Source organism: Cupressus sempervirens, chromosome 4 (genome assembly GCF_028749045.1).
Source record: "Cupressus sempervirens isolate cs-2001-9-10 chromosome 4, ASM2874904v1, whole genome shotgun sequence".
NCBI lineage: Eukaryota > Viridiplantae > Streptophyta > Pinopsida > Cupressales > Cupressaceae > Cupressus > Cupressus sempervirens.
This window is the reverse complement of record NC_143121.1, coordinates 83,937,458-84,009,546: the sequence shown is the minus strand read 5'-3', so window position 1 is coordinate 84,009,546 and position 72,089 is coordinate 83,937,458. Positions and strand designations below refer to the sequence as shown.

Sequence of the window (72,089 nt, the reverse complement as noted above, 5' to 3'; positions counted from 1 at the left end):
CATGATGTTGTCCATATTGCAGACTTGTTTTATAGAGAGGTGGTAAGACTACATGGCCTCCCAAAGAGTATAGTTTATGGTAGAGACACTAAATTTGTGGGATATTTCTAGAGAACATTGTGGAAGAAGTTGAGAATAGACTTGAAGTTTAGTTCTACCCATCACTTGCAGACTGATAGATAGACTGAGGTGTTAAATAGAAGTCTATGAAATTTGTTGAGATGTTTAGTTGGGGATAAGCCTAAGGGATGGGATTTGATTCTACCACAAGAAAAATTCACTTTCAATAATTCTATAAATAGGAGTACTAGTAAATCACCATTCCAAATTGTATATGGAAGTAGCCCAAGGACTGCACCAGAATTGAGGAAGATGGAGCAAGGAGAGAGGACAAGTGCTGAAGTAGAAGAGTTTTTTGAACATATCAAGTGGCAACATGAGGAGGTCCAAGCACACATTATCAAGATGAATCAACAATATAAAGATAGAGCTGATCAAAGGAGAAGACGTAAGGAATTCCAAGTAGGGGATCTAGTCATTGTACACTTAAGAAAGGAGAGATTTCTAGTAGATACTTATAACAAGCTAAAGATGACGAAATTTGGTCCTTGCAAAATTTTAAAGAAACATGACTCAAGAAATGCATATGAGCTAGAGTTCCTAGATGGAATTCACATTTATCCAATCTTCAATATTGTAGACTTAATAGAGTATCATGATGATGCTACAGATGAGGAGCTGATGTTAGAGCCATGTACAATTCTTGCTTCTAAGAAGGAAGAGATAGAAGACATTCTAGATCATCGTGTGGGTACGAGTACCATAAATAGGTAGTATGAAGAGTATCTGGTTAACTGGAAAGGCTGACCGATCGAAGACTCAACTTGGATATCAATAGCTGAGGTTTCCCATTTGGGATTTCCTCTACCATCCATAAAGTGATAGGGTCACTTTTCAATCTACCCTAGGTGTCTGATGCAGGAGCATCCAGAGGTATAAGGGCAACCCTGTATCACCCAAAAAAAAAGTACTTAGACTTAGTTTTTGTTTCAAGTGTTTTCATTTTTGGATAGCCATTTGGGTCAAATAAAGGTTCCAACTCTCACAGTTCCACTATCAGTGTTCTAGGTTAGAGTATTTGAACATCTTGGGATATTTATAAATGCCAAAAAATAGGAGTATCTAATTGAGCCATGATTTTGGTGAATTAGAGGGTGTGAATTGGTCAGATGAATGTAATTGTAATTTAGATCATTCTAGAAAAAGAATCAGGTCAAAATGTCCCATGGTTTGAAAGTTATTGTAGTTTTTCAATTTCTGGAGACCTCCTAAGAACACTTCAAAGTTAGGATAGGGGTATTAAATGACCTCATATAGGGCCAAAAAATGGGGGACAAGAAAATTTGTTCCATAGGGCTATAGAGTGCTTCAAGAGCTTTGTAGAAATGTAAATGGTTCATCAATCAAACTACAGTTCAAAAGTTATGCCTTCCAGAAGTTTGGTTACCATTTTTGGATTCTTCTAGTTTTGCACTGACTTCTAACACGGCTTCTAGAGCCTTCTATTTGGTTTTTGGATGTCAACTAGCACTTTCTAGAATGTATTCCTAATCCTTAACCCTTTAGGGTCTATTTAAGGACATTTTTGACATTGTAAAAGGTAGTTCGGAGTGGAGTTTGAGAGAAGGTACTGGGAGAAGAAATTATCTCTAGATTTATGCTATTGTAAGCCCATAGGGTATGTTTTAGAGTCTTTTTCTCTGCACTAAGTGTACTAGCATATCTTCATAGTTAATAAATTTTTCCATTTCTTGTTGTGTCCATTCTGTGCTTGGGTTGTGTCCCCATCAATAGAAGTGCACTATGTATACTCAGAGTGACCTGTATGTTCACTTAAAATGACATGTATCAGTATTTACTTTAGCATAGAGAATCCACTCAAATAGACAAGGAAAAGAACCAACCTTAGTGAAGAGTCCACATAAAATTAGTTGTGGTACACACTACCATCTAATACGAGATGGAGGCTCTTATAGTGGACACCCCTTTTATATGGATGCTTCAAATTATTAGAACTAAACCATCAAACATAAAGAAAAGAAAAAATCATACCCCTATTCCTTGTTTCTCTAGTCAAAAGAGACATCCTTGAGTCACTCAAGGGAGAATGATAAAACAAAATCAAAATAAAGAAAGAAAATATTATCATATCTCAAACATGCTAAACATTTTCAATTTAGTTTCTATTGCAATAGATTGATGTTCAGAACATATGTGAAATAAATCACTTTAGTAAGGTGACAATAGAAGAAAAATGTAGTTAGAACAACTAGTGACTGACATCAAAGAGAAATCTTTAGTGAGAAGAACCTTAGTAGTTAACTAAGTGATTGTAGATAGATGTAGTTAGAAAAAATAGTGATTGATGTGAGAGATTTTCTTCACAAGGAATCTCTAGAGTGACATAAGTGATAGTAGGCAGATGAAATTAGAGTAGCTAGTGATTGATGGAAAAGATATCTTCTGTGAGAGGAATATCTAGAGTGACACAAGCAACAATAGGTAGATGCAATTATAACAACTAGTGACTGATGCAAAAGAGATTCTTATGACACTTTTGGGTGTAGTCTCCAAGACTATGACAAGATTCAATCCATCGATGCAAGAGATAAAGAAACAAACTAAAGTAGGAAAGCAATTGTACAAGAGCTAGAAGATGCACTATGAGATTTAGTATTTGAAACAAGAGATACTTGTTTACCAAGTTTTCACCTCTTGGTAGAGATTTTGTCTTTTTTCTACCATGATGCCTATTTGCCAGGTTTTCATGAATGACACTTTTTTTGTTTTTCAATTTTTTTGTTCTTTTTTGTTCTTTTCTTCAATTTTTTTGTATTGTTTGATTTTTTCATTTTTTTTGGTATTACCAAGGCACCTATGCTAGGTTTTCACCAAGATAATGATTATTTTAGGAATTTTAAGTATGCACAAAGATATTTTTAGAGCATGTTAGCTATAGAACCACTTCAGATGGAGAGTGTTGATGGGCTCCTTGACTGCCTCTTTTTCAATTGTCGAAAGTTGGTAAGCATTGAATCCAAACACTGTACTAACTATGTATGGACCAAGCTAGTTAGGTTTGAGTTTCTCTTTCTTTACCCATTTTTGTTGATTGTCAGGGTTTTCTCTCAGAATGAGATCACTTGGTTGGAAGTCATGTGGCTTAACTTTCTTGTTGTAGCTCCTAGACATATGGTGTTGATAAGCTTGAAGATGACCGCACACTACTTATCAGCATTCATCTAACAATTCTAGCTCTTGAAGCCAATTTTTAGTCATCATTAGTAATGAAGCCTTTCATAGAGAATCTCATAGTAGGAATCTCAACCTCAATTGGAAGAACATCATATGCTCCATATACCAAAGAAAAGGGTGTTGTACCCATTGGAGGTCTAATACTTGTTTTGTAAGCTTATAAAGCTAGGTTAATCTTAAGGTGCCACTCCCTTTTGGATTTATTAACTATATGATGCAATATCTCAAGGATAGCCTTAATGGATGCTTCCACTTGACCATTACCTTGGGGACTATAAATAGAAGACCAATGTTTTGTGATTCTAAACTTTTTGCACAACTCTTTAAGATCCTTGTTTATAAACTATCCTCCATTGTCAATAATGATGTAGGATGGACCATACCTAATATGACATTATTCATAATTAATAGAGCTATAGGTTTTCCATTTTCTACATAGAGAGGGACTCCCTCTACTCATTTAGTGAAATTATCTATAGCTTTAATGATGAACTTGTGTCGATTTGAAGAAGACAGGTGAATCTAACCCACAAGATCAAAGGCCCATTGTTGGAATGGAAATAGTGTGATAGATGAGATTAGCTCCTTGGTTGGAGTGTGAATTATATTCCCATAGAGCTAGCATTATTTTTAGGAGTTGGCATATTTTATTTCATCTTGCTCCATATTTGGCCAATAGTAACTAGCTCTGATAAGTTTACGAGCTAATGTCAAGTTGTTAGAGTGAGATCTAAAAATTCCCTCATGTACATTGATTAATGTGTGTTTGGACTTATTCATGTTCTAGAAACCTAAGGAGTGTTCCATCAAGACTTCTCCTAAATAAATCATTAGCAATAATAATGTACCATGAAGCACTATCGATAAGGTGATGTTTTCCATTATGGGTTAGATTGTTTGGAATTGTTTAGTCATGCAGGTAAGAATACATATGGTGGTAGTGGGATGAGTCATGTCCTACAATAGAATAGATCATCTAGAATTTAGGTGAATTATAGAATGGGTAGAGTAACATCTTTACTAGGAGCTCATGTCAAAAATAATTCTCTCACATCTGTAGGATGAAAGTGAGAGTAGCCATTGCATTAGCCACTTTATTATCTGCTCAGGGAATTTGCTAAAAAGTGAGATGAGCAAAGTATTTCTTCAGATCATACACCATTAACTTATAGGATAACAAATTATCATCCTTTGTTTGATATACAACATTGACCTGGTTGATTATAAGCTATGAATCACCAAAGATATTCAATTCATCAACTTTGCACTCAATTGCAATCTTCATGTTGTTAATTATGGCCTCATATTTTTCAATATCATTTGTAAAATGAGATAGAATTGTGTATGCCTTAGGAAGTGAGTACATCTATGGTGTTATGAAGAAGAGCTCAACACTAGATCCTTGTTGTGTCAAGAAGCCATTAAAGAACATCACCCAAGTTTGGTATGTTAGCATTAGAATTGATTCATTAGTAAAGTCAATGTTCAGTGGAAGAAGACTTTGTATTGGTTCTTGTGCTAATTGATTAGCAATTGCCTATCATTTGATAACCTTTCTCTCAACATATTGAATATCAAACTTTCTTAGTATCATGACCCACTTAGTTGATCTTCTTGTTAGAACTACCTTGTTGATTAAGTATTTCAATGGATTTATTTTGGCAACCAATCACATAGTGTGAGCAAGCATGTAGTGTTTCAACTTTTTTGGAAGGAAAGAAGAATACCAAGCCAACATTTTCAATGATTCCATAGTTCGTGTCATAGAAAATAAATGTGTTACTGAGATAGTAGATAGCTAATTCCTTATTATTGTTGTCTTCCTGAGCTAGCAAGATACCAAGAGATGACTTTGTTTCTTAGATGCACAAAATGAGAGGCTTCTCATATATAGGAGATAGTAGGATCAATGGATTAGAAAGATATTTCTTTATCTATGTTAAGCTCTTATCACAATCTTTGTTCTAGTCTATTTCACACCTTTATGTAGAGTCTTTGTAAAAGGCTATGACTTGTCTACCTACTATGAGATGAATATATGAATGGATTGTATTCTTCCTTTAAAGCCCCTCATTTGACTAATATTATGGGGTGGAGGCATGTCCATGATTTCTTGAAAATTTTCTAAATCCACCTCAATTCCTTTTGCAAAGATAATGTAACCAGGAAGTTTCTCATAAGTTACACAAAATGCACATTTCTTGGGGTTGAGTCTTTGACTAAACTTTTCAATATGATCCAAGATGGGTCCCAAATCATGAATATGATTGTTGCATTGAGTAATCTTAAACAAGGTGTCATCAACATAATCCTCCATCATCTTATGCATCATATCATGGAAGAATGTAGTGACTTCCATTTGATAGGTGGCACCAATTTTTCTTAGACCAAATAGCATCACATTCCAATAGAAGGTTCCCCATGCACAAGTGAAAGAAATCTTTTCATGGTCTTCTAGTGTAATTTTAATCTGATTATAACTAGAAAATTCATTCATGAGTGAGTACATTTCATATCTCACTTTCATGTCCACTATCATATTAATGTTGGGAAGTGGAAAATCATCCTTTGGACATGCTAAGTTCATATCTCAAAAATCTATACAAACTCTATTAGATTTTTCATGCTTGGAGACTGGAAAAATGTTATAAATCCATTCATTATAGTTGATAGCATAGATGAAACTAGATCTAGGAAGCTTTTCAGGTCAACTTTAATAAGTTTCTATTTGATTAGTTTAACTCTTGGTGCAATAGATAAATGATCCATTATGAGATCAAGATCTAAACCTTGCATATCTAAGTAGGTCCATGCAAAATTAATATTTTTCTCTTTGAATAAGGCAATAAATTCCTTTCTCTCTTCTATAGATAGAGATTGTGCAAGATGTATCATATGAGGCTCCTCCTTTGTTCCCAAGTTGATTGGCTATGTTGGCTCTATCAAAAATGTTGATCTCTCCAAAAAATGACTAGGAAGTGCATCAAATATCTCATCCTTAGGTGCCTCAGAGAGATTTTCACCTTTGGATACATCTTTTATTTTTACTATTTTGGGTTTTGATACTGCTACAATGTGATTTTCACCATTGGACCTTCTATTTATTTTTCTTTTTATTGTGTGACTGAGATATTTGATATCAACTTTAGCCATGTTGACACTCTATTTTTTGGTGGAAGACATTATAGGTTTGATAATGTTTAAGTAGCAAGCAAGAGCATAGTCACTCTAGAATGTAGGGACTTCACTAGATGCATTGGGATTCCATTCCATGAGCTCAAGATAGGTGAATGAAAGACATGTGGTGGGTTTGATGGAGTTCATGCTATAATCATGAAATGCTTGGATGAGTAAGTCAAGATTTAGAGTGGCTTCATCCACAAGTGTGTTTGAATACCTTTAAGTTATAATGACATTAATCAAAGACTCAATGACACTAGATGGATGAAACTAATCCAACCTAAGCTTGGATGATTCACCTAGTTTGAGAGTATTTTGATAAACATGACATTGATCTATATCTTTGTCTGAGGTTTCTTGTGAGAGAGAGTTGAATTCATACTCTTGAGAGTCTATGCTACATGAAGACAAATTGTAGAATTCCCCAATAATAAGAGGTACAAATTCTCCTTCATGAAATGGATTTTTACAAAGTTGTTCAAAGACTATAGTATGACTTGACTATCCTTGTTCCCTACTAGTGTTGTCAGATGAATCACTATCAACATCCACAATGCTAACATGTGGTACAAAGTCATCTACTTCTATAAATAATTTAGCAATATCAATAGGAATTGGATAAGGGTAATTATCCGCATCATCAACATTGTCCTCATGATCATCTAACATAGTTTGTGGCTTGTGGTCAAATAAACTCTCAGATTTTGTTATAAATTTATTAATCCCTAGATGGAAGGGAATCTTCTTAAAACCTAGACCTGATGTATCTCAAGACCTTCTAGCTATTTCTTTGAATAGATCAATCAAGTCATTATTGTTACATCTAATTGGACCATTCCCTTTGTAATTAAAGAATTTCATTATTTTAAGATCTAGAACATACTTTACAGGAGCAATCTCACGAGACTATTCTATGAGATCAACTAGAGTTTCCTCTCTATATATCCATTCAATAATGGATCTATTTTCATCTTCCTCCTCTAGAGGTATAGTAGCTTTAACAAAGGTACCATTTAACTTAGTTTAAGGTGATAGCAAAAAATGTCGCTTCACTTCAGATGATCTCCCATAATGATGGCAAGACTCAACAATAGATGTCAAAGATTGATAAGGTCCTATGTGATATTCACCCATCCCAATTTATTTTAACTTGAGTGACCTCTCAAGTTTTTTAAGTTTATCATCATGATGATCTATATATTCCCTATAATTAGGTACAAATATATCAATCAATTTGAGAATGTTATAGGTGTAACTAGTATTATTAGGTATGGTGACTTTAGAGCTTTGAAATGGAAACTTGATGCATTGATGGTAAGTTGTAGGCACAACTTGGATTTCATGTTTCTATGTTATCCCTAGCAAGATCTTGTATGCTAATGGAATGTCAAGGACTTGATAAGTGACATCCCTTTCTACTAGACCAACTCAAACAGGCAAGACCTAAGGATTTACGGTTGACTTGATCATATTCCTTGATGGTTATTCGACGAAGAGGATCAATGGGTAAAAGTACTTGAAATCGTGTCACCTTTAAGGCTGACTTATCAAAATGATTGAATTTTAGTATTTCTATCTAAAAATTAAATTTGAACAAATATATGATTTTGATAAATTTATTCTACGTTATATATGGCCTCACACTTTTCCAATTGGAAATGTCTATTAAATGCATATTTTATACGAGTTTGTACCCAATTACTAAAGAAATAAAATTATTTTAGAAAACTAATGTTTCAAGAAATCTTACTATTTTTTATGATATTTTTTCAGTAACATATAAATACCATTTTATAGAGCTCAAAGTCAAGAATATTCTCATATAGAGTTTAAAGTGTTTTAATTAGATATAGTATATTGTAATTTAAAAAAATTACAAGTACATATTTTAACATTCAAGAAGATGTCAATTTTAAGAAATAAAAAATATTAAATCATATAAAAATAACATATGGCATTCTCAAGGAGAGATTCCTCTTCCATAATGTATAATTTTCTTTTGGTTAGAATAGATTTATTTTTAAAAATGTGGTGGGAGATGAAAACTATTGATTTTAGGTGACTTAAAATTTGAATCGCTATAAAAGTAAAAATATAGGTCTAAATCCTTTTTTTATTTTTTTATTGTTGTACTTATATATGTTATCCATAATATAAGTTGAAGTCAAAGAGAAATGAGTTTATTTCCATATAGTTTTGTGGTGGGAACTAGACCCCTAATTTTCAACATTTTCTCAGCAAGTAAATAGTTGTCTATAAAAACTATAAAAATATATCAACTCTTACTCCAAATAATTATTTAAAATTATAATCCTAAACTTTTTCCATTTCTACACATTTTAGTAGTTTAGTTCATTTTCAAATTATAAATAATAATACCACTTTTTTGTCATTGAGGGTGAACAATTATACTTTTGTTAGCCTTTTCCCTTATAAAAGGGTGACATAGGTTTGTGCTTTTACCCTTACCCCAATAGATTCTTTAAAATAGCCTAATTTCTAGAGAAAGGTAGCAGAGAAGATGTTTAAACAAGCTCCATTGTCAATGAGCATGCAACAAAGATGATTCTAGTGTATCATGACTTCAATGTACAATAGCTGGTTATGTGGATAACTCAATGAATTATTTGTTGATCTAAGATTAGTTTTGACTAGTGAGTGTCTATGCACTTACGTCATTTACTTAGTTCATGCTGAACAAGTAGTATATGTTAAGCACAACATGTATAAGATAGAGCATGTCAAGTCACTCATGTGTTGAGTCACTCAAGTGTCGAGCAAACAATACATGTTGAGTTATTCAGGAGCCAAGTAAGTAGTGCATGCGATGTCATTTAGATGTTGAGTTATAGTATAAAAATTACTATATGGCAAGCATCAAAGACTTCAAATTTTGAGTAACATATTTTCGTCATAGTTGTTTATATTGGTACAAATTCTCTATAAACCCTTTTTTAGTTGACTTATATATTGAATTATGGTCTTTTTGTGATAAGGACAAATTTTAAGTTGGAATCCGTATGAAGTACATGCATCCAATTAGGTAAAGGGAAGGTTTAAGTTCCAAAATGGATGAATCACAACCATTGATTCATACCTAACTCTAAGTCACCTAGGTCTCCTTAATGAGGAAAAACTGTAAACTTTCTAAAGTATGTGAAAGGAGTGAAGAGAGAAGTTTGCATTCACACAGAGAGTATTCATGGTGGATAATAAGTTATGAATTGAAATTGCATTATAGAATTAGTTAAAGGAGAAAAAAGCAAGGAAATAGTGAACAACAGAGAGACATATGATCAAGAAGGATTAAGTACATAGTATGATAGAGGTGATTTGACATCAAGCAGTAGAGTGTTAATCACAGGACCAATGTTGAGACATTCTAATAGGTGAATCAATTAAATCTCTTAATAGAGTAGTCCTAACAGGCTGTATTGAAATCCTCTAGCAAGGTGCTTACTTTATTGTGAGTTAAAGTCCTTTAACAAGGAACACTTCTAATAGGGTTTTGAAATCTCTTATTTGGGTAAGACCTAATAGTCTTTGTAAGCCTATAATAGGGAAAACCTTTCACATAGTAGATCATGTCTCATGATCAAACATTGCAACCTTCATTAGATACACTTTATTACTATAGTAGTGAAGAATTTTGGGTGTCATCCCCACCCCAATTTTACCTTCTCATTGGAAGGTTTTTGGGTAATCATATTTGGTGTCATATATGTGTCAATTATTACTTGTTTACATGATTTAGATGTATATGATTTACATAGTTTTTCAGTTTACTTATTGAATGTATGAGATGGATGTGTGGTGAATATTTTATGGGTCAAAGTTTAAAGCACTAATTCACCACCCCCCAAATAATTTTATCTTTCCTATTGTAATTCCAATAATTGTTATTAGAGCTTATTTCTCTAAGAGAGAAGTTTTGCAATGTTGAGGAAAGATCTTGAAAGTGGAAGTCTTCAAGTTGGTAGAGATCATTGAGAATCAAGGAATTGAAATACAACTCATTCTACACCAACTAAATGAAGCAAGAGAACATTTAAAGAAATATTTAAAGAGAGGGAATGAAATTTCTATTGAGGAGAATGACATACAATACAGAGAAATGGATACTACTAAGCTATTTGCTAATAGAGACTCTAATGAATTTGATGCAAGAATTGTAGATTTAATGGAAAATAACAAAGCCCAAGTTGAAGAAATTATAAATTTCTATTTAGAGAAATAATCATAGGAAATACTACTATGTGAGATGATTGAATAGAAAAAGAAAGCTATGGAAGAAAAAGACATGGTTGAAGATGATAAAAGAGTTTTGACCAGTAGACTAGAAGAGAAATCATCAGAGCTAACTAGGATTGCTAACATGCAATTGGATACTCTAGATTAAATGATGAATGCCAACTATGAATTAAATGTGAATGATATTGAAATAACAACATTGAAGTTGAAGAATGAGCAATTGAATAATGAACTAAGAAGGAAAAGGAACTTGCTGAAAGTTTTAATAAACCTAATGAAGACATAAAATACTTTAAGAAATTATTGAGATCCCCTAGATCTAATAATGATACATCTAGACTAGGATACAAAAGTACTAGAGAAGGAGAGTCATTCAAAAGTGTTGAATGAGTAACAAAGGTAAGAATTCCAAACCTATTTGTCATAATTGTTATAAGAAAGGACACACTGTAAATGTATATAGGAGCAAAATTGTAAATTCAAATGTTAAGCAAAAGAGCATGGGTCACTGTAATAATTTTAACAAACAAGGTCATCAAGCACATGAATGTAGAACTAAGACCATGTAAACTCAAATATTTGAAGGATATTGTTATAAATTTTAGAAGTATGGACATAGAGGTTTTGAATGCAAATCCAAACTGATTTGGTCATCAAATAGGCAAACAAAGGTAAAGAAGAATGACAACTCTTATAAATTTGATTAAAATATAAGGTATAATTGTCACTATTGTCAAGAGCATGGACATGTTCCTAAGAATTGTATTAGAACACACTTTTGAAGTGAATAAAAAATGTGGTTGAGTCAAACCAAAATTTTTAGATGTTTGAAGATTGGTCACACTAGTCGATATTTTCCAACAAGGTTAAAGGCACCAAGTTGTATGTTCAATAAAGGCAAAGGCAAGGTAGATATTGAAAATGTAAGAAATAAAATGAAGAAAACATGAAAGAAAAAGGAGGGTTGCAATGAATCAAGTGGAGAATGGATCACTTCACCCAATGGGTCAAGTGATCACACCTCATCAAACTAAGAAATCAAGAGTTATGTGGAACTAATATTCAAAAGTTATATCATACATTAGTTCCAAAGGATTTAGTTCTAAAAAGTTTACATAGGCATGAATAAAGATGCAAGGTTTTATTAGGAATCTAAGTAAAGTATTTAAGCTTTTCATGTTACTGTCAAGCATGAAAAGCTTCCTATGATTGCTGAGTGAAATGTTAGAGGATGTTGAGCTAATAGACTAGCTAGTTGTTTCTGATCTCATAATGGTTACCGAATGAATGAAAAGACTAGTGAATGCCAAGTGAGCTAGAAATTAATTGATATTGAGCTTATAGCTATGCAAGCACTCAACATTAATTGAAATATTTCAAAGGGGTATTTGATTGATTTTTTCTCATTTAAAATCATTCAAAATCAAGAGAGAGCAAGAAGAGCTAGAGGTGATCTGGAAATTCATCTAAAACAATTGCAAGAGATTTGAATAGTTATTTGACATTATTTCAAAAAAATTTACAAGGTATTTATCATGTACCGAGCTATGTTATTCCTAATTTTATAAAACCTAGTTTTATAAAATGGCATCTAGTTCTACAATGGCAAAAGGTGTAGAAGGAAAAGAGGTTTTGAATGTTTAGTTGGTTAGCAATAAAGTGAAACAACCTATTTTCAAATCTATACTATATATAGCATACAAAATGGATCCATTTGGTGTGTTATGTTTAATACCACCACAAGTTTAATGATTTAGGATGTCAAAAAATGTTATAATTGTAAAATTGGGACTATTGGTGACATGGAAATCAGAGAAGCATATGATAAGCTATGTGAAAAAAGTGTGTTAAGCAAAGAATTCAAGATTGTAGAAGAGAAAGGGTTAATTCATGCCCTATATTTCCTTAATGTTTTCAAAACTGAATGGATCTAGATTACTTTGAGTAGGATTCATGATAGTTCACTGTGGTTAGATAATTGACCAATCAAAATATCAAAGAGAATAATCTAAAGGGTAGTAGGGTATCCAACCCTAGATCGACCAAAGACTATGAGAAGTGAGTCTAAAGAAGTTATTGAAATGAACATAGGGGCTATGTGGAATAAGACGGGAATGACCATAGACACCATCATAGATCCTCTGGTAGATTTTGTAGTAAGTGTAGTTGCACATAAGATTTTACCAATCAAGTAGATTGAACAATGTACTCTATATTGAAGTAGATGCAGGTTACAATATTGTGAAGGAGGATCATACATATGATCTTGGTGAGTTACAACTACAACAATTGATTGAAAATATAGGAGCAATAAGGAAAACAAAGAGTGCTTAGTGTAAATTTGGATTTATTTTGATATGTATCTTCTCTTATGTTCAGAACACATTTCGTACATTTGGCACTATGGCATGGAAGAAAAAAAAGTCTATGGAAGTTCAAATAGGAGAGTTCATTGAATATTTGGGTGAAAATTTTGAGTTAGCAATGACTGTTTACTTTGAATACTTCAAGAAATCTATGAAGAACAGATTGAGGATTCTAGTATCATTAGTGGAAAAAAATTATGATGATGTTTGTTTCCTAGTTGATGTTGATTATACATTTGTTCAAGAAACAACTCCAAGAGTAAGATGGCTAAGGCCATTAGGTTATGAAATTAATGTAGATGAGGCCTCTACAACAATTACAACATCACTTGTAGAAGAAATAGACAAAGATGCCAAAGCATTTGGGAACTATGAGATGGCCAAATTTAAGATTACTATTGAATTATAGACTACCTTTGTCATCAAAAAGAAGGAAATTTGATAAAGGTGAAAAGAAGGAAGAGGATGAAGAGGAAGAAGACACTTAGATTCAAGAAGCACTTGCATTGACACAAGGAAAGGGTGAAGATCAACAAGAGGAAAAAACAAAAACTATAGAAGATACCAAGGAAGAAGAAGTCGAGGAAGCACCTATTCCTACTGATCAAGAGAAGAGAAAGGCTAAGGCACAAATAGTGACAAGACCCAAGAAGTTTGCTAACCCAAGCTAGCCCAAACCTACAACACCTACCACAAGGGCTAGTGCATGTGTCACTACATAAAAGGCTAAAAACAAACCTATAGAATAGGAAAGAGGAGCACATAAAATACCAAGGAGAAAATACATTGCTCAGGTAGAATCTGATGAGGAAAGAACAAAATCTGATGACAACAACCAATTCCAAGTGGTGAGTCATAATCCATTTTTAGATCTAGATAGCCTATGTGAGAATGTTAGAAATAATGCAGATTTATCAAGTTTTTCTAACATTGATTTTGAAAATCTTGGAAAACTTGGAAAGAATCAAGTGGAGGAGGCAATATATTCCATGATGGCCAATTTTAAGAAAGTCCCTCTAGAGATTGCTAACTCTATGCCTAAAAGTTTATATGAAAGAGTTGAGAGAAAGAGCATTATTGTTTGAACTTAGAAAGGAAAATTAGGGAGACATCCCTTGCTCAAGTTATGCATGAACTCAGTAAGGCACAGATAGCTAAAGCCATAAAGAAATGTGCTATTTGATTTTTTCCTAAATGTAGGGCATTTAGCATATTGTAGAACAATATTAAAGATGTTGTAAAGAAGATGACACAAATGTGGAAAATTACATATGGGCTAGCTACATTCAAAGAAGGTGAACAAAAAACCCATTGAGGCTAAAGATAATGGAGATGATGAAAACAAAAAAGACACAATTGAGGGAGACACTGCTACGCACATAGATGATCAAGCAATAGCTAAGGTAGAGTAGCAACAAGAACAAAGTGTACATGATACACAAATGTAAAATGTCAATTTTCCACAAATAATAAGTGTAAGTACTGAAACAGTCATAGTAAAGGATGCTTTTGATCTCACTATTCAAAACATCAAACACTTAATAGAGAAAGACTTTAAAAATAGTTGATAAATCTACACTATAGGCTAAATTGTGTGACAACCCTATATTGGTGAGTACAGATGATATTTAGAAATTAGTGACTAGCACTACAATGGAAGAGATGAAAATACAAGAACCACCTACAATTACCCCTCAAGTCACTAATGTACAATATTTAGATAAAGTACCAAAAGTTATGTAATGGACCTAAGCTAAAAGAACAAAATATAATGTTTTAATGAAATATCACATAATAATAATAAATTTTTTTTTTTATGAATGTTTTTTTTCTTATCACATAGTAATAAAATTAATTATAGATTGAGTTATTGAATTATAAAATCAAATAAATAAAGAGTTATTGCTTATAATTTTTAGTAACAACATTTTTAATAATAATATTCATTTATCAAAAATGGTGAAATGGTGATTTAATCATTAGTTGAATCCTTTGTTAAAAATGGGCAGAGGGAGTAATTAAGGTGAATCCACAAAATAACCGACATAACCAACAACCCCTCTAACCCATAGCTATTCACACCTTACAAATAGGTGTACACCAATGACAAGGAGGGGTAGAGTTGATAGATGGAAGGAAGGATAGTTGACCAAACATACTATAGGGGTGACATCACTACAATAGGTCTGCAAAATTTACCATAAAGTGAATTAAGATCAGGTTAAGGAGGCTTATACTACATTTTGACCTCGAGCATAAGTAAGGTATGAATTATAATGTTTATAATTCATAAATTATGTTTAGTCAATTAAGGTATTTTTGTTTCTTAAGGTTTAAAGATATAAATACTTATTCAAAGCATTAAATACATAAACTATGATTTATGTTGCTAACAAATATGAAAATCAATTAAGTTATTAATTGAAAATATATGAGAAATAAAAGGTTTGGGAGTTAATCTATGAACACCATATGATACTCATAGCATGGAGCATGCGAGATATTTAAGATCTCCATAGTTTACCATGGCTAATAATTGACATAGAAAAATATTTTGAAGTTATTAATATATGCATTTGTGAGTAGCCTTGGATAGAGGATGTTCGTCCAAGAAGAATCTTAAGTGGTACGCTCCCAAGAAGATAGCATAGTAGCTATGTGCTAGGAAGCTTGACTTGGAGATGTCCTTATGATTGGGGTTAAGTTAGAGGGTAGAATTATAAAGATTATGTTATTTTTAAAAATAAATTTCTATGTATAGGTCAAGCAACAAAATCAACATAATTAAATATGAACATTATAGTTGTATCAAAGCATAGTCCTGCTACTTGTGAGAAGTGACTATGCAAGCAATGGCCAGGAAAATAGCTCAATAACTAATAAATTTCATAGAACAAACTAAAAAAAGATTTGAAAGGACTAAAAATTCTAATAGGATTATTCTTGAAACAATATAAAAATTTAGTAATAGTAATAATCAAAATGAAAGGTCCAACCTACGTAAAGATCTCCATTCTTCCCATGAGGCATACAAACCTTCATCACAGAGTTTGGTTCCATGAGAGACTTTCCCATCATTTATTCCTAAAGAAGAAACTATCAAGGAAGATGAAGCCACCACACATAGTGTGGAAGAAATTAGACAAATGTATACTAACTTAGATCCCAACCTATAACATCTAATCTCTTTTAAGGAGTACTATGAATCTAAACTCTTGGAAATGAGTGAGAAACATCATGTAGATAAAAACCTTCAAGGGAAGATAAACAAGATTAAACTACCATGCTTTGATAGTTCAAGGGAAGAAACTGCTCAAGCCTGGGTCCAAAAATTAGACACATAGCTATCCTATAGTCCAATGATAGAAAAAGATGCCATCAAATTTGCTATGCTAAATTTAAAGGGATTAGCCCACAAATGGTGGGACTATGGCCAAAACTCTTTAGGACTCAAGAAGATCACTTCCTATAGAAAATTTACACAAAAATTAATGAATAGGTTTGATTTGAGAAACCCTAAAGGGTATTACCAAGAACTTACCCATCTCAAAAAAATTGGAACAATAGAAGAATTGGCCAATAAATTTCAAGATCTAAACATAATGATCCCTATCTTATCTCAAGGAAAACTCAAATAGATATTCACAGAAGGACTAAAGGACTCTGTTAAAGCTCTAGTCAAACCTTTTGAACCTCACATCCTTGAAGAGGCTATTCAAAATGCTAAGAAAATTGAATCAAATACACCCAAGGAGAGACCCAAAAATTTCCCTCCAAAATCACCCTATCAAAGTTATGGAACTAGGAGAGATAATAGAGAAAAAAATGTTTTACTTGCAAAAACCCATGGAACAAAGAACATCATTGTCCAAAAAAAGAAGAATTGTGTTAGAAAGGTATCTACTTTAAGTGTAAAGAACCTTGGGATCAAGATCATCATTGAAAAAAAGGGAGACTGAACCAAATAGATGAAGTATGTGAAGATGAGATGATATACAAGAGAATGAAGGATGATTAATATGAACAAGGGATATTTGAAGTTATTTCCGAAGGTAATGAGAATACAACATTTTGGATCAATGGTGGAATTAAAGGAAAAAGAATAATTGCCTTAGTAGATACAGGGGCCTCACATGATTTCATTAGTAAACACCTTATATCTAGAAGAAAATTGTGGATAGAAGAATTCAATAGATTTAAAGTAGCTTTCAGGAATGCAGCTATCGAATGATGAACTAAGATTCTACCTAATCTACAGGTCATTATTAGAGGACATACCATTAAAAGGAACTTTTATGTGGCCAATATTCATAATAATATTATCCTAGGGATGCCATGGATAAACTCATTACGAAGATTCATCATGGATGGTCCTAACTAAGAAATTTGTTTTACTTATGAAGGGCATGAATCACACTTAAAGGATTACTTGATGGCTCCCCAAAAGTAGTCAGTTGTGAAAAAATGGAAAAAATACTCAACCACAACTAGGGTGAATGGATAGCACAATGCATAATTTTGGATAAGTCAGTAACAAAAGAAAAGATTATTCACATATATATCCAGCCTATATTGAATAAACATCAAAAGTTTTTGAAGAAATCCCATTGGGACTACCACCTAAAAGGGGTTTTGAACATTCCATAGAATTAGTAGAAGGGGATGAACTAGTGATAACCACTCCTTAAAGAAACCCTAAAAAATGCAAGGATGAAATAGAAAGGATGATTAAGGAACTCCTAAACATGGGATATATCTAACCAAGCAAAGAGAAGGAGAGGACTATGAGAATGTACATTGTTTATTGTACTTTAAATAAGAAAATAATTTAAAATATGTATCACATTCAAAAAATTGATGAATTAATGGATGAATTACATGTTACATGTTTTTTTTCAAAAATTGATCTATACTCTAGCTACCATCAAATAAGGATGAGAAAAGAAGACATACTGAAGACAACTATTAGATGCCATTATGGACACTTTGAATTCCACATCCTCCCTTTTGGAGTCACTAATGCTCTAGAAACCTTCCAATCATGTATGAATCACATTTTTAGACAACAATTGAGGAAATTCTTGCTCATATTCTTTGAAGATATACTGATATACAATAGAACTTGAGAGGAACGTCTTCACCATATTGAGGAAGTTTTAAAGATTTTGGAAGAAGAATCTCTATATGCTAAATTTTCAAAATGTGAATTTAAATTAGAAGAAGTCCTATATTTGGGACATAAAATTGGTATCAAAGGTGTTAGTGTAGATGAAGAAAAAATTAGTTCTATTAGATATTAGCCAAAGCCAAAATCCATAACGCATCTCTGAGGGTTTGTAGGGTTATGTATCTACTACAAAAGATTCATAAAAGGTTTTTCCAAACTAGCATCCCCCCTTATAGATTTAACTAAAAAAGGAGCCTTCGCATGGAATGAGGAAGCACAACAAGCCTTCGATAGACATAAAGAGATCATGAGTTCATGTCCAATATTAGCCATCCCAAATTTTACCAAACCATTTGAATAAAAATGTGAGGAGAAGGGATAGGAGCAATCCTCATGCATAAGAAAAGACCAATAGCTTTTGAGAGTCAAAAACTCAATAACTCAGTGAAGTTCTATCCTATATATGATAAAAAAATGTTAGCAATAATGCATGCTCTGGATAAATTTTGACAATACTTAGTCTATGGAAGATTGGTTGTTAAGATAGATCACAATAGCTTGCACTTCTTTTTAAGCCAAAAAGATCTTAATGACAAGCAACATAAATGGGTGAGCAAGATTCAAGCCTATAACTTTGATATTGAATATGTAAAAGGTATTAATAATGGATTTGTCAATGTATTCTCCTAATGACTTCATATCAATAGAATTAATTTCATATCACAAGATTGTAAATGGGAAATTTTATCAGAATATGCCAAAAATTCTCAATCAAAAGAAATATTAGATGAAAACCTACCCAACAAAGACTTCAAAGTTTGTAATGACTTTATTTTCTACAAGGGATGGGTTTACATAATTCCTCAGTAAAAAATGAAGGTAAAAATTCTTAAGGAATATCATGATAGTCCACTAGTAGGTCATCAAGGATACTATAAAACATACAAAGATATTAGATAAAAATACTATTGGAAAGGGTTAAAAAAATATGTAAGAAAATATGTACAAGAATGCACGATGTGCTAGTGGAACAAGTTGAATTAACACATCCTATAGGATTACTACAACCTTTGCCAATTCTAGCTCAAAAATGGGAGAGTATATCCATGGATTTCATAGCAAGATTTCCCAAGATAAATGAGAAAGATATCATTTTTGTGGTGGTGGATAAACTTACCAAATATGCTCATTGCTTTGCTATTTCTATAGAATACAAAGCACTTCAAGTAGCTGAACTATTTTTCAAAAAACATTATGGACTCCATGGACTTCCTCAAAATATAATTAGTGATAGAGATAGAAAATTCCTTAGTAAATTTTGGCAAGAACTATTTCATCTTGTAGGGACAACACTAACCCCGAGCACCAGTTATCATCCCCAAACTGATGGACAAATCGAGGTTGCAAACAAATGGTTAGAAGGATACTTAAGAAATTATGTTACAAAAAATTAGAGCACATGGATCAATTGGTTACACCCAGGTGAATATTTCTATAACACAACTTACCATATGTGTATTGGTATGAGCCCCTTTAAAGCAGTATATGGCTATGACACTACATCACTTGGAGAATTGATATCTGAAGAGAGTCAAGTTCTTGGTTCATAATATTTCATTAAGAAAAGTGCCAACATTATAAAAAATCTTAAAGAAAATTTACAAAAATCTCAAAATCAACAAAAAATGTATGTAAATAAAAGGCATACTGAAAGATCTTTCACAGTTGGAGAGATAGTGTTCCTACAACTACAACCATATAAACAATCATCAATGAAGAGAAACAAGGTGGAAAAACTCAAACGCCAATTTTAGGGAGCTTAAAAAGTTATGAGAAGTGTAGGAGAAGTGGCTTACAAACTTGAACTTCCTAAAGATAGTAAAATTCATTACATATTCCATGTTTCATGACTGTAGAATGTTTTGGGTCAGCACATAACTCCTTGCACAGAGCTACCTCCCCTAGATGATGAAGAAGAACATACATTAATAAAAAAATGCATCCTTGAAACTCAAGAACATAAATTAAGGGACAAGACTATCACCAAGTTCCTCATTAAATGGAGAAATCTACCAGATATAGATGCCACATGGGAAAAAGAGGAAATTTTAAAATTTCTTGAGGACAAGAAAATTTGAGAGAGAGGTGTTAGAATTCTTTAGAATAACTGAGAGGGGGGGTGAATCAGTTATTCAAGGTCCAAATGCCCTATTAATACCTTTTTACTACTTTTAATGAATCCATACTTAAATCAATCATATAAGCAAGTTACAGTAAATCAGCATGCAAAGATAAAACACTCAAGATCAACACATGACACAATGATTTACATGGAAACCCAATTTGGGAAAAACCACCAGTAACATGCTACTTGATTCTCACTCTTCTAAAGTGATGCCTTGTTAAAAGCCTACCCTGTTAAAGGCTTACAACACACTGTTAAATGTGACCTTGGTAGAGGATTTCACCAAACTATTAGGAATGGGCCTGGTTAAAGGTTTTTAGAACATTCACTTAGAATGTCACCTTGTTAAAGGATTCTTCTAATGGCTGTTAAACCAACCTAAGTCCATAGGATTTAGACTTACAGTTACAATTGCTAGAAAGTAACAATAATGATTTTTCAATCTGATATAACTTACAACATACTTTACAAATTTCAAATCACACTTTCAGTTCAATCCTTATGCTTGGCCTTAATCTCTTTAGCTCTGACTACTTGTCTTCCTCTCAAGCTTTATCTCCTTGAGTCTTCTCACTCATTCTGCCAATGCAATCATCTTTGTGGTCGTCTATACAAATAGAATTTCTGCACTATCTTCTCCTAGTCGCATTCTTCAACATTTCATGCTTTTATGCTTGACCACTGTGTCCTTTTCTTCTTTCCCCTCTCGCTCTCTCTCTTTTATTTTATTAACTTATGTCTTCTTATATAGAAGTTTGATTTTCCTTTACCACTCACTTTTCCCTCTTCAATTTTAGGGTTTCAAAATTGATTAGGTAGGATACAATGTATTTACCCCATATCTTGTTTTCTTCTTGAAACTTTGCCAGTTGTATCTTAAAAACATTCTACATGGTGTTTTGTGCCACCAACTCATTGTTCTTATCTTTCTTTTAATTCACAGATTTCTAGATAACAACCTTGTCAGCTTAGATCTTGTGAATCTTCAATTTCCTAAATAATGCAACAACTTGGCATTATTGAGTTACTAGTGCTCGGTACCTCTATGTTACTCGGCACCTATACCAGCTTGACACTTGAACTTGCTCGGCACTTGAACTTACTCGGCACTTGAACTTACTTGACACTTGAACTTGCTCGGCACTTGAACTTACCTGACACTTAAACTTTCTCAGCACTTGAACTTACTCGGCATTAACTAGAACTTGCTCGGCTCTTACTAGCTTGTATGGCTCCTTCTCTCTAATGAACTTAGTTTGAGCTTTACAAAAGACTTAGTTAAAACCTTAAATCTTTGATATGTTTTAGTGTGCCCATTCTTTGTAGTATGTCATCAAATACATTCTTTCATCAATGGCTTAGCTGATCCTTGTACTTCATTTCAACATCATAACTTCAACCTTTCTCTAGGTATTTTAGTTACATCTTATTAATTGCCTCCACCTTGACAATCAACTAATTGATCGCATTTGGATCACTAAAGCAATTGTCATCTCTCCAAGTAGCAAGTTTGACATCAATGACAAAACAATGATTGAGGACATTCTTTACTAGTTCCATATTTTATTCCAACAATCTCCCTCAACTTTTCTTATGATTATTTCAATCATTTCCAACAAGAGGGACTATAATGGACCTAAGCTAAAATAACAAAATATTATGTTTTAATGAAATATGACATAATAATAAAAATAATTTTTTTTATGAAAGATTTTTTCTTATCATATAGTAATAAAATTAATTATGTATTGAATTATTCAAATATAAATTCAAATAAATAAAGAATTATTACTTATAATTTTTACTATCAACGTTTTTAGTAACAATATTCATTTATCAAAAATGGTGAAATGGTGATTCAATCATTACTTGAATCCTTTGTTAAAAATGGGTAGAGGGAGTAATTAAGGCTGATCCACAAAATAATCAATGTAACCCATGACCCCTCTTATCCACAACTCTTCACACCTTACAAATAGGTGTACACTGATGAGAAGGGGTAGAGTAGAAGGATGAAAAGAAGGATAGTTGACTAGATGTACCACTGAGATGACATTGCTGTGATGATTTCACAACATTTTCCATAAAGTAAATTAAGATCAAGTTAAGGGGGCTTATACTAAATTTTCACCCCAAGCATAAGTAAGGTATGAATTATAATGTTTATAGTTCATAAATTATGTTTAGTCAATTAAGGTATGTTTTTTTCTTAAGGTGTAAAGATATAAACACTTATTCAAAGTATTAAATACATAAGCTATCATTTATGTTGTTGAAAAATATGAAAATCAATTAAGTTTTTAATTGAAAATATATGAAAAAAAAAGAGGTTTGGATGTTAATATATGAATACCATATGATACTCATAGCATGGAGCATGCAAGATATTTAAGATCTCCATTGTCTGCCATGGTCGAGTGTCGATATCATAGCATGGAGCATGTCAGATATTTAAGATATCCATGGCTAATAATTGACATACTAGAATGTTCTAATGTTGTCAACATATGCATATGTGAGTAGCCTTGGATAGACTATGCTCATCCAAGAAGAATCTTAATGGTGTGCTCCTAGGAAGATGACATAGTAACTATGAGCTAGGAAGCCCAACTTGGAGATGTCCTTATGATTGGGGTTATGTTAGAGGGTAGAATTATAAAGATTATATAATTTTTATTTTTTAAGTAAATTTCTATGAACAGGTCAAGAAAAAAAATAAGCACAATTAAATATGAATATTACAAGTTAAACCATGAAAGTTTGATACAATTGAAGAGGATAAAGTGGAAACTCAAGCCACTACTAAAATATAGAGTCAAATAGGTAAGATAGATTCATCTGCACCTTTAGCACAAGTTTGAGGTGTAATTCAAGGTAATGTGGTAGAAAAGAACATGGCTGAAGAGACTAAGTTCACACCAAAGTTGAAGGAGCTAGTAGAAATTCAAGCATTGGTAACTTTACCAAAATATAGCACTCCTTCCAATCACACTCTTTAGAGGCCAAACATAGATGCAAAATCTTTGAAATTCTCAGTGTCAAGTCCAAGTTTGTCAAAGGCAGAAGAGATAACAACATTTGGAGATGTAAGCCTAGATGAAGAAATTGTTTTGCCAAAATATGATTATGCCACAAAGACAATTGAGTAGTATACATCAAGAAGACATGCCTATATAGAAATATCGGGAACTACTTAGAAGGGAGCTTAGGTAGAAGCAATCTTTTCTTGATATTAAAGACATGTTCCAAGATGCATTTAGTCTACCTACTCTAGATGCAACAAAGCCACTTATTGAAAAAATGAAAAATATAGTGGAAAGGGTAAGTGATGTAGACCTTGATATTAATGCAAAATTATTAGAATGGTCTAGAAATAAATTTCAAAGTAAAGTGAATGATAAAATATCCAATGATATACCACTTACAAAAGTTGTATTGGAAACTAAGGTTTAAAGTGTGAAGAAAGTACTTAAGAAAATGTTCTCTCTATACACCAAACTATGAAATCCCACACTCTTCACACAAGAAACAAGGAATCACATTCTAATCTTGGAGAGTAATGTACAATAATCAAGAGCTAAATTTCCCATGACTCCAACTCAAAGTGAGAAACACTTCAGGACCTTATTGTAAAACTAGAGTTAGTTAGTAGCATTATTTTTAGACAAAGCCAACATAAGGGCCAAATTGATAAGCATGCAAACTACATTGACTCCTCAAATGAAAATTTTTCACAAGGAGTTAGGCTATGTAGACACTCTTATAAAGAAAGACCCCAATCTTTCTACATTAGATGGCCTAGTTCACCTTATTGTTAAGATGGCCATCCAAATTAAGTCTTTGGAGGTAGCTTGTTAAAATTGGGATGTTGATCTTAAGATTATCCTTGAGGTCCATAAATCTTTCTTAGACAAACACACTATTAGTGTATATCCCTTTAACATCAGTGTTAAAAAGGGGGAGAAAGTTAGCTTAAGAAAAGGGGGAGAAAGAGAGCTAAGCTAAGAAAGATGAAGAGCATGGGGGAGCACATCAAGCACATTAAACAAGTAAAAGAGTATTAGTTTAGGCACATCTACTCAATAGGAGTAACATTTTTTTGTAAAAAAGTATAGATCTAGAACTAAAAACTCAAGGGTAGTTATAAGATTTTGAGGTTTAAGTTATTGCAAAATTCTATGTTGCTGATATTTTGAAATTTTGTATAGAAGCTAAATAAGAGATATGTTATGTTCATAAGAATAAAATTATTAATGCATGACCAAGTGTTCTTGACACTCATGTCAAAGGAGAGAGTGTTGATCTTAGATGGGTTTTGACTAGTGAGTGTCTATACACTTAAGTCATTTACTTAGTTCATGTTGAACAAGTAGTACATGCTAAGCACAACACATATAACATAGAGCATATTGAGTCACTCATGTGCCAAGTCACTCAAGTGCCAAGTAGATAGTGTATGTTGAGTAGGAAGTGCATGCTGAGTCATTTAGATGTCAAGTCATAGTATAGAAACTAATATATGTTGAGCATCAAAGAATTCAAATGTTGAATAACATAGTTTTTTCATAGTTATTTGTATTGGCACAAACTACTATGTAAATCATTTTTGAGCTGACTTATAGATTGAGTTATGAAATTTTGGTGATAAGGATGAATCTTAAGCTGGAATCCCTATGAAGTACATGCATCCAATCAGGTAAAGGGAAGGTTTAAGTGGAAAAATGGATGTGTCACAACCATTGATTCATACCTAACTCTAAGTCACCTAGGTCTTCTTTACGAAGAAAAAACCTAAACTTTCTAGAGCATGTAGGAGTGAAGAGAGAAGTTTTCATGTGCAAATAGAGTATTCATGGTGGGTAAGGAGTTGTGAATTTAAATTTCATTGCATAATCAGTTAAAGTAGAATAGAAGAAGGAAATAGTGAACAAGAAAGAGACATCTGATCAAGAAGGATTAAGTACACAATAGGATAGAGGTGATCTAACATCAAGTAGTAGAGTGTTAATCATATATCAATGTTGAGACATTATAATAGGTGAATCAATTAAATCTCTTAATAGTGTAGTCCTAATAGGATGTATTGAAATCCTCTTACAATGTGCTTACTTTATTGTGAGTTAAGGTACTTTAACAAGGAACACTTCTAATAGGGTGTTGAAATCCTTTAACAAGTGTAAGACCTAATAGTCTTTGTAAGCCTTTAATAGGGTAAATCATGTCTCATTATCAAACATTATATACACTTTATTACTATAGTAGTGAATAATTCTAGGTGTCATTCCCATAGAAGTTTTACCTTCTCATTGGAAGGTTTCTAGGTAATCATATCTAGTGTCATATATGTGTCAATGCTTACTTGTTTACATGATTTGGATGTACATGCTTTACATGGTATTTCAGTTTAGTTGTTGAATGTATGAGATGGATGTGTGGTGAATGTTTTATGGGTCAAATTTTAAACCTTTGATTCACCCCCTTCCTCCCCCCCCTCAAAATTTTATCTTTCCTATTGTAACTCCAACATTGTTATCCTCATTAGAGAAGGACGGATAGTAAGGTGACATTAGATGAACTACCATAGATTGGAACCTATCAAGATCAAGATCATGAAGTACATTTTTCTTAGTGAGGGCTTTGGCAAGAATTTTCCTATGAGTAGGTGAGATTTTGAGCAATTCAAAGATCATTATTTGAGAACTTGTTCATTGTAATTGGTTGAGGATACTATACTTGGTAACTACAGAGGACGTTGTAAGTTTTTTACATTTTCTAGATGGACCAGTGAGAAGTTTATCTTTCTGTTGTTCTAACTCAGGAGTAGAAGTCATACGACCTTTAATTACTATCTTGACATGAAAAATAGGTTACAAAAATGGCCAAAGATTATGATTGTTATTTTTCAAATTTAGTAGATGTAGCACCTCTTAAGACAAATGGTGTCTTAGGTTTCATGTTGTATTATTTTCCATTTACTATGATGACATCAAAATATTCAAAATCCATAGGTTCCACCATGTTGATCACATCATCGTCATTAGTGTATGTATAGTTGACCTTGTTATGATCTTTTTGTTTAGTCTTTTATCCCTTCTCATAATGTGGGAATGGCTCTTTAAAAGCCTTTTGGTTTGAATTCTTGTTATGTTCATCCACAAAAATTTCACCATTATTGATTAAGTCTTGGACTTTATGATGTAGGTTAATGTAATTGTTGGTTTTTTGAGTTTTGTTCTAATGGTATTCACAAAATGTAGTCTTTTTCCACCATGAGGGTCATGGTTTTGGATCATAAGGATGAGATTTTTCCAGTGGAGTAATGATCTTTCTTTGAAGCAAGGTCTTGTAAACCACATCCAAAGGTTCACCAAGAGGTGTGTACTCTCATTCTTGTCATGTAACCCAAGAAGAGTTTTTCATTTTTTTTTCCAAATTTTTTGGTATTAGGAGAAGGTTTCTCAACATTCTTAGATTCATTGAGATTGTCTATGAGATTGAAAGTTGTTTTGATAGGTTTAGGAAAAATGTTATCAATGACTCCATCATGTACTACATCTTGATTCTTGTTCACATACTTGGATTTATCCTTACTAGAGGTTGATCCTTGTTTGGTGTCCTTTTGAAGGGTTATGTTGCCCTTTTTTACCATGAATTCCTCTATTTGAATAGCTTGTGTGATCATGTCTTCAAAGTTCTGTGGACCTCGAAGTTGTATTTTATACCCAAAGTCAATCAAAAGATTATCTAAGAAGATGTAAAGTTCTTATATTTTATGAATATTTGGTATATAGTTGCCGCAACCTTTGAAGGAATGTGAAGAAAGATTCACCAAATTTCTATTTGAGGCTACACAAGTCATGAATGTTAATTGGATTTTGTATTTGTGTTGGTGTTTTGAAATGTCATGGTTTCAAATTATCCCGATGAGAAACGAATAAATCTAGGGGTAGGTACTTCCAATCTATAACATATGCTTTTAGAACTAGGCCAACTACAATGTTAGACCATTCTTCTACTTTAGGATCTATAAAACCAAGGTAGTTATACCTATAGATTCTTCATATGGTACCAGTATTCAAAGCATACAAAAAATCTAAAATAATGAAGATAGAATTCTTATATGTTCTATACATATGCAAAGATCATAGACATGAAACAACTAATAACATGACCTAAGAAATTGATAAGCTAAGTGAGGGAATCATTTTGGATTTTAAATGGAATGGAAATGGATTGTTATAAGTTTGGTTTCAACAAATCTCCAAATACGCAATAGTAAGAACAAGTTGATCCTATAGCCGATCAGTGCCTTATCTATTGAGAAATTCCATAAATCACACACATAAATCTATGATACTAGTGACATATTCCATACATCAAGATATCAAATCTATCTTATCACTTTGTGAATCAGACATCGATGTTCATAGAAACCTCATTCTCATGAAATGGCCTTCTCAAATAACCAACAATCCTATCAAATACATCAAGCATTTACTTGGATCTTTTTTTCAAAAATAAAAAATATGAGACATATAACCTTAAGAGGATGCAAACGGGTCTTAGTTCCTTGTCCCTAAACAACACAACATTGTAGATTATAGAGATAGGAGATAAGAATCGAAATAAAACTAAGAATATTCTTGCTCATTGTATTTATTTCTTTGAAACTATAAATTGAAGAAGCATACGATTAATTCCTAAAACCACTAAATAGATCAAAAATATCTATATTAGCTTTACTCATTTCTATTGATACAAGAGATAAAACTAAAGAAATGGTAGAAATTTAGTCTTGGATCCAACGTTGTGGCATTACAGACTAACTACAACCAACATGGCATATTAGTAATGAGAAATTTTCTCCAAAAGTTGGAAACCTTAAAATGAGAGAGGAAGAGAAAGATATAGGAAAGGAAGAAGAAGCTGGATCTGATCTAGAAGTGTCATGTGTCCACTTGAATATTTATTTCCTAATTTTGCAAAGAATCTTGATCTTTCTACATCCAAAATTAGAACAAAATCTCATCATTATTTTGTAACAAACTAAAAATATCTCCTCTAACTGATGAGAAACCCTATCTTTAGCAAAAATATCACGTATGTAATTGAAATACTAATAAAAACCTCACTAAACTAATTTAAAGGTGAGAAAATCCATCCCTAATTGAATCCCCACTACCTCTAGCATTGACCCAGTTCACCATCTTGCTAAAAATTAGATCTGAACTACTACAGTTGAATGAGACTAAAAAATGGGGACCTAGGACAAAACATTGGATAACTTGAACCAATGGATTCCTGTGTGGAAATAAACTTATTAAACTTAAATTTCATTCTCTCCTAGTTCCAACGATAGATAATAGTTCTATTTTGGTGCATTAGGAGTGACCAAAAGATCTAATGAAGGGCCAACACCACCCTTACAAACTCACAACTAAAATCACAACAAGATGGAGACAAAGAGATGACAAAAATGCTTCAAAGCATTCATTAATACTTGAAATTCATTACAATTCACCAAGAACTAACATGAAAATGATTATAAGTAGCATGCAACCATAAATTTTGACATCCAGCTGATTAGAAGCAACATGCAACCACAAATTATGACATGCAAGATTTGGGTAGTTGTCAAAACTGACATGCAAACTCACTAAACTAACATGCAGCACTGAAATCTCAATAGGCTGGCAAGATCATAGCAATGTAACATTAATCTTCATCCAATGATTGTGGCTTCAAGAATCTTCAAACAAGGAAGAAGTAGGGAGGCTCTGATACCATGTTGGAGTTGATGAAAGCCAACTCCGAAGATGCCCAAGATCACATGCAATGTACTAGGGTATAAGGCTTTCCCGGTTACAGCCAAATACAAAGAAAGTAATAGTTTTGCACGATCCCTCAAGATCCAAACCAAAACTCTAGCTATTCTAGATCTACACTCTGGTAGAAACCTTCAAGGAAGATCTCAACTTGTGCTCGCAAGCCCACCAAGCAATCTCCCTATTTTCCAAGCCGCAACTACTAGCCTTTCTCAAAATTTTCTCTTCCAAGATCCTCTACCTCTCCTTCATGGATCCATCATTCCTAAAGACTTCCCCATAACCCCTAATTATACCAATCTAAGCCACAGGTCAGCCCAAAACAAAAATTAAATATAAATACAACAATTAAATGCCAAAGTCAGCCTCCTGCAATAATTAAATTCCCAAAATTGATGTCTTAGTAAAATTGTGATATCTCCTAGATCCAAATGAATTAGAACTCAAGCGTCAAACCGTAGTTATAAATCTAGGCCCTCTTCTATCTCTGAAATTTTCGTCCTCTAACTCATTATATAAAATTAGTTACATGACTTTCAACAAGCACCAAATTTCTAGACCACGCTGAGCAGCAAAAGACCATGCCGAGCAACCAAATTCCTTTTTCAACTAAGTACCAGTCCAAGCACTGACCAAAGAAACTACAGAGCCTCCTCCCATGAACTCCAAAGTAGCCACTGAGAAAAACCAAGATGCTCTTGCATCAAAATCAGTTTGAAAAATATGCTCTTGGTCTAGATTTAAGGTTTGCATATTCTTGCAAAAATTAAAAATTTCTCTAAAGTTCAAACTTTACGTTATAATATCAAAATATATAAAATGCTATATGTTGAAAACTAGAAAAGAAATAATAATAAAATATTATTTCCTCTACCTAGAAATTTCCCTCCATTTATGTATTTTAGGACAAACTACTTTGGCTAGGTTTGACATGTATCACTTTGTGATTAGTTAGTCAACTGCCACATCACCTACTATCAAGTTCCATGTGGTACCCTATAATCTATGTAATCAACCACCATATAGTAGTATTTCATTAGGCCCCTTTACACACTCATTGTGCTATGTCACTCCTTGCTAGGTATCCAATCACATCATTGCCATGTGGCACTTCCTAATTCACCAAAAGCCCACCCCTACCATGTCATTAGTGACCTAGGCCCATTGCCACATATTGGCAAGGTCGTCCCTCACTTTCCTTAACCTTTGTGCATCTTCATAATGTGAGGAAGCATTACCCATTAGATTGGACACATGGCATAATCGATGAATAGTGGTTTGAAAGTGCCATGTCACTACTGACAACCACTTGTTGGCTAGGTGTATTCCCATATGCATAGTCAACAAATGCCACATTACATGTGGGAATGTTAAAATCCACCATGTGTACTACTTTCCCATTTCACCACCTTAATTTTTGTGCTATGTGTTTAAGCCTCTACCATGTGTCCTACTGCGGTTCATTCTTGGATTGCCACTTATCAATTTTTGGTTTATCTCAGTGGTCCATGTCATTATCTTAATTTCCTTGGTTGTTCAAAATTTTGTTGATGTCACCAAGGTGGGACCCCCACACACATGAACCTTCCTTTAAAAGGCATTATCTTGAAAGATAACTAACAATGTGAGTGATGGGTACTAAAAAATAGAAACTCACCTTATACAAGCAATGTGGGACAAAGTATTATTTTCATATCTGCACATTTTTCTTCTTTTTATTATCTAAGATTGCATCATCCTACAAATATAGCTTGGGAATCAATCCTTGAAGGCTATACACCATAGATCAATGATTAGAAAGGAAAAACAATGTGACTTGGTGACATTGTTTGTGGAATAGAAATTTCTTGTTCTCAAGATGTAGCAATATACATTTCCTATATTTTCCACACGAGATCCTTGTAGCTATACACAAACCTATTCTTGTTGTCTTTGATATTGGTCTATACTCTATAGGACATTTCATTCCATAATAGTGAACCTTTAGCGATAGGTATATGGAAATAGATTTTAGCAATGACACTCCCCAAGTTTATGGGCTCCTCCATGGCATGCATAAGTAGGTACTATTATCATGATTAAAGTTCCTCCATAGACATCTCCTTCATCCAATTTATTTACTAGTAGACTTGATCAAAAGAGATGGGTATTGAGTGGGAGGTGGTCTTTCTTTTGTTCATGGGTGATTCTTTCTTCCTATGCATTCCACCTCTTTCATGGTGGCTACTCCCCTTTGCCATTTCTAGAATTGTAGGATACTTTGACTCAAAAATGTAAGGCCTTTACCTTTTGATTGATACCACTTCACATGCATTTTCAACATCAGTAGACTCCAAGTACGAGGCATCCTTTTGTGATATGCCTCAAAATTTGAAAATAATTATTACTTCAAATGAGTGATACTTATGGAAAAGTGCAAAGGTAGAATCAAAGGCAAGTCGTGGTCCCTTCATTCAAGTTGTGCATACATCCCCTTCAATCCTTCAAATTTGCAAGCACAAAATCTTCCTATGGCTTTAACTAAAGGTAAATTATCTATCACTATTGAAATGATACATATGGAAATAAAAATCAGTTCAATACTTGGGACATGGGTTTCAAGATAGTTAGCCAACTCTTTTAGAATACCAGCTAATTGCGAGCTTCCTACAAAAAAGAAAATTACCAAGGAAGAAGAGGACCCCTTCGGCATCAATTCATGAAAGTACTTGTGGAACTTCATAAGGCCTTTTGTGGTTTAAAATTTCCTCAAAAATATACCATATTGTAGACCTTTCCTTTTTTCCAACCTCATGATTTGGGCGTATACATACTTCGATGACATAAATTTCCCATGAGAGATGTTTTAGAAAGAAAAATCCTCCCATGAGGGAATTGAGAAATTCTAGTACTTTGAAAACCTTTCATTATTTTCATCACATTTACATAACCACATATTTAACCTAATATTTAACAATAGTACGTGAAAATGAAAATAAAAGAAAAATTAATACTATCCTAATTCTAGCAAACATGTCATTCATGTTGCAAACTTGTCTAGCAGATAGAATTAGCTTTCCCCCAAACTGGGTCTGACTAAAAATATTTTGTTTTCAAATAACTAATATCTCAAATCCACTAAAAAGACTTTATGAAATGTTTGTATTCAAATCAAACTGAAATCTACAATCAATCGATCAATTAAAACTCACTTTACCACTTGTCTACAAACTACCACTTTCGTGTCAAGAGGTCATCTAACTTGCCTAAAAAATTGGCCAAATCACTTGGTTGAGCTCTGAAATCTAACACATCTATTTGTTTCCCCATTTTCTCTTACCCCATAAAAAATCATCTCATGATGATCACTCAATCTAAGATATTTAATGTCAAAGTTGTCTTCTTAGAACTACCTAGAAGCAACCATGTTAGAAAACAATAAATCACATTTGATTTTGGTTTTTCAAATGAGTCGAACTGCTGCTTTGGGGAAAGAAAATTGAGGTATTATTTCACTATCACAAGGAGAGTATAAATTTATGATTTTTTCTAATGATGAATAATTGAGCTTATTTAGGAAGCAGTCAAAGTGAGGTATTCAGATTTGCAAAATTGGGAACACTAGAAAAAATAGTAATTTTCTCAAATGGAATGGATCAGTCAAAGTGTTCAAATGGATTTGTCAAGACTTGTAAACTATCATACTTAAATAATTTTTAGAGTAGAAAAAAATTATAAAATCCATTTTATGTCACCTTTCATGGATTCAAAGTAATGACATCCCAATAGGGGTACCAATCAATCTGCACTTTATGACACTAAAAAAACTTTACAAATTGCATTAGAAAACAAACCAAACAGATTTTTCATAAGCCCAAATATGAAACATGACAATTTTATGACCCCTAGATTGTAATGCAAAAGGATTTCTCTCATTTTTGTCAACTGGTTCAAAGTTATTACTAGTCAAATAGGGCCTCTTAGAATTCTAAACAATTTACATCAGCATGACAACAATAAGCAACTAACTTTGAGGGATTCAAAACCTAGTCAAGAGATGTCAAAATGAATTAAAATCTGAAATATAGGTTCTTTGATACTCATATTTAACACTATAAAAGTGGTTAATCATGAAACATTTCTAGGCACAAGTTATTCTATTGCAAACTAGGCCTCCTGTCACTACTTGACACTTAAGAAAAAATGTAAATTTGAACATTGCTCAAAATGAAACTTGACAGAATGACTCACAATGGTAGTTTATCTTCATGGAAAGCATGGATATACTAAATGAAAGGTGTTAGAAATATTAAACATGTCTTAGGCCTCAAACAGAAAATTGGGTACACATGCATAAAAATGCACTCATGGGGCTCAAAATCTTGGAATGATACTCAAATCGGGAAGGTGATTTTGAGTCCCAATTGTGGGTCTTTCTAGGGATCCATGTCACTTGTGGGAATGAAAAGGATATAGAATCACTGGAATAAGTAGAAAAAACACTTGACAACAAAAAATCCTCTCAAGCAACTTATTAGAAGCAAAAAAATCACTACTCCTAAACTGTACAAATGATGCCCTCGGGCCACTGAAACATATCAAAATTTCTTACCTCTATTATATATTTGATTTTCATCTAGATTTTCATGAGGTAAGGTAGAAACATTAGTTTCACCAATCATATTAGAATCTCAAATCAAATCACTTGGAAAAACAAAATCTACATGTTCACTTTCATAATGCATATAAAAACTAGAATCATGGTCCACGAGTTGGTCATTATGAAAGTATAGATGAGGATGCTCTTGGATTTCATAATATGAGTGAAATATACTTGTACTAAATGACTCATTTCTATCCAAAAAAAACATAGAAAACTAATACTCTTCTTGATTCAATGAGTCAAATATGTCATGGATTTGAAACTCACCTTGTGTAACTGGATATGAAGGGGACATAAAATCTTATTTATCCTTGTTTTCAATCTTATTTAATATCTAATCAAATTCAACATGCTCTAAAAATCTTTCCCATGATTCAAAAAATGGATTATTTACCAAGCTATGAAACTTGTGGTGAAAGTGAACACAAAAAACTTGTTGATTACTGTCATTGTTTCTTTACAAAAACTCATTGGAATGAACTTCAAATCTCTCATACTCATTGTCACTAGACTCATTAGAAAAAAAATGAAACTCAAAATTAGATTGACAACTTCTATCCATTTCCTTTTCATCACATGAAACATCAAAACTTATTATAGCATTATCAACATGAAGAGAATTCAAATCAGCATTAAATCTTCCCTTAGAAATACTCTCTAAATTAGACAAGTGGTCATGTGTATTGACATCTAAACTATAGTCATATACAGCTCCAAGATTTGACACATATTGTTTTGAATTTTTATCACTTTCAGCATCAAACTTTGGGAAAAGGACTTCATCTTGACAAATAACATAAAAATGGAAAACCAAAATATTCATAGAAACATTTGCACACCTTTCACAATCATGAGTAAGTAGTTCTAGAATTTCATCCATAATAAACAAGACTTCATAACAAGTCTATTCTCCTAGGCTCTAATGATAAGTCGACTAATCCAAAATACTTACAATAGTAGCAATATGAGTAAAAGAATTTGGAAAAACAGAATCCTTATCACAACTTTTTTCCTCTTCATTGCAAGATACCTCATCACTAGGTGTGTTGGGACTCAAAATTGATGCCTTGATTTTGAGTACCATTAAGAATTTTAAGCCCTTAAATGTTTTTTGATGTCTATGTACCTAACTGTACTTTTGAGCCCCTTGAGGTGTTTAATGTTTCTAACACCTTGAATTAAGTATTTCTATGTGTTTGATAAAGATAAATTATCATTTTGACCCATTTTGTGAAGTTCTATTTTCAGCAATTGTCAAATTTGCATTTTCACCTAAGTGTCAAAAAGCGATAGGAGGTCTTGTTTGCAATTGAATATCTTGCACCCAGTAATGTTTCATACTCAATACTTTTGGAGTGTTTAGTGTCCATATTTGAGAGCTTATATGTCATATTTTGAGTCATTTTGACTCTGTTTGACTAGGTTTTAAATCTCTAAAAGTTGGTCATTTATTGATGTCATGTTGACGCAATTTCTTCTGAATTCTGGGAAGCCCTGTTTGACTTGTTATAACTTTGACCCAGTTCATCAAAATGACAAAATTCCTTTTGCATTGCATTTTAGAAGTTAGAGACCTTTTATGTTTCAAATTTGAACTTATGATGAATCCATTTGATTAGATTTCAAAAGCGATTCCAAATGTAATTTGCGATTTTTTACTAGTGTCAAGAAGTGCAGATTGGTCAGAACCCTTATTTGTGATGTCATATCTTGAAATCTATAATAGGTCAGATCGAATGAATTGTACCACTATGTTGTACTCTAAATTTTATTAAGTGTGCCAATTTTCAAATCTTACTGAATCCATCTACACACTTTCCTAGGTCAATTGCATTTGCAAAAATCACCTTTTTGTCATTGTTTCCAATTTGCAAATTTTGAATAACCCACTTTGACTACTCACCAAATTTTCCCAGTTATTTTTCATGAGCCAAAATCACAAATTTATAATCTCCCTATAACAATGAACCAATGCCCTAGTTTTTTGTTTCCCTAACTACTTTTTTGCCCAGTCGTCAAAGCCAAATCGAAACACAATTTTTTGTTTTCTAATATGTTTTCTTACAGGAAATTCTGAGAGGGAAATTCAATAGTCAATATCTTTTGACTGAGGATTCATCATGAAATGAGGTTTGATAGGGTGAAAGAATGTGGGACAAAGAATTAGTGTGTCTGATTTTAAAGCTCAGTTAGTTGTTTGGGTTAGTTTTTAAAGCCAATCAAAGGACCCTTCTGGCACTTAGATGAAAATTTGTAGACTAAAGGTAAAATATGTTTTGATTGACCATTCAGTGGTCAAATTTGATGTTAGTCGGTATGACAGGGACTACTAGATTATTTTGATAGTTCAAGTGTTTGAAGTTGAATTTGATGTTAGTCGGTATGACGAGGACTACTAGATTTAGATAATTTTATCAGATTGATAGAACTCTTGAGAAGTGAAAATATTTTAAGGAGGGGAATTGCACAAGTTATGATCATTTCATATAAGGGTTTAATAGTATTGATGCTGGAACCCCTTTTCAAGAGGCAAATTTGGTGATGATATTAAAAGCCCTCTTTCAAGTAGTGTGATCTATTGATGAGCATCACCATGGTATTCTTCTTAGTTGTATCCTTGGCATGAGCTTTTGGATTTACATTTTGAATGAAGCACCACATAATAAAGTTGTAATTACTGAGATGGACGAGTATTGTGTGAAGTTTGCAATTCAATGAGGAATTACATCTTCTAATGAAAATTCTACAACGTTTATCTCATGCCAAAGGTTTTAGAGGGTGTTTTCAAAGGCACAACCATTTTAGGGATGGATTTTGAGATTTCATTTAAACAAATTAACCCCCTTCAAAAATAAATGGTGATTATAAGCTATACAAAAGCAACATAATCATAAGCCATTTATCTGAAACATGATTTATATTTTATACCTCAATGACTCAAGTAAATATGTGATGCATAATACGACATGGTAATCTCTCCACAAAAATGAGTTCAATCCATTTTTTATTATCATCATAATAATAAATTGTGTCTCGATGCCAACTTGAGTTCTGATGAGTAATTGCACTACCATAGAACTGTAGCTTCTCATAAATTCTTTTACATCTCATAGGACATTTGGGGGAATATTTAGCATTAGTAGGAGCACGGTTTGATGGTTCAAAGATGGTTGCAACTTGTCTTGCTACTCATTATGTTTTGATTAAGAAATTGCTAGAACTTGAGAAGTATATAATCAACTTGTCCTCTGGAGAACATGAAGTTGTGAAGGCCAGTATTGAAGAATTTTCTATTCAAGTCACACCTGGGGAGAAGAGCATTTTGAATAATCTTCCATTGATTGATAAGTGCTTCTCCAGGGATACAGTAGAGGATAGCATAGAATCTTTAGTCACTAAAAGTGATGCAAAAGAAATTGAATGGATCAAAGAAACCATCAAGACTCTAAAAATATCCTCTCCAACACGATTAAAGATAACTTTGCAATTGAATCAACAAGGTTGTAAAAAAATGCTATTTGAATTCCTAAAGAAGGAGTTTTGGGTCACAATAAATACTCTGACAAGACTAATATCCAATGATATTTATGAGGGGATCTAAAAAATATAACTATCCTAAGTGGAATTCTCTCTCTTAGAAGAATATGTTTAAAGAAAATCCATGACAAGAAGGAGAGACTCGTGTGAAGGTAGAGGATTTCTGCATCAAGTAGGGGAGCAGCAATAAAGAAGCCATGACAAAGCTCCTGTCTTGTTTAATCCAACAAAATTAAACAAAATATAACAAACCAAAAAAGATACTAGATTTGTCAAACTAAACATGAAATGGGATATGAAGAGAGAGTAAATAGAAAATTAAGCATGCCCAATTAGTAACACCCACCTCAAAAAGAAATAGCTAATAGGCCAAATCAGGATTCCAAATCCAAGAAACTTTAAATGAGTATTGATCCAAAAATAGAATCTAAAAATGACAATGGAGAATCAAATTCAATTGTGACTCTCAAAGAGGTTGGGTAAAAGGTTTGATAGCAATCTAAATGAATTACATGAAATTGTTAAGTAACAAATGCTAGACAACCCACATTCATTGAAGGAAGATATAAAGGAAGCCATAGGGAGGCTAGAAGGAAGAACACACAAAAAAGGAGCCTTTAGATCAAGCAAGTCACATACACAGAGTCCCTACATAAGCTTAGTGCATTGCGAATCTAAAATTTGCCAAGAATCATATTGTGTTGTACACGTAATCCAAATCCCAATTCCAAGAAAGGGAAAACTATCCTCCTTGGCCCATAATGTTTATTGTAGAGAATCTTATGTAGTATGGTCATAGGATACATTGGCCACCCACCTCAAAGGCTACTTGCATTCCCTTCTCTGAGAGTAGAAGCAACAGTAGGAAAATTTTCCTTTATGAAGATCAAGTGAAGGACAAAAATGAGACGATGTAGTTAGAGAGGAGGGAAGAATTTCTTTGGAAAGATTGATCCCATATTTTTTGGGAGTGAGCTTTTTTAGAGGATTAAATACTTAAAAATTCACTTTGCATAGTGTCTTAAAGACACGAACCTTTGGAAGCCACATAGACATGGTGGGGCCCATGGTCGATTAGCTAGAGGACCTCAAATTTTAAGCCCTAAAAGATATTTTAGATGAAGTTACACATTAGATGACATGGCACCAAAAGATCTAGAGTCTTAAGATGATGACACATAGCTAGGATCAATGGCCAATGCTTCCCTACTTTGCAGAGATGTGTAGAAGTTAAATAATGCGAGGAAGCACCTCACTGACATGTGTTAGTGGGCCTCACTTAGAGGTGATCTAGCATACCTGTGACATAGAAATAAGGTGGAACAAGTAATGAATCTTGAGATGACACATGGTGATTGGTAGAAGTTCAAATGATGGAGGCATCAGATCGTGCCACGTGGTGAAATGGACAATGAGTGCTTCCCTACAATAGGAAGTTGCTCGATGGATAAGCAAAGCGAGGAAGAAAGGAAGTGCTACGTGGTAGCGGGCCTAGTACTTGATGATGTGGTAGATGTAACTCCTAGACCATTTAGAGAGCACAACATGGTGATGAGGTGGAAGGTGTGCAGAGGTCAGCCAATCAGATACCACCATGTGTTATAGAGGTCAAACAAAGTTTGACCTAAATTTAAAGGGTAGGGGAATTTTTCAAAGTAATAAAAAATAATTCTTAATTATTTTTTCAACAAGGGCGTGTGCATGGTTTTAAAGTTTAATAAGACACATTTCTAAAGTTTAAACTTTAGAAAATTTTTAATTTTTGGAAAAATTTAAAAGGTTGTAGACCAGATACCTATGGGAGAGGAATATTTTTCAAATCGAGTTTCAAGGGGTTTCTTAGAGGAAAATATAGTGCTATTATATATCACTAGAATCAGGAGAAGACTAACTTTTTGATTAAGAGATTACCTTTTGTGTAGGTCCTCACTAGCTTGAGTTATAGGCAAAAATGTAAAATTTTGGGGCTTCTCAGTGGAATTGTAAAAATTGAAAATCCAATTAGTGGATTTGTAAAACATGGTAAGAATGCAGTTGGGGTCAATTTTGGTTACTTTTAAAATAGTTAAACCTCAATTCCTTCAGAAATCATGATACTATCAGATATTTTGATTGCATAAAGATTTTCATCATTTAGCAGGAGATATTTCATATCAGTTATAGAATAATGATGAAAACCATATGAGATTAGATGAGTAGAAAGATGAAAGAGGTTTCCCAATTGCAAGGGATGGAATTTCAAGTGGACACATGTCATCTTTAGATCAGATCTGGGAATTCATCTTCTTCTATATCTTTCTTTCTTTCATACATTGTAGCAGTTGGTTTTAGTTTTTGGAGAAAAAAGACTCATTTTTGTGATACCATCTGTGTTCCAATCTATAGTTTACTTAGATCTATGAAACCAAGGTTCCAGTCTTGATGTGTTTCCATTACTGTGACACCACATTCTTCAACATAATTCTCTTGTATGAATAGTAGTAAGAAAGATAATACAACAAGATCAAATCTATTAGGTGTTTCTATGTTTTGATTTCATGCATATGAATGTATTATTTCAAGGAAATAAATACAAAGGATAGTAGGTGTTGAGTTTCATTTTAAATTTTGTCTCCTTTATTAGTATTTTTCAATGTTTTATGATCTTTGAACAAAGAGCCTAGGTCATAGTTGTAGTCCCTTAAGGCTACATGTTGTTTCAGTGTTGCTTATAATTTAGGGAGTTATGTAAATACTTCAAGGAAATAAATAGGGTTGCAAGTTTATTGAGGAGGATATTAGGTAAGAATAAGATTTAGATTGAACACAAATGTCTATTTACAAGGTGAATGGATAGATCAAATATCTGAGTATATGAATAGGTATCAGGTATCTATATGTATGTGCTTGATTCATGGAATTTCCCAATAGATAAGGCACTAATCAGCTACAGGATCACTTGTTCATGCTACTGCATATTTGGGGTGTTTTTCTAAAAATCAACATCATTAATCAAAAGTTTTCCCTCTTTCATGTTGAAGAGCTAAAAAGGATGCCATCACTCAACTTATGAATTTCATTATCTTGCATTTAGATACTATAGATCTATGTCATTACATGAGTTAATAGGAGAAATAAGGGTTTTATCTTCTTATTAGATTTAGGAATATGTTTTTGCACTAGTACCATATTAATTGAATTTGAGGTCCACCTGCCTAGGTTTTGCAGAGCCTAAACTAGAAGAAGGATCAAGCCTTATATTTGGCCTAGTGCTTGAAATGGCACATTTAAGGTGGGAGTTAGCTACCCCTAGATGTGTCTTATTCTCATCAAGTTAATTTTAAACTCGTAGCATTTCAAAACACCAACAAAATGGCAACTCTATTGGGGAGATAAGATGGCAATACATCTTGTTAAAAGGAAAAGAACCTCTGGTGTGAATTGAATACTTCAATCCTATTTTTTAGTATGTTTTTTCCCATTTGAGTCACCAATAAAATGGAACCTCTATTGGGGACTATATTGAATCTAAATGCTAGACAAACCTTGAGAATTTAAAAAAAGAGATTTAATACAGCAGAAGAAGTGCATAAAAAAGCTGTAGTGGTAAGTTCTTTAATGTTTCTTTCAAGTTTTCTTACTCCAAATCATGCACCCTAGTGAGGTTTTATCCATTTGTAGTAGTAGCTTTGAGGTTGAATGTAAATCATGTTGTTAGGAGTGTTCATCTTCAGTCAATTCAGCCAGATTTTATCTTTCGAAGTGCTGTTGTAAAATCAGATTCAAGAATGAACATAAAGTTTGTGTTCCCTTTTCCAAGTTTGTAAATCTACAAAAGTGGTTTGTTGGTTTGCATTTATCCTATAGTAGAAGATCTAGTTTAGATTTGTCAAGTGATGAATTATGTTTTATTTCTCACAAAGTGTGAGTGGTGACTCTCAAATATCTATACTAGTATGCTCCAAGTTTGATTTCATTGGAAAATTTGAAGGATTTTCAATTGTATGGGAAGATCTAAAGCTTTTAATATTATCTTGAAATGGAAGTTTAAAGTTCTTGATAAAAATTTAAAGTGTTGTTTGCAATCTGTTATTATAAGATAATGAATTGAAAAAAGTAAATCACAGCATTGATTTTTTTATCCTCTAGCAAGGAGGTGGCAGCTCTACAAAGTTTTGACTAGTGGTGTGAAGAAATTTTAGTCTTGCATCTATACTAAATTAGCAGATCGAAGTTTAGCATCAACACTTGAGGTATTTTGGTTACCATGTTTCTCTTTCATGGAAATCAAGTGTTAAAAATGGTTGCCTCTATATAGTGATTTTCAACACTAAAAGAAAGAGGTATAAATTTTATTTTAAAATGGAGTCAAATTTTAGATTTGAGATTAGTTTACCAAATTCTAAAAGTTTAAAAATTGTGAGTAATAACATTGCTATGTTGAATAGACTAATCTACAAAAATATTGTCAATGTTATAAGAATTGAAGTAGGAAGTACTCAAGGTTTAAATGTTGAACAATGTTATTTATGGTTTAAATCAATAATCAACAAGATGCCTTGTCATTGCAAACCTAAGGAATCTTCCTTGTCTAGTGTTTTCCTTGATGTTCTAGTGCCTAATTTAGTCAATTGGCAAGCACCTATAAGATCACAAAGAATTTTGCAAAAATGAAAGATTCATTGAAGAGAAGGAAATTGGTAATTATAGAGTTCATGTTATTTCTTCAAATGATAATAATGAGTGTGCTGAAAGTCAAGGTAGTAATGAAAGTAATGAATCCATAGAGAAAGATAATTTCTCTTCTAAATGTGAAGAGAAGGATTTAGATGTTAATAAATCAGGTAATTGCAATCAGCATGAGGAATATGGATATGAAAGTGAAAATAAACTTGGTTATAGTAAATATGATGTTGAGGAATTATGTAACAATGATAGAGGTAGTAATTTCCATGACAAGAATAAATTTCATAATAATGCTGATTTTCTAGATTATTATACTAATGATCTTGCTATTGTAAGTTCTTCATGTCATCTAGATGATAATCACAACCAGGAGAAGATTTGTGAGGCAGTCTTCTTGAGCCCTGATGAAATTTTAGATTTACTGTCTCATGATATTGAAAAGCATGTAATTATTTCTAAGGATGCTCATATTTTCCTTCATAATATGTCTTCATTCAGTCAAGTTACTTCCCCAAAGTTTGATGTAGAAAGAGATGTAGAATCTGACCAATCTTTATCAAAATTTGGAGGTGTAGATGATAGTACCTCAAATGTCTTTCCACATGATGACTTATTGGATGTGAGGGATGTTAATGAAGGGAAGTTTGATACTATTTCAGATTCTTTTCATGTTGATCTTGCTGAATTTTGTTTTGATGTTTCATGTGATGAAGAGGAAAGTAATAAAAATTGTCAATTAGATTATAGATTTTATTTATATGCTAATAAGTCTTGTAAAGATAAGTTCAAGGTTTATTCTAACATTTAGTTAGATGAAGCAAATGATTTTGATCAACATAGTTTAGATTAGTAGTTTCAGAATGAGTTCTAATATTTGGTAACTAATTAGTTGTTTGAAGAATGTGAAGAGTTTTTAGAGGAAGATAAATCTAATTTAATGAGTAACATGACTGCAAGTAGGCAACAATCAAATTTTACATACTCTTCACATCTACTTACACAAGGTGAGTTGCAAAGTTTTGACATATGCAACTTTTTGAACAAGGTAGAATATGAATCATTTGTGTTTCTAGTTGAGAGAATGCACTAGTTATATGTGGTTGATAGTTTTCAACTTGATCCTAGTTTAAATGAGCATGCTGATTTTTTTTCTCATAGTGAGCATGGGGTAGAAGTTAATGTGGATGTACACATGCATTCTGAGAATGAAGGAAGTTGTTTTGCTTTGCCAAGTAATTTTTTTCAAGATGTTGATCTAATTGGTGAAACTAATAGAAGAAATTTTTTCAGCTTACTTCATCAGAATGTCAATGGGAATCCAACATATGACAGAGGCAAGAATTTTTGTTAAAGTTTGGTGGCCTGGGGTCATTGTTTGTACATAGTGGGAGTAATTTTCTTCATTTCAATAAAGTTGTTCGAGAGAAGTTTTTCTATTTTGGGAATGGTCTATGTCTTCTAGAGATTTAAATCCTTGCCATGCCCACAAGGGACATGCATCCCTAGACAAAGCCACTATTGGGACTCAAAATTGAAGCTCTAATTTTGAGTACCATTAATAATTTTAAGCCCTTAAATATTTTTTGATACCTATGTACCTGATTTTACTTTTGAGCCCCATGAGGAATTTCATGTTTCTAACACCTTGCATTCAATGATTTTATGTGTTTCATCAAGATAAATTGTCATTCCAAGCCATTTTGTGAAGCTCTATTTTCAGCAATTGTCAAATCTGCATTTTCACCAAAGTGTCAAACAATGATAGGAGGTCATGTTTGCAATTGAATATCTCACACCTAGTAAAGTTTCATGACTCACCATTTTTGGAGTGTCTAGGGTTCACATCTGAGACCTTATGTTTCAGATTTTGAGTCATTTTGAATCTGTTTGACTAGGTTATGACTCCCTCAAAGTTAGTCAGTTATTGATGTCATGCTGATGCAATTTGTTCTGAATTCTAGGAAGCCCTATTTGACTTTTTATAACTTTGATCCAGTTCATCGAAATGAGAAAATTCCTTTTGTTTTGCATTTTAGAGGTTAAAGAAATTTTATGTTTTAAGTTTGAAATTATGATGAATCAGTTTGATTAGTTTGCAAATGCAATTTGTGACTTTTTACTAGTGTCAAGAATGCAGATTGGTTAGAACCCCTATTCGTGATGTCATATCTTTAAATTCATGATAGGTGAGATCAAATGGATTGTAACACTATGTTGTACTATAAAAATATTTTAAGTTTTCCAATTTTCAAATCTTGACAAATCTATCTACACACTTTCCCAAGTCAATTCCATTTGAAAAAATCACATTTTTGTTATTGTTTCCAGTCAGCAAATTCCAAGTAATCCACTTTGACTAGTTGCCAATTTCACCCAGTTATTCATCATGAGCCCAAATCAGAGATTTATAGTCTCCCCATGATAGTGAACCAATGCCCTAGTTTTTGTTTCCCCAATTGCTCATTTGCCCAATTTTAAAAGCCAAATTCGAACACAATTTATTATTTTCTGACATGTTTTCTTGTAGGTAGTTCTAAGAGGGAAAATTTGATAGTAAATATCTTTTGACTAAGAATTCTTCATTAGATGAGATTTGACAAGGTGAAAGAATGCAGAACAAAGAATCAGTGTGTCTAATTTCAAAGCCCAATCAATTGTTTGGGTGAATTTCTAAAGCTAGTCAAAGGACCCTTCTAGCACTTAGTTGACAATTTGCAGACTAATGGTAAAATCAGTTTTGGTTGACCATTCAATGGACAAATTTGATGTTAGTCAATTAGTATAATTTGGACTACTAGATTAGTTTGATAGTTCAGGTGTTTGAAAGTGAATTTTTTTTTAGCCAAACCCACTTTGGGGTTGAACTAATTTTATTAGATTGATAGATCTCTCAAGAAGAGAAAATATTTTAAGGAGGGGAATTGCATAACATATGATCATTTCATATAAGAGTTTGATAATATTGATGCTAGAACCCCTTTTTAGGAGTCAAATTTGGTGATGATATTAAAAGCCCTCTTTCAAGCAATGTGATCTATTGATAGGTATCACCACAATATTCTTATTAGTTGCATTCTTGGCATCAGATTTTGATTTATAGTTTGAATGAAGCATGGCATAATAAAGTTGTAATTACCAGGATGGAAGAGTTTTGTGAGAAGTTTGTAGATCAATGAGGAATCACATCTTCTAATGAAAAGCCTACAATGTTTATCTCATGTCAAAGGTTTTAGAGGGTATTTTCAAAGGCACAACCATTTTAGGGATGGATTTTGAGCTTTCATCTAAACAAATTAACCTTGTTTGAAAATAAATGGTGATTATAAGCTATACAAAAAAAACATAATCACAAGCCATTTATCTGAGACATGATTTATTTTTTATACCTCAGTGACTCAAGTAAATATTTGATGCACAATATGACATGGTAATCTCTCCATAGCAATGAGCTCAATCCATTTTTTATTATTATCATAATAATAAAATGTGTCTCAATGCCAACTTGAGCTTTGATGAGTAATTGCACTACCATAGAATTGTAACTTCTGATACATTCTTTCACATCTTCAAGGACATCTGGGGGAACATTTAGCATTAATAGGAGCACGGTTTGATGGGGTAGAGATGGATGCAACTAGTCTTGCAACTCATTATGTTTTGATTAAGAAATTTCCAAAACTTGAGAAGTATCTAATCAGCTTGACTTCTGGAGAACTTGAAGTTGTGAGGGCCAGTATTGAAGAATTTTCTATTCAAGTCATACCTAGGGAGAAGAGCATTTTGAATAATCTTCCATTGATTGATAAGTTCTTTTCCAAGGATACATTAGAGGATATCATAGAATTTTTAGTCACTGAAAGCATTGTAGAAGGAAATGAATGGATCAAAGAAACCATCAAGACTCTGAAAAGATCTTCTCCAACACGATTAAAGATAACTTTGCAATCCATTTGACAAGGTCATAAACAAATGCTATTTGAATTCCTAAAGAAGGAGTTCTAGCTCACAATAAATACTCTAAGGGGACTAATATCCACTAATATTTATGAGGGGATTTGACATATAATGATATAAAAAGATAACTCTCCTAAGTGGAAATCTCTCTCTTAGAAGAAATTTTTTAAAGAAAATCCATGGGAAGAAGGAGAGACATGCTCGAAAATAGATTATTTCCATGCCGAGCAAGGGAGTAGCTATAAAGAAGTTGTGATGAAGCTCCTATCTTGTCTACTCCAAAAAATTTAAGCAAAATGTATCAGACCAAAAAATATACTAAATTTGTCAAAATAAACATGAAACGAGATATGGAGAGAGAGTAAATAGAAAATTGAGTGTGCCTAGTTAGTAAAACCCACCTTGGAAAAGAAAGAGCTAATAGGAAAAATCAAGATTCTAACTCCAACAAAGTTGACATGAGTATTGATCTAGAAATAGAGTTTAAAAATGACAATGGAGAATCAAATTTAATTGTGACTCTTAAAGAGGCTGTGTAGAAGGTCTGACAACAATCTAAATGAATCACATGAAATTGTTGAGGAACAAATGCCAAATAGCCCACATGCATTGAAGGAAGATATAGAGGAAGTTGCAAGGGAGCTAGAAGGAAGAACATGCAAAAAAGGAGCCTTTACATCAAGCAAGTCATATACACTGACTCCTCGCATAAGCTTAGTGCATTGTGAATCTGATATTTGGTAAGAATCAGATAGTTTTGTACCCATAATCTGAATCCCAATCACAAGAAAGGGAAAACTATCCTCCTTGGTCCATAATGGCTATTATAGAGCATCTCATGTAGTATGGCCATAGAATCCATTGGGTTCCCACCTCAATGTTTGCTTGCATTCCCTTCTCTATGAGAAGAAGCAATAGTAGGGAATTTTTCCTTTGTGAAAATCAAGTGAATGAGAAAAATGAGAAGACATAGTCAGAGAGGAGTGGGGAATTTCTTTAGAAAAATTGATCACACATTTATTGGGAGTGAGCTTGTTTAGAGGTTTAAATACTAAAATACTCACTTTGCATAATGTCTTAAAGACATGAGCTTTTGGAAGCCACATACGCATGATGAGGCCTGTGGTCAGCTAGCCAGAGGACCTCAAATTTTGAGCCCTGGAACAAATTTTATATGGAGATGCATGTGGGATTACATTGCATCAAATGATCCAAAGGCTTAAGATGCTAACACATGGCCAAGATCAACAACTGGTGCTTCCCCATTTCGTAGAGATGCACAAAAGTTAAATAATGAAAGGAAGCACCTTGGGCCCCCTTCAAAGGTGGCATGGTATACTTGGGATAGAGAAATGAGGTGGACCCAATAGTGAATCTTGAGATGACACATGGCATCTGGTAGAAGCTCAAACAATGGAGGCATTAGATCATGCCACATGGCGAAATGGATGGTGAGTGCTTCCTTACAATAGGAAGTTGCTTGATAGATAAGCGAAGTGAGGAAGCAGGGAAGCACCACATGGCAACAGGCATAGTCCTTGATGACATGGAAGATGTGACTCCTAGACCATTAAGAGAGTGCCATGTGTTGATGAGGTGGCAAGTGTGCAGAGGTCAACCAATTAGATACTGCCATGTGTCGTAGAGGTCAAAATAGGTTTGACCCAAATTTAAAGTGTAGGGGAAATTTTGAAGGTAATAAAAAATAATTCTTAATTATTTTTTCAAAAGGAGCATATGCATAGTTTTAATGTTCAAAAGACACATTTCTGAAGTTTAAAATTTAGAACTTTTTAAATTTTTGAAAAATTTAAAAGGTTGCAAACCAAATACCTATGGAAGAGGGATAATTTTCAAATAGACTTTCAAGGGGTTTTTGAAATGAAAATATAGTGATATTATATATCCTTGGAATTAGGAGAAGACAAATTTTTTGATTAAGAGGTTAGTTTTTGTGCAAGTTCTCACTGGTTCAAGTTATAGGTAGAAATGTAAAATTTGGGGCCTACTCAGTAGAATTAGTAAAAATTGAAAATCTAGTTAGAGGATTGGTAAAACATGGTAAGAATGCAATTGGGGTCAAATTCGACTACATTCAAAATAGTTAAACCTAAATTCCTTTAGAAATCATGATACTATCAGATATTCTGATTTCATAAAGGTTTTCATCATTTAGTAGGAGATATTTCAAGTCACTTATAGAATAATGATGAAAACCATATTAGATCATATGGGTAGACAGATGAAAGAGGTTTTTTAGTTGCAAGTGATGGAATTTTAAGTGGACACATGTTGTCTTCAGATCATATCTAGGAATTCATCTTCTTCTATATATTTTCTTCTTTTCATCTACTACAGTGGTTGGTTCTAGTTTTTGGAGAAAAAAGACTCATTGTTGTGATACCATCTATGTTCCAATCTAGAGTTTACTCAGATCTATGAAACCAAGGTTCTAGTCTTGATGTGTTCCCATTACTATGACACCACATTCTTTAGTATAATTTTCTTGTATGAATAGTAGTAGGAAAGATACTACAACAAGTTTAGATCTATTAGGTCTTTCTATGTTTTGATTTCATGTATCTGAATGTATAATTTTAAGGAAATCTATACAAAGAGTAGTAGGTGTTGAGTTTCATTTGAAATCTTGTCTCCTTTATCAATAATTTTCAATGTTTTATGATCTTTGAACAAAGAGCCTAGGGCATAGTTGTAGTCCATTAAGGTTGTATGTTGTTTCATTATTCCTTATAATTCAAGGAGTTGTGTAAATGCTTAAGGGAAATCAATAGGGTTGTATGTTCATTGAGGAGGATTTTAGGTAAGAATAAGATTTAGATTGAACACAGATGTTTATTTACAAGGTGAATGGATAGATCAGATATTTGAATATATGAATAGGTATCAGGTATCCATATGTAAAATAGATAAGGCACTGTTTACCTACAGGATAACTTGTTCATGTTGCTGCATATTTGGGGTTTTTTTTAAAAAAATCAATATCATTAATCAAATTTTTTCTCCCTTTCATGTTGAAGAGTTGAAAAGGATGCCCTCACTCAACCTATGAATTTCATTATCTTGCATTTAGCTACCATAGATCTATGTCATTGCATGAGTTAATAGGAGAAATAACGGTTTTATATGCTTATTAGATTTAGGAATATGTTTTTGCACTATAATGCAAGTAAAGGATGAATAACTAGGGCCAAAGGCTCACCCAGCTATCCAAATGACCTTGCAAGAGTCAACAAAATGGAAGAAAACACAATGAATAGCAACTGAAGGTGGAAGAAGAATGAAATACTTTTATCAATTATTCAAATATTCAACATACATGCCTAGTTGTAAGACCTTCTAGGTTATGACCAATTACAAATACATTCACATGCAAAGATACCACTACAAATTCACACTTTCAGTTCTTCTCTCCAATCTACTCTCCAAAAAATTATCTAACTCTATGCCTAAAGACTCTATATATACTTGCCAAAATGGCTTATAGATTATTCTAGAACATTACATAAGAGGAGGGTTGACCCAACAATAGTCTGAGACATCCCTAGAAAAGATTTTAACATAAATGTCATGATCAAAATAAATCTTGACAGTCAACTTGTAGAAATCACATCCAAATATTGACACTCGAAATACAATGGATAACTCAACACATGAAGAGTCACTTGGCATACACTAAATAAATTGGCACATGAAGAGTCACTCGGTATACACTAGATAACTCAGCACATGAAGAGTAACTCAGAATACACTAGGAAACTCAACAAATGAAGGAATTGCTATAGTAACTTAGCACATGAAGGAATTGCTACAGTAACTTGGCACATGAAAGAACTACTAGGCACGTGAAGGAACTGCTAGGCACATGAAGGAATTGAACTACTAGGCACATGAAAGAATTGAACTGCTAGGTACATGAAGGAACTACTAGGCACATGAAGAATTGCTAGGCACATGAAGGAACTACTAGGCACATGAAGGACTACTAGGCACATGAAGGATTTTCTAGGAACCAACTTGCAGAATAAACAAAAACAAGTAGGATAACAAGGCAACCCAAGATGCTCCTGCATCAAACAACCAATGTTTAAAGAAATAATTCTCCTTAATCATTGAGATATCACAACTTGAGCTAAATCCAACTCAAATTGAGAGATCCATGAAGCATCTTCACCAAATATTCATAGTAATCTTTTCCTCTTGTGCTCTTGCCAACTCTCTAATCCAATATCTATTCAACTTCTTCAATTTTCTTCTAATGATAATCATCTGATACAACAACTTCATCCTCTAACTCATGATACTTATACAAATCATCAATATTGGATATAGGAGATATATCCATGTCGTCAGGTAACTCAATTTCATAAGCAATAACACTGTCAAACTTCTTCAAGATCTTACAAGGTCCAAATTTCTTCATCTTTAGCTTACTGTATGTTCCAACTAGGAATCTTCTTTTCTTTAGATGAAACATCAATTCATCACCAACTTGAAAATCCTAGTTTCTTCTAGACTGATCAACATTCTCCTTATACTTCTTATTACTTTGTTCCCACCTCAACTTCATTTCCTTAAGCAAAGACTCCATAAAATCAACAAATTCTTCTCCTACAACGCTTCTCTTTTTTTCACCAAAAACATCTCTCAAGTCCGATATATCTTTAGGATGCATTCTAGTAACAATCTCAAAAGGTTTCTTCCATGTACTCCTATTCACAAAATTATTATATGCAAATTCAACTTGTGGCAATACCATCTCCCGATTACTTATCTTATTCCCAACTAAACATCTTAGACAATTGCCCAAGCTTCTATTCACAACCTCTATTTTCCCATCCATTTGTGGATGGAATGTAGAATTGAACTTCGGCTCAGTACCTATCTTCTTCCAAAAAGTCTTCCAAAAATAACCAACAAACTTACCATCTTTATTTGAAATAATACTTCTTGGTAAACCATGCGATCTCACAATCTCTTTAAAGAAAAGTTTAGCAATATGCTCAACATCTGATGTCTTTTTACATGATATGGAATGAGCCATCTTAGACAAATTTTCAACTACAACAAATATGGAAATATACACTTTTATTGTCTTAGGCAATCCAAGAACAAAATTCATACTAATGTCAGTCCAAGGTTTCTCAGGAATAGAAATAGGTGTATGTAAACTAGTATTTTGACTAACTCCCTTTGCAACTTGACAAACTTCACAACTCTTTACAAATTTTTGAATATCCTTATACATTTGTGGCCAATAATACTTCTCTTTCAGAAAACTCAATGTCTAGCCAATCGACCACTATGCTTTTCATTAATTAGATTCAACCTCATAGAACTTTTAGGAATACACAATTGAATACCTTTGAAAAACATAGCTTCTTGAATGAAATATTCATCATACTTACTTATGTGATCTATCATATTTGGTGCTTTGCACTCTCTCCATGCCTTAAAAAAATCAGGATCAACATCATACACCTCTTTCATTTTATCAAAACCAAGAACTTCAACCTTCATTTTTGTGTCTCCTACTCAATGCATCAGCAAATCTATTAGTAACTCCACGCTTATGCTTGATGAAAAATGTAAAACTCTACAAATACTCAATCCACTTCATATGTCTTTGATTCAATTTATGTCGACTTCCCAAGTATTGTAAAGCTTTATGATTAGTATACAACACAAACTCCTTAGGAATCAAATAATGTCTCCACTTCTTCAATGCTTGAACAATGGCATAAAATTCTTGATCATACAAAGAATACTTCCTTTTAGCATCATTCATATTTTCACTAAAGAAAGCAACATGCCTATCTTCTTGACTTAATACAAGTCCTATTGCATTACCACTTGCATCACATTCAACTTGAAATACTTTATCAAAATTAGGTAAGGCTAATAGAGATAATTTAGAAACCTTTTGTTTCAAAGTCTCAAAACTCTTATCAGCTCCATATCTCCACTTGAATTCCTTTTTATCTCCCCTCATTGTCTCAATCATAGCATTACAAATTGCACTAAAATTCTTTATAAACTTTCTATAAAAACTAGCCAAACCATGAAATAATCTTACCTCACCCACATTCTCAGGTGTAGGCCATTCCAAAATTGCTTTAAAATTCTCAAGATCCATCTTGAATCTATCAGCTAAAATCACAAATCCCAAATACATAATCTCCTCTTGCATAAAAGAACACCTTTTTAGATTAATAAGGTGTTGGCTCTCAAAATTGCCTTCCCGATTTTAAGTACCATTGATGAAGTCAAGCCCTATAAATGATTTTAAGTGCACATGTACCTAGCTATACCTTTGAGCCCAAAGAGGTGTTCAATACTTCTAGCACCTTCCATTTAGTGTGTCCAATTTTGTCATGAAGTTAAATTGAGATTCCAAGCCATTTTGTGAAATCTTGTTTTGAGCTAGTTTCAAATCTGCATTTTACCCTAAGAGTCAAATAGCGTCAAGAAGCCTAGTTTTCCTTTGAATATCTAGTAGCCATAAATTTTTCATGACTCACCAATTTGGGAATGTCTAGTGTCTATACCTAAGAACTTATGTTTTAGATTTCAAGCTGTTTCAAGTCCGTTTGACTAGGTTTTGAATCCCTCAAAGTTGGTTAGATATCAATGTTATGCCGATATGAAATGTTCAAAATTTTGGGAAGCCCTATTTGACATGTTGTAACTTTTGACCAGTTGAACAGAAGGCTAAAATTCCTTTTGTGTTGCATTGTGGATGTTAGAGACTTGTTATGTTTCAAGTTTCATCTTATGATGAATCCATTTGATTAGTTTTTAAATGTGATTCCATTGCAATTTCTATCTTTTCATTGGTGTCAACATTTGTAGATTTGTTAGAATCCCTATTTGTGATGTCCTATCTTGAAATTTGTGATAGGTGAGATTGAATGGATTGTACCACTATGTTGTACTCTAAAAATGCTTTAAGTGTGTCATTTTGCAAGTCATGATGAATCCGTATGCACACTTTTCCAGGTCCATTCCATTTGCAAAAAATACTTTTCTGCCATTGTTTCAATCTACAAAATCCAAGTAACCTACTTTGACTAATCACCAAATGCGTCCTATTATATGTCATGGGCCCAAATCACAAATTTATATTCACCTCATAACAGAGAACCAATGCCCCAATTTTTGTCTTCCCAAGTGTCAGTTTGTCAAGTTTTCAAAGCTAATTCTGAACCCAATTTAGTGTTTTCTGACATGTTTTCTTGTAGGTAGTTCTGAAAGGTCAACTTTGATAGCGAATATCTTTTGACCTTGAATTTTTAATGAGATGAGATTTGACAAGGTAGGAATATGTAGAACAAAAATAATTATGCCAATTTTTAGAGCCCGATTGGGTGTTTTTATCAATTTTTAAGGCCAATCAACAGACCTCCTCGCACAAAAGTGACAGTTAGTAGAAAGTGATAAAATGAGTTTTTAATGATTAGTTCAATGATTGTCACTAATTTTAATCAGTATTAGATGATTAGTAGATCACTTTAAGGTGTTAGTAACCAGAAAATGAAAAAAAAAATTAGCCGAACCCACTTTGGGGTCCGACTGATAGTTAGTAAGCTGATAAGGTATTCGGGATGGTTCAAGTATTAATTCTTAGGGACCTTGGTAGTTGATGAGATATGGAAAGTTTTGGACAATGTCTTCGATTAAATACTGGTGGTTCTATTTATGTATAAGAGAGAATTATCTTGAAACATAGGTGTGGTTAGACCTTCATTACTAAAGTAACTTGCATTTAATAAGGGAGATTTCCACAAGATATTTCCAACCTAAGAGAGAATTTTCTTGAAACATAGGTGTGGTTAGACCTTCATTACTAAAGTAACTTGCATTTAATAAGGGAGATTTCCACAAGATATTTCCAACCAAGTGGTTAAGTGTTGGTTAAATGTTGGTTCTTAGGAGTAATTTATTCTTTTTAAGGGAAATTACTGGTCTTTTATTAAAGTTAGTTCTGGGAGTTCTTGTTGAAGATATCAAGAAGAGAGTAGATTCAAAAATATCGCCAATTTAGTCATGAGAGCCAAAATCAAAGACATTCTAAAGCAGAACAAGGAGAAACTAAGGGTTGGCCCAAGGGTGCCTATGATGGTATAGACATTCTTTTGAGCATTTGTATAGTTGTCTTTGTTACAGAAATTAGTGATTATAGATAATCATTGCAGTTTAGGGACTTAGATATTAAAAAAAAGGGAAAATCTCTGTACAGGTTATAAGGAATGGCTATAGACAAAAGGTCTCTATATATGAGTGATTTAGTGCACTTCTCAATTTGAGATCTAGTTCCAACTGATGGGTTTTTCATTTCAATATATTCTCTATTAATAAATGAATCAAGTTTGATAGGAGAGAGTGAACTAGTAAGTGTGAATAAAGATAGTCCTTTCATTTTGTTAGGAACAAAGGTCCAAGATGGATATGCTAACATTTTAATCACTACAATTGGACATTTATTAAGGATGAGATACTTTGTAATGGTGACAAGATTGAAAATTTGAAGGTGATTGAAGATGATACTATTTGTAATGGTGATTAGTAGTGTTTAATAAGTGAAAAAGGAGGAGAACCTTTGAAGGGAAATGAGAGCATCCCAAAAATTCATCTGAGATCAGTATGTACATCCTGTATGCAATAGTTCCTTGTACAACATCTAATCAACAAATACAAGTGCATACTACTATTCCATAAAAGCGAAAACAGACATAGTTGAATTCCCACAATTAAAACCATAAAGGAAAGTGATTGTAATTTAATGATCTAAAAAAAATTTAGTAGCATTACGACATACAGATTATTACTCTGTAATCATAGAACTAGAAGAATTAGACAGAATAGAGAACACAGATATACGTGGGGAAAACCTTTTCAGGTAAAAAACCCCACCCTTCAAACCATCAAGCTAATGTATTATTCAGTAACAAGTTACAATACATTTTCAGCATTCATATGGAAATTTACATCTTGCTCCATTCTACATAAAATCTGGCACATAACCCTGTGAAAATATCTTCTCATCTCACTCTTTCACTCTATTGCATTACAACATGCAATACCCATTTTATGAACATCTTAAGACCCAACAAAATGCCCACAATGGAGTTGGGCATTTTTCATGGCTCAACCACCAAGAAACATGCACAATGCCACATGTACATCCAATACCAAGAAAAGGGCATCCATCCCTTGAATAGACAATGACAGCTTGTCATAGAATCCGCCAAAAAATAGCGGTCACAAGAGAAGTGTAAGGGAATCCATCATACCAGCCTATTTTTGGCATATTCTCTTACACACACCAACCACTCATTCTTGGGCACCCAAATAGGCCTCATGTCATAATATTCTCTTACACTTTTCATAGCTCATTCCTTAAATAGCTCTTACGTATCATAGGAATCCATCATAACCATTTCAGCCATGATCTCCTTCACACACTTCAAGATGCCGACACATGTAAGTGATCAACATGCCAACTAGACATGTACACTCACATTTACATATTATTTGCAAAAATAAATTTTACAAAAAAAATAATAATAAGAATAGGAATTATACAAGGTTGAGACACCTTGTTCCTAACATTCTCCCACTTGTCAAACACCTTGTAAGAGCAATAGGAATATAATAGGAACTAACCGCTATAGGCCGAAAGGACCATAGACTTTGAACACCATCTGAACTTCATAGTGTGCACTAGTTTTGTTAATGCATTTGTAACATTCTTCATAGTATCTACCTTCTCCAAATTTACCTTTCCATCTTCCACCATATCTCTCACAAAGCGAAACTGCACATCAATGTACTTCGTTCTGGCATGGAAAGTTGGATTCTTCGCAAGGAAAATAACACTCTGACTGTCACACCAAATAGTAATCTATTCTGCATCAACACCAACATTAGAACACAATCTCTTAATCCAAATGGCTTCCTTACAAGCATCAAAATTGATGAAACTATATCATCACAACCATCCATGAAACAACATAATTCATAACATATGCTCTCGTGCTCCAACTAGACACTTGTCCAAATAACACAAGCATAAGATCCATGTGATAACAAAGGCTACACACACTACGACCACTCCACTATGCTCATGAGCTACACAAAAGCATTAGAAATATTAACTTCTTAGCCCAAAAAAACTATGAAGTCATCCTCCAGAAAACAAGATAAAACATCAACCAGAACAACAACCAAACTGATTTGTCCAATCCAACTGATAAACCCACGAGATTGAAAATAGCATCCATAGTAAATGCTAACTCATCCAATCACCCATACCTCAAAGGTATCAAACACCAAAAAACCCATGCGAGCAACATAACAAACCCATAAACTGCAACCTCAAGCTCTATGTGCAAACTAGTCTATGAAGACCAAAAACATACAAGAACTCCCACTACATGGATAATGTTGAATCTAAAAAATCAACAGCATACATAGTCTACTGATAACAACACAAAGAAAATGAAACCATGTAGTACCAAGGACCATCCACAAAGATATGCAAATCCTATAGCAAAAACACTGGAAGAAACATCTCTCTCATCCAATCTCCACAAATCTCCTATGTTCTCCACATCCAACAAAGACAAGAGATAAAGGAACCAACTTGTCATCACCCAAAAACAATGAAGTAAAAGTGATAACAATCGACCACATAGCTCCAAAAAATCTAAAAAAAAATGTTATGTGAACCTAAACATCCAAGAAGATAACCAAAGCCAAAGAGAGAAATTGCAAACCATAAGCATGTAGCATGTCCTTCCATGAACACTTCTAAATGTCAACTATGACATGTATGATCCCCTTCACAACCCCAAGAGAAAAGCCACAACAACATCCAAAACTGTTCAACCTCAATAGATTAGACATAATATGATATCATAAATCTACATGGATGTAAGGTTCACAAAGAAGATCAAATTCATAAACCATTCCTAACCCAAGGAATAACCATTCCTAATCCAAGGAATATGCCCAATATAAAACCATCTCCCAAACTCAACCAACATAACAACATATGCACATGGAGATAACCAATGCTAAACCATCTCTCAAATGAACCCTCTAGAACTAACTCATGTACCATAGCTCAAGATCCATATCCATGAAAGACAAGCATAAATATAATGCAACTGAGAGAAACAATGGGCTATACCTCTCAAGTAGCAAACCGCTGAGTAGACCAAGAGTGGGGAATGAGAATGCTCATCAAGATACCCAAGTCTCTAACCAAGAATCATCTAAGAACAATCTCCTCTCAATCCATATCAGGTGACTACCCCTCGGACTTCCTGCTAAAACCATCAACCATCTCTAATCCAAGAGAAATCAGCATCACCACTATCTCTAAGTATCCATGAGCGCCTGTAACCAATCAATCCATGCCAACTCCAAATGCAACACAAAAATATCATGAAGTATTTAGCTTATGATCAATGTACTCAATACCAAGAAACTAAACCAAGATCAATGTCAAAGTTCCAACCATGGCCTTAGGAACATAAACATGACAACTTGATCCAACCATCTCAACTAAAGAGATAACATGCTCCACATGAACATACTATAACATGTCACAACTCTAAATGCGTATCAAGAGTATACCATGAAATAATAATGAAATCATCCTCATACCAAGGATAACATACCAAATAAAATCATAAACCACACCTTTTCCAAGAACCTTATGAGTCCTCAAGATGCAACCATCTCCACACACCATGAAGAAACCACACACCATGAAGATAACAAGTGCACCATGCAAATGTCAAAGATTCTTTTGCAGCAACAGGATCTAAGGCAAACCTCCAACATCTGCAAACACTCAATAAATAAATGAATGCCAAAAAATGCCCACTCAACCATGGTACCAAGTCACCTATGGCATCATAAAATCCATCTCCTATATGAAGATCCAAACCAAACCAGGAACTAATCCTGCACTGTCACCCCATCACTGTCATAAGCTCCCACTAAACTGTGTATCCAAGCTATCCATGACATAATGATATAGCATCCTCCAAATCTGAAAATCATCTAGGTTCACACATCACATTGGGTGAAACCAAGATCTCCACACTAAGGAAATTCACCATGCTTTAGGACTCCATAACTGACTATCCAAGTACTCAAAAAACATCCATCCTCTCATCTCAAAGCAACCACACAAATGCACAAGTGACCACAAACAAGGTTAGCTAACAAGTCTATACCAAAATTGAATCAAATCTGGTGGATATAGATAGTCCACATCCAGGTTATCCCACTGCAATTAAATGGGCGACCTACCCACCTGACTGCATAACTTGTAGATCCAATCAGTGCAACATGACCAACTCTATTTTCTCTATCTTCACCATCCTTCAAGAAATGTCTATTGTCTCATGAAAGAATAAATCAACTGCAAGACTTCCACTCATCAAAGGATTAATTATTAGTTAATTTCTTCAAAACAAACTTCTTCAAGCTCTGCAAGCTAAGAAATCTTAATAGAAGAAATACCTAGAACCAAAAACTCTATGAATCCTCCCATGCAAACAACATGCAATTCACAAAAATGGGCTCTGATACCAATTGAAGGGAAATGAGAGCATCCTAGAAATTCATCTGAGATCAGTATGCACATCATGTATGCAATAGTTCCTTGTACAGCATCTAATCAGCAAATGCAAGTGCATACTACTATGCCATAAAAGCAAAAATAGACATAGTTGATTTCCCACAATTAAAACCTTAAAGGAAAGTGATTGTAATTTACTGATCTAAACAAAATTCAGCAGCATTACAACATACAGATTATTATTCTACAATCATAGAACTAGAAGAATTAGACAGAATAGAGAACACCGATATACATGGGGAAAACCTTTTTAGGTAAAAAACCCCACCCTCCAAACCATCAAGCTAATGTATTATTTAGTAATAAGTTAAAATACATTTTCAGCATTCACATGGAGATTTACATCTTGCTCCATTTTAGAGAAAATTTGGTAGCATAACCCTGTGAAAATATCTTCTCATCTCACTCTTTCACTCTATTCCATTACAACATGCAATACCCATTTTATGAACATCTTAAGACCCAACAAAATGCCCATAATGGAGTTGGGAATTTTTCATGGCTCAACCATCAAGAAACATGCACAATGCCACATGTACATCCAATACCAAGAAAAGGGTGTCCATCCCTTGAATAGACAATGACAGCTTGTCATAGAATCTGCCAAAAATAGCGGTCACAAGAGAAGTGTAAGGGAATCCATCATACCAACCTATTTTTGGCATATTCTCTTACACACACCAACCACTCATTCTTGGGCACCCAAATAGGCCTCATGTCATAAGATGCTCTTACACCTATCATAGCTCATTCCTTAAATAGCTCTTACGTGTCATAGGAATCTGTCATAACCATTTCAGCCATGATCTCCTTGACACACTTCAAGATGTCGACACATGTAAGTGATCAACATGCCAACTAGACATGTACACTCATATTTACATATTATTTGCAAAAATAAATTTTACAAAACAAATAATAATAAGAATAGGAATTATACAATGTTGAGACACCTTATTCCTAACAACTCGCAACCATCTAAGAAGGAATACAAAAGCATCAAAACAAGAGGAGGATACCCCACATTACAAAGATGCTCACACCAAATAAAAAGGGTTTTCCATGTTTTCTTTAAAATAAAGATCTCCATTCTCATCACACAGAAGCCTCTCTAGGTGAGAGGTATTGGCATGAAATAGTAGTCATCCATGTAATAGAAAAGGAAGCTGGAAAAGCATGAAATGTTGAGCTACAAACAAGATGATTGATGCCAAAGACTTAAAATGTAAAGTTCCTATTCCCATGAATAATCAAGGGGGGGGGATTTGCCATAGATTATTGGCATGAATAATCTATTTTAGGGGTGATCTTGGGAACTGGATATGAATCTACTTGATCTAGATCCACATCTACACTTGCACATGGTGCATGCATGCTGCTCTGTCTCAATCTAGCACTTGATCGATTTATGCTTGAGCTGCCCATAGAATTGATAGGGTCACTGGTGGGTCTTAAGTTTCCACCATAGCCTTTAAGCTTAATAACTCAAGAGGCCTCTGCATCTTAAATGGGTTATTCTTTTACCCTAGCTACTGGTACAATTGGTATGGGGGTTACTAGTGGCTCTCGATTTGGATCCTCAATGGATGCTTCAACAAGCTTTTGGTTCATACTTTTTCAACTGGTTCATAAGAAATTGGCCTCAAATTATATGGCTCCTCAGTCAACTAAATTGATGGGTGAAGCTTCAATGGGTGCTAGCCAAAAAAAGTCTAGTGATGAGAATGCTTTGTTCTAGTGCTCCCTTGGCCCTCGAACTAGGGATGCATCTTCATTTGAAACTTTTCACCTAGTATGCATGCATAGCTATGGCCCCTATGAGCTCTATTTTTTTAGGCACTATATTTGGATCCACCCATAGAATTGTAGGGGGTTCCTAATTGCAGAGTCTCAACAATCTTAATAGACTACATTTGATCTAGTGCCAGGGTGCTGGATCATTTACTGGTTAAAGGTTAACTGCCTTTGTGCTTGTTGCTTCCTCTCCTCTTGTTTGCCATTAAAATTGTGATGCAGGTGGTAGTGACTATTCTTGTTACCCTCAACCCATGAATTAAGGGAGACCACATGGAAGGATGTTCCCAGTGTTGAAAGTTGCAGAGGCATGCAAAAGGTAGCAATAAATATATAAAGGGGCATCCATGTTTTACCATATGAACCCCATGCATAAAAGGAAGATCACAGATTCAAAGAACTTGCATCAAAGAAGCATGCCCAAGAAAGTTGTTCGCATGGCATAAGCATATGAGAGAAGATTCATTTGGAGCATATATCCCACATTGGCGCAATGAAAATATTTTAACTCTTTAAATACAACTATACACTAGTTTATGGTTTCTAATAAAGACAAGCCTTTTCAAAGGCATGTAATGAAATTGTGATGGGACCTAGCTTGATGATGTTAGCCAAAGAATTAAATGCAAAGTATTGAACCAAAGCACACAGGAACTGATGTGGTAGGAAGTGAACACGATTGTGCCATATGGTAGATTGAACGATAGGGGCATACCCGCAAAACCAAGATGCACACGAGTTAAAAAATGTGGGATAGCAAGATTGCAACAAGTGGCAAGAGGGTCCCAACTCATAATGACATGGTGGAGATGTGCAGGGTCAAACAGATTCACTAGATGCCACCAGATGTCAAGATCCAAAGGCTAGCACATGCCCGCTTCCTAGATTTGCAAGGAAGTTAAATAAAGTGAGATTGCGAGCATGTGCCACATGTCAAGTGGGTCTCGCTTAGGTGATGACATGGCAATGCAATTTCCAAGACAAATCAAGAAGTACCACGTGGCATGCTTAGTTAACCTAGTTTAACCCGAGGTCCAAGTGCAAAGGAGAATCCAGATGTGTTGAAAGATAATTTTTTAATTATTCTTTGAAAATGAATGCACGTCAACGTTTTTAAATTTCAAAAAGGCATTTATTTTCTAAGGAAAAACTTTAGAATTCTTTAAATTTTTTAAATTTTAAATTTTAAAAAGTGCAAACCTAAGTTTTAGTAGAGGGGGACATTTTTCAAGTTGAGATTTAATGGGTTTCTGAGAGGAAAAATATGGGATGTTATATATCGTTGGAATTGGGAGAGAATGACCTTTCCAATTCTGGGTTGGTTTTTGCACAAAATGTCATTGGTTTGAGCTACATGAGATTTTCTTCTAGATTCCTATCTTGCAAACGAATTTAGGTATCAAAGTTCAAAACTAATTTCTGGTAAGGTAATGGCTTGAATATAGGTAAAAGACCATGTAAATGCAGTTAAGGTCAAATTTGGTCCCCCATACTCAATAAAAACTCAAAATTTCACTAGCATTTACTTATGTGGATTAGATATTTTGGATGCATGAAGGTTTTTCATCATTGAGTAGAGATATTTCAAGATCAATTATAAATAATGATGAAAACAAGAATCAGATAAAAGGGGTAGAAAGATGAAAGAGGCTATTCAACTACAAGAGGTTGAATTTCAAGTGAAAACATGTTAGGTACATAATTGATCTAGGAATTCTTTCTTGTCTATATCTTTCTTTCTCTGGTCCATTGTAGAGGTTGGCAGTTTTCTCTAGTTAATACCAGTAGGGTTCTAGTGTTCTACTATTAAAACTATGATTGTAGATGGTTTCACTTCTTGAATATTGATATAAGCTCTAGCAGTGAAGGCCACACATCCACCTTGTGTAGATTTTCATTTTCATGTCATGTATTGTCATTCTGAGATACTGGAAATTGATGCTAGATTATGTGAGGTATCTTGAGTTACATTTTGTGTTACTAGTTTGTGTATTCAATCTTTCCATGGATGAATACAAAAGGGGATTTACATGAGTTATCCAAGTTCTCTTATTCTATCTCCTAATTCTTCATGTGTTGTTGATTTTAGGATTAAGTGGTTAATATTCATTTGATTTAAGGTAGCTTGGATGAGTTGTATGTCAAATCTCTTTTGTTTTTGAGTCAAGTAGTCAAATAAATGCTTCATCGTTCTAGTAGGCTTTTTGGGTGCATGAAGGGGATATTTCATAAGTATGGGATTTGAGAATTTTAGTTGACAAACTTGATTGTAATGCAATCTAGTTAGGTCATCCTACTGGTAATGACTCTATGTTTCATTTGATAAGGCTCTGATCACTAAATCAGATGCAAGCTGATATGAATGGTATTTGCACAAATCTTTTATTCAAATAAATTCATTTATTCATGTTTTTTAGTGGGCATAAATTTTTAACCCTCACTTAGCTTATGAATGTCATAAATGTGCATTTAGCTACTATAGGTCCATGTCATTTCATAAGTCTTTAGGAGAAATAAGGGGTTTTAATCTACTTAATAGATTTAGGAATATGTTTTTGTACTGGTATAGTATCATTTGAATCTAAGGTCTACCTACCTAGGTTTAGCAAAGTCTAAAGTAGAAGAAGGGTTAAGCCTTATAGTTGGCCCTATTTCTGAAATGATATGTTAAGAATGGGAGTTAGCTACCCCTAGATATGTCATATTCTCATGGGGATAATTGAAAACTTGGTAACATTTTCAAACACCAACATAAGGAAATTTTCCACTTTCAACCTCTGCAATACTTGTCTAATATGCTCAAGATGTTCTTCCTTAGTATTACTAAGTATCAAAATATCATCCAAATAAACAATCAAAAACTTACCAAAAAATCTTTTCAGGACTTCATTCATCAACCTCATGAAAGTACTAGCTGCATTAGTCAAACCAAAAGGCATAACCAACCATTCATACAAACTATCTTTTGTCTTGAAAGTAGTCTTCCATTCATCACCTTCTCTAATTCTGATCTAATGATATCCACTCTTCAAATAAATCTTGGTAAAATACTTTGCTCCACTCAAACAATCCATTATGTTAGCCATGCTCAGCATAAGAAATCTATATTTCACTATTATTTTGTTAATAGATCTAGAATTAGTACACATTCTCCATTTTCCATTCTTTTTAGGTGCTAATACAATAGGTACAACACATCGACTCAAGCTTTCTCTGATCAAACCTTTCTACAATAACTCATGCACTTGTCTATTAAGTTCTTCATTCTCTGCAGGTGTCAATTTATATGGTGCTTTATTTGGAAAACTAGCTCCAAGAATTAGATCCATAGAATGACTTAAACTTCTTATTGGAGGTAAACCATCAGGAATATCATCAATAATAATTTCTTTATACTCATTTAGAAATTCTATAATTTCTACTGGTACTCAGCTATCACTATCTATTGTCACTTGGTCATTACTACCTTTTGTTGTTCATTCATTACTAACAACACTCGGTCCTCTAGGAACTATGACAAAACAAACTTGATTCTTTTTCATTTCCTTTTCAAATTTTTTTCCATTAACCATATAAATTTTTATAGCAGTACAATTAACCTCATCTAAACTTTCAATTAAATGCAACAATATTTATTTCTTCCCATTTACCCAAAGAGTATATTGATTCAATCTTCCATCATGTAAAACATATCTATCATATTTCCAAGGTCTACCCAACAAAATATGACAACAATCCATGGGCATAATATCACACAAAACTTCATCAAAGTGATGTCAAATTTTAAACTTCACAAGGTATTTCTCACTTACCAATATCTTATGCTCATATTTGATCCATGAAACATGATAAGGTTTGGGATGTTTCAACCTCTATAACTACAACTTGGTAACTAGTTCTTCTGATACCAAATTTGTAGAACTTCTACTATCAATGATCACTTTGTAGAATTTTCCAGCCATCTTACATCTTGTCTTATAAAGACTTCTCCTTAAAATAGGTTCCTCATCGCTTCCCTTATTACATAAGGTTCTTCTCACCATCAAATTTTCTCTAGCCTTAGGTCCACTTGGTGAAGCCTCATCATCTTCTTGAATCGCAACACTTTTTTTACCTTTCCTACTTTTAGAGGATCTATATTCAAAATATCTATGTCCCTCTTTACCACATCTAAAACAAGTACCATGAAATCTACCTCTATAATAGGAATACCTCTTTCTTAGTAATAATTAGTGCCTCCTTGGTAAGAATTACCACTTTTCCATTTAGTCTTGCCTTTTTCATCATTCTTCCATTTAGATTTTCCTTTATCCTACATAGAATTGTTAGATCTACCACTACCTCTCTAGAATCTACCACCTCTACCTCTTTGTCTTTGTTCATGCTTCTTTGTCAAGATCTCCTCAACTTTCAAGGCATATTGATATGCTTCTTCTACACTTTCCAACTTCACAAAACTTATTTAATATTGAGTTCTAGATCTCAATCCATTAATGTACCTTGCAATTTTCTCAACATCATCATCTACATGTCCAGATCTAATGTCCAATCTATAGAATTCCTTGGTATATTCTTTCATAGTCATGTCCTTTTGTTTCAAATTTTGCATCTTTCTCAATAGGATAACTTGGTAATCAGGAGAGAGAAATTTGTTCTTTACCTTGTTCACCATCTTTGGCCAAGTTTCGATCTTCTCTTTTCCTCTCCTTTGTCTATTAGTTTGTAAATGTTCCCACCATAGTGATGCATGAGCTTTCAATCTAGTGACTACAATCTTCACCTTTCTATTATCAGGAGTGTTTTCATACTAAAAGAACTTCTCCATATCCAAGATCCAATCCAACACAACATTGGTATTAAATTTTCCATCATAAGGAACAACTTCTATAGTAGGCTTTGAATTTTCCCTAGACAACACTCGCAACAGTCTTTCCTCATCTTGATCTTCTTCAAGTTATGGATTATGGTTTGGTGCTACTACTTCATCATCACTTATATCATCAAGATGTGCTCCTCTCCTCTGAGCTATCTCTATAGCATCTAATCTAGTTATAATTTTTCTCAATTGATCCAATATAGCATCTTCAACATTTCTTCTACTATGAACCATCTTTATAAATTAGGTTCCTACAAGATCGTAAACCTCTTCAAGTTATAGGTCAAATTTTTAGATCTGCCACCATATAACCAAATCCAAATTAGGGTTCTACATGATCAAATTTCCATAAGGATGAACCTCAAGCTCTAATACCAACTAACATAGGTAAAGGACAAATAACTGGGGCCAAAGGCTCAGCCAACTATCCACACCACCTTGCAAGAGTTAACACAATAGAAGAAAACACAATGAACAACAAGCAAAGGAGGAAGAAGAATGAAATAATTTTATTGATTCTTCAAATATTCAACATACATGCCCAACTATAAGGCCTTTTGGCTTATGACCAATTAGAAATATATTCACATTCAAAGATCGCATTGCAAATTTGCACTTTCAGTTCTACTCTCCCATCTACTCCCCAAAAAATTTCCTAACTCTAAGCCTAAACACTCTAAAATACTTGCAAAAATGTCTTACATATTATTCTAGAACATTACATAAGAGGAGGGCCAACCCAAAAAAGTTCTGGATACATCCCAAGAAAAGATCTCAAAATAAATTTCATGATCAAAATAAATCTTGCAAGTTGGCTGACATAAATCATGTCCAAATACATTGAGAGTCAAAGATCCCACTGCAAATTTGCACTTTTAGTTCTACTCTCCCATCTACTCCCAAAAAACTTGCCTAACTCTAAGCCTAAACACTTTAAATATACTTGTCAAAATGGCTTATAGATTATTCTAGAACATTACATAAGAGGAGGGTCAACCAACAACAATCTAGACACATCCCAAGAAAAGATCTTAACATAAATGTCACAATCAAAATAAATTCCACAAGTTGGTTCACAGAAATCATGTCCAAATACTGACACTTTGCATACACTAGATAACTTGGTACATGAAGAGTAACTTGACATACACTAGATAACTCAACACATGAAGAGTCACTTAGCATACATTGGATAACTCAACACATAAAGAGTCACTCAACATACACTAGGTAACTCAACACATGAAGGAATTGCTACAATAACTCAACACATGTAGGATTTTCTATAGTAACTTGGTACATGAAGGAACTGAACTACTAGGCACATGAAGGAACTACTAGGCACATGAAGGAACTAAAATATTGGACACATGAAAGAATTACTATCCACATGAAGGACTACTAGCCAAATGAAGGAGCTACTAGGCACATGAAGGACTACTAAGCACATGAACAATTTGCTAGGTGCCAACTTGAAGAATGAACAAGAATGAGTAGGATAACAAGGCAACCTAGGATGCTCCTACATCACACTAGTACCATATTAATTGAATCTGAGGTCCACCCACCTAATTTTTGTAGAGCCTAAAGTAGAAGAAGGGTTAAGCCTTATAGTTGGCTCAGTGTCTGAAATGGCATGTTGAAGATGGGAGTTAGCTACCCCTAGATATGTCTTATTCTCATTAGGGTAATTTGAAACCTATAGCATTTGAAAAAACCAAAAAAGTGCATCATTATAATCACTTTCATTGCAAAAGGAACCATCACTATTGTTGCTAGAATGTTCTTCACATTCAAACATCTCATCACACAATTCATTTTTAGTTATGTATTCACTTTCCTCATGCTAACTACAATCATCTGATTCGCTAACATTTGAATCCTTCTCTTCACAATTGGAAGAAAAATTATCTTTCTCTAAAGATTCATTATATTAATTCTTATTTTTAGCACATTCACCATCATCATTAGTAGACTCAACATGAATTCTATTATCATACAAATCACTTCCCATCTTCTTGATGTATTCTTTGATTTGAAAAATGTGTTGTAACCTCAAATGTGTTGTCCAATCAGCTCAATCAAGGATAAAGACATCCAAAAAAAAATAAGCCAGGAAGATTCCTTAGGTCTTAAATAAAAATGCAACTCTATGAGTGTTGATTTGAACTTTATGTAAATTTGATCATTTCTTAGAGAATGGATACGTCCTATCATATTTCTTATGAAACTAACAATATAATAACAAAGTTCTTTTCTTATCTCTTCAATATCTTTGAGCACATCTTCATGACTTGGTAAACTAATTTCAGATTTGAGATTTGATTCCATTCCAAAACAAAACATTCTACCTCTTTATCCTAGTGCTGAAAATCACTAAATAGAGGTGACCATTTCTAACATTTGACTTCCATGAAAGAGAAACATGAAAATAAAAAATACCTCAAGTGTTGATGATAAACTTTGATATATTGATTTGGCATAGGTATAAGAAAGAAATTACTTCACAACACTGACCAAAATCATGTAGAGTTCCTACCTTCTTAAAGGGGAAAGAGAAATCAATGTTGTTATTTACTTTTTAACATCTTTATTTCCTATAGCAACTGTAGATGCTAAAAAATGTTTCGCATCTATAGTTTCATCACTTCTTCCATACTAATTCATCCTATTTTCTCATTCTAGTAACTTTGATCTTTTGGCTCAATCAATCATATTTCATTATTAGTATCCTTTTTCACATCAATTTTATATCATTTCAAATCAACTCAAAATCAGCCCAAATCAACCCAAAATCACTTGGAATCAGTCCTAATCAACTTGGAATATATCAAACATCTCAAATCACCCATCATCTACCCAATCCTAGGAATTTTTGTGGCTTTAAATGTCTTGGAAACCTATCAACCTATCAATCTTATCAATCTAACCATAGTACTATCATGGTTCTTAGGGCTAGAAAAAACTATCATTCATGTCATCCAATCTTTGACATTTTTGAGGCTTTCAATGTTGGATCATGGCATTATCAACCATTTTAATAATATTGAAAATGTTTGTCGATGTTATTATGATAAATCTTATCAATCAACCTTGATCTTTTAGCATTTACAATGTTAGTTAAATGTTTCTTATCAATCAATTCATGTCATGTGTCCCTGACATGTTATTAATTTCAATCAATCAATCAATTTGACCATGGATTTGGTCTACCTATCACCATCCTAGTCAATTTCCACTATCATCATCACATTTTCATCAAAGGATATTGTCACACTTATTTAATCAATTTTGGCCAATCATCTACTAATTTTCTTTATAGGATTAAATAACCCATAATTTAACCCTATTGTTCTTTCTAATAGTTCTTTCTAATTATCCTTCTCAATTAATTAATTATATTAATTAATTGATTAATCATTCACAAACCATGGAAATTTACAAATTCCTAAGTATTCTTATTTTGTGGAATAAAAGGATTTTTTAATTGAAATATTCCATAGAATATTGAGATCATTATGACACTTTCATATGATACCTCATGGATTCTTCTTTAACACTTGGATAAGATATGTCATAATCAAATATTCTTATTCTCTTACACATGTTCATATTTGGCTTATTTATCATGGATTCTTGTCTTTAAGTGGGATTGAGGAGTCTTATGATGCATCATAGATTCTCTTCCACATTTAGTCAAGTTTGACTTCCATGCATCATAGAATCCTACATTTGGCATCTTTTGTCATATGAATCATGGATTCTCAAAGGAATCTCTTGTCACATCACATATCTAAGGGTGACAAATCCAATGCTCTCATCCTCCATGCCAATTATAAAATGAGCATTCTTCCTCTCATTTCATGTCCTTAGGTCCTAATTCTTGAGTCTTTGGGCCCTTAGCTTCTTTGCATTTTCATACTTTTTCTCTCAAGCTAAAATCACAACTTCAAGTATTCTCATAGCATTATCATTACTATAGACTTTTGCTTCGAGTTTGTGTGCACTATAGGCAACTTTGGAGCTACAATAATTTAGAGAAGAAAGAAGGACATGGGAGCTACAAATGAAAGAGGGGGTTTCTATTGCTTTCTTTATTAGTTTGGATTTCATGGTAGACTAGTGGGTTCTATAATATGTTGATTGAGTTTTTTATTTCTCATAGTATGTAATGCATTTAACCCATTTTTTAAGTACTACATTTGGTGAACTTGACATGAACATGCATGTCTAGCTTGGATTTTCTTGTTTTGTCTTGGAAGGGTATAATGACTATCTTCTCTTCCTTTTCACAGCTAGATTAATTAGGGGGTCTAATAACATTCTTTTATGCTCTTGTTTCATGCATTTTGTTAGCTTGTTGTCCTAGGGTGCACTTTTCTCTGTCAGGTTGCATTTGGGACCCCTAGGAGAAGTTTTAGGAGTCTACAAGCCACCAAAACCTCTTTTTGTTGTTTCTAACTTACCAAATACATCATTTATGTAGTATACATTTTTTGGGCACACTTGGGTGTATAGGTTTCAAAATTTGCAGTTTCTAGGTCTTGTTCATACACCATTTCCCTATAGTTTACACCTAACCTCCCAACTACATCCTATAACTACCAACTATGCCCAAATGGGCCCCAACCATGTAATTGATGTATTATACACTATTTAGGCACACTTGGGGGTGTTCTAAGACATTTTGTCCTTCTCGGGTGCAATATGCTCTATTAGAGCACACCTGGTTCATAGAAAACACACACATCAATCAGAATATGCATGTAAGGTTTCCATTTACTTCTAGAACATAGATTAGATGATTTTGTGCTACTAATGGTCTACTTGTAGCATGTGGAAATCAATGGATGAAGACTTTATCATAAAAAAGTACTAATACATGCTTTGCAAGACATTGTTGAAGACCATTGTGTGCTTGTCAAAACCACATGTGTGGATTTCCTAGATTAGATAAGACTTTTTTTGGTGCTTAAAATGAAATTTTTCTTTTCTTATTAGCATTTATATAGTGTTTAAATCCATAGGAGTTACATTGGAAGTATCCTCTCCCCTTTCCATTCATGGATCTTGGGTGTGAGAGAAATTCGTCTAACTTCTATAGGAGGCCTACCTTGGAACAAGATACTTGATATTGGGTATGCCAGGGGATGACCTCAGAGTGGTAATGGGCCAAAAGCTAGGTCAATATTTTAGCTGCTAGATATAATTATATTATGGTGAAAGTCATTTCGGTGGTATTTTTTTATGATAGCTCTGTTAGTGTAGTTTTTTATTTTTCCTATTTTGCTAGGTTTTTCCTACACTTTTAATAATCTCAATTAGGTTAATAAAGCATGTCTTATTAGGTGAATGGTTATGAGGTGTCATCTTCCTACATGTGAGCATCCATTAGCTATCTTGGGAAGATACTTTGCTATCTTTAGTCTGATAGATGGTTGCTCCTCATTGGTTGGAGTTGCCACCTCCTCTCTCTTCCTTGCCTATATAAGCATGCTACCTAGCTTGTATTTGCATCTCTTATTTTTGCATCCTCTTAATGCTATTTTGCTTCAAGAATTTGCATTACTCTCTTGCAAACTAACTCTATGATGCTATTTTGATTTTATATCATTTGCATTCATAGTTTAGATATTTACTCTTTGCACTAGTTTTCTGGGTTATTAATCTTTTCAGATTCTAACATGGTATTAGAGCTTTTCTATGTGCAAGAGTAGATTTTAGTTTCCTTATTTGAGAGATTCTACAATTGCAATTGGGAGAGCAGATCATCAGTCAAGACTCTATATGTTTTCTCACCTTGTTCCTGATCCTCCTTTGACTGTTTTTCTCACTCACTCTAATGATGTGAGCAGATTATGGCATGAGCAGTTTGGCCATCTTAACTTCCACTACTTGCATCAGCTTAACCAGCAGAGCATGGTCACAGGGTTGCCTTCTACTTTGACATTGGAGTCACTTGGAATACATGATAGATCTTCTGATGGATCAGATTCACTTGAGCAGTCTTCTACCTCCACTTTTGATGCAGAGAGTGATTCAGAGGACTCACCTCCTTCCTCTCCTAGTCATCATTCACAGGTTGATGATTCTCCTCTAGATTCTCCATCTTCTGGTCCACTTTGGGCTAGACAGACCTTGCAGTTTTCAGGTGATTGGGTTTGGGATCCATCAGACACCAAGCAGACTCGTTCACAATTCCAGGATGCTCTACATATCTTCATTGCTACTGCCTCAAATCCACAGTCCTTTCATGAGGCTTCTGGTATTTTTGAGTGGGATATAGCTATGCAGGAAGAGTATAGTTCCTTGATGAGGAACCACACTTGGGATCTTGTCCATTTTTCTAAGGGAAGAAAAATTGTTCGATGTAAGTGGATCTAGCAGACAAAATTTGCAAGCTTTGTTGGAGGTGCAGGATGCTACATCTTTTGGGGGGGCCTCTTCCTCTCACTTGGAGTCCTAATTTTCTTTGGGGAGTCTCTTTTCTCTCTCTTTTGGTGGAATTTTATGTACATGGGTACCTCATCAGGCTTGACTTGCCGGGACCCATTTCTACATCCACCTAAGCTTCACTTATGGGGGGGTGTTAGTGTAGTTTTTTATTTTTCCTATTTTGCTAGGTTTTTCCTACACTTTTAATAATCTCTCTTAGG

General features: G+C 33.6%; 1 pseudogene; it reads left to right on the top strand.

Annotated features, from left to right (window-relative positions):
* The first annotated feature begins 45,757 nt into the window (after positions 1-45,757).
* LOC149560031 (3-hydroxyisobutyryl-CoA hydrolase-like protein 5 pseudogene) lies at positions 45,758-46,087 on the top strand (annotated as a pseudogene).
* Positions 46,088-72,089: the final 26,002 nt, after the last annotated feature.